Raw genomic sequence first — 72089 nt, 5'->3', positions numbered from 1 at the left:
AGTCCTAACTGGGATGTTAGGCAGTGTGGAAAGTCCTGGTGAGTGAAGCCAGGCAGTTGGAAAGTCCTGGTGAGTGAAGCCAGGCATGGGAAAGTCCTAACTGGGATGTTAGGCAGTGTGGAAAGTCCTGGTGAGTGAAGCCAGGCAGTGGGAAAGTCCTTGTGAGTGAAGCCAGGCAGTGAGAAAGTCCTAACTGGGATGTTAGGCAGTGTGGAAATCCTGGTGAGTGAAGCCAGGTGAAAGTCCTGGTGAGTGAAGCCAGGCAAGGGAAAATCCAGATGGATCAGGGATGATCGGACATCTGGTGTTGAGGAAAGTCCAAGTAGGTCAAAGGGATTGACCGGACACTTGGCGAAATCTAGCAGTCAAGGGTGACGGATGCTAGGAATTGAGTACCAACAGTCGAGGTTGACCAAATGTTGGTTTGGGAGACTTGGGACTTGGTTTGGGCAAAACCAAGCTCGGATCGATCTGCAGACCGATCGATGATCGTTGTGTCGATCGGTGCGGTGACCGATCGGATAACAAACAGAAGGCAATCTGATCGGTGCGGGGACCGATCAGGTCATGATCGGTCTCCACGACCGATCGGGAGCCGGGAGAGGTGGGATCGGTCGTGGACCGATCCACTTTGATCGGTCCACGCACCTATCGAAGCGAGCAAAGTTGGGCAACTTTACGTGAATCATCTTGATCGATGCGGGGACCGATCGATGGGTTCCCGATCGGTCCATGACCGATCAGGGCACTAGCTGTTGCGACTGAACGTCTCCGCTGTCTTCGCAGGTTATAAAAGGAGATCAAGGCTTTGGTGCTTTCCTCTCTTTTTTTTTTCTTCTTCTTCCTGTCCCTAAGTGCTGTTGTGCTTGAGTTTTGTTGAGCTCCTCCGAAGCTTCGCGTGAGCTTCCAGTCGTCGATCAGCTGCTGCTGTTGTCCGAGAAGTTGTTGCTTCACAGGCAGTCGACGAGAAGGCGAGTTAGTGTTTGTACATTGTTCTTGTCCTTCTACTTGTATTCCTTGTATTCTATCTTGCTGTTGCGAGTTATTGTGGCGAGGTTTCTCCACCCACAAGGAGTATCTATTAGCCGGGTTTCCGGGGACTCATCCACCGACGGATTGGTAGGCTTCGTCCACCTTACGGACACGCCGAGGAGTAGGAGTATCATCTCCGAACCTCGTTACATCGCTGCGTCTAAGGTTTGATATTCTTCTTTTCGTTTCTAGTTTATTTTTCCGCTGCGCTAACGAATTGTAGGAAGAAACGCGATCGATTTGGGGCGGCTATTCACACCCCCCTCTCTAGCCGAGTACAAAGGATCCTAACAAGTGGTATCAGAGCGAGGCCGCTCTTCGACGGATCAACACCCGGGGGAGCACGGGCTAGAGATGGATCTCTATGGAGAAGATGTCACGATTCAACCCTTCTACGAGTCTCACGACAACTTCACATATTGGAAGGTAAGGATGATGTATTTTCTTAGGACTAATATGTTAAATTGGTTTTGTGTACAAGAAGGGTTTTCCCCACCGATGGATGAGGAAGGAAAACCTATCAAGAAGAAGGAGTGGACGAAAGAGCAAATCCACCAATCCACAATCAACGACGAGGTAACGAAAATTCTTGAATTTTCATTACCTAGTGATATCTTGCATAAGATAGGTAGATACAACGATGCCAAGGAATTGTGGAACAACTTGGCAAAGTTCCATGAGGAGAGCTCAAATTCAAGCCATGAAGAGGAGCTAAGTGAGCCAAGTAGCTCACATCATGGAGGGAGCGAATTGGGAGTTGAGGGCTACTCAACATCCAAGGAAGAAGAGGAGGAGAGTTCCTCTTGTTCAAGTTCGGAGCAAGAAGAAGAGACATCTACCTCCGGAAGGGATGAGGAAGAGAGCTCACACCCATCCCCAAACCTAGGTAACTCAAGCATTTCAATTTCAAATAAGTTACATATAATATGCTTTGAGTGTAGGGAACATGGACATTACAAGAGTAAGTGTCCAAAGAGGGTAAGAAAGATTCCACCGGCGCCAAAAGTCAAGGAAGCCGGAGTCCCAAAACGCAAGGGCAAGGAGCACATCGTGTGCTTCCAATGCAAGCAAAGGGGACACTATAGGAGCCATTGTCCGAGGGGGAGGCAACCTCACAAGGGCAAGAGACCGGGCACAACGATAGGGGGAGCTAAGGCAAACCCTAAGGTAACCTCTAAGGTTCATTATTGCAATTCTAATAAAACTCATGCTAGTAGTTTTGTTGCAATTGTTAATAATGATAAGCATGTTAACTTTAGGAACCAATACATGTGCTTAGGAGCTAAACATGTTAGCCTAGGTAAGGATAACACTAGAAATACCAACCCTAGGATTAACGCTTCTAAAGTTAAGGAAAACCTAGGTAGAAATCCCAAGAAGACTAGACATATGCCTAGGAATATCTCAAGAGAAAATGACAAATTAAAACTTGAGGTATTAGAGAGGGAAAATCAAGTCTTGAGGTCAAGACTTGATAATTTGGAAAAGGCTCTTAAAAACATAGAGAAGTCATCTCTAGGGTTTAAGGGTCAAAAACCAATGTCCAAGGACAAGAAAGGTTTGGGTCACAAACCTAAGTCCCAATTGGTCAAGCCCACTTATCATAATGTTCCATTCGATTATGGAACAAAACCTAAGGCTAGGAAGACCATTACCAAGGTCACAAGGGGAGTCACCCCTATAGTTGACCTTGATGAGACCCAAATGACCAAGGCTTTAAAGCCTAAGAGGGTCATTAGGAGGGTTGCTAGGGAAGTTATCCCTAGTGAATATTTAGTGAACCCAATGAGCTCTAATAGGTATTGGGTTCCTAGGAGCATCTTCTCTACCCCATAAATGGGTTAGAGAGTGTCAACTCCAATAAGAAGGGTAGTTAACCCAACTTTGAGGAAATTGACACTCAAGGAGCATTTTCAAGGTTTTGTGAACCTTTTGAGAATGAAATGGAATTATCATTCACTCCTTGGAAGAGTAAAGTGTGCCAAAGTGAGAATATTTTAATCTTATTTGGCACAATTTAAGGAAACCTAGAGAAAAACCATAATTGGGATCTTGGTTTTCTCTTAGGGATATATGGGCAATCTAGGGTTAGATTTTAAGTTAGCTAAGGCTAAGGATACTTAGATAGGGAATTTAGGTATTTTATTTGTGCTAACTTACCATGATTGGTTGCCATATGCCATGCCATGACATCATATTTATCTTATTATCATTTGAAATGTCATGATAATGCTTAGGTTATTTATATGTCATGTGTTAGTTTAGTTTCAAACTTTATGCCATGACATCATGACATTGGCACATGTTTTCATTTATGATATCATTTTATGCCATGTCATCATCTCTTGCATTAATAATCAATTGAATTGATTTAAGGATGAAAAACACATTTTGATATTGAGATCAAATTTGTGTTTAGAAAATGCATGAGAACTTAGCCTAAGTTGACCTTAACCCATATCTCACATCAAAATTGACTTGGATGTGTTTGATACACTTTAGATGTGTGTGAGATATTAGACTCATGAGTTAGGATCAAGGTACATAGGTTTTGTACCTAGATGAGCCTAATTCAAGAAATGGGGATCATAGGGAAAGCTTGTGTACAAGTCATGTACATCTAGCCCTAAGATTATGGTCCTAAATTCAAATGGTTTTAAAAGCATTTTAAAATTGATTTGAAAAACCTTGATGAAGCTTTCCTAGTGATAGCATTCATCATTGGACATTGTGATACAAAATTGACTTAACTTTGAACTATTTCAAAGCTTTTGAATTTTGTATCAAGATTGAAAAATGGAAACTATTTTCATAGAAAATTATTTTCCGTGATAGAATATGGTATGAGGAGTGTATCCTCAAAATTTTACGATTTTGGAATTTTCTGGAATTTATTAGAGTTTCTGAATTTCGGAGAAGGAAAATCGAAATCTGATTTCAGAATCTGGATCGGTCACGGACCGATGAAGGAAGAAAGAATCGATGAAGGAGAAGGCTGATCGGTCAGGGACCTATCAGTCGTCCAGGTCCGATTTTCAGCAGGTGTCTGAAATTTCAGTTTTGAAGTTGAGTTTCAATTTCAAGGTTTGAAACTCTCAAGACATTGTTGGTGCAATGGTCAAGGGGAGTTAATCATTAGGGGAGTTTTACCTATTAGTCAAGGGGAGTTGACTTTTAGGGGGAGTTTTTACTCCTTAAGATTTTTGAGGATTAGTGATATGGGATTATCGCTAAGTTGATTGTTGAGTTTAGTACCAAGGGGGAAATTAAGAGTTTCAATGAAAGGTATGGGACTTTCATTAGGAAGAAACTCTTGACCTTGATACTCTCCTTTTTCTTTTTGATGTGTGTCAAAAAGGGGAGAGCGTTCATTGGAGAATTATTGGAAAACCCAAGTTAGGTTATCGGGTTAACCTAAGCTAGGGGAAGAATGTCAAGGAATGTTCGAGGAAGAACATTGGAATACTTTTTGATGTGTGTCAAAAAGGGGGAGAATTATTGGAGAACCCAAGTTAGGTTATCGGGTTAACCTAAGGGGAGAATGTCCAGAGAATGTTCAAGGAAAGAACATTGGACATTGGAAGATGGTTGGAAAACCTAAGTTAGGTTATCGGATTAACCTAACTTGATTATGGTTTTGTCAAACATCAAAAAGGGGGAGATTGTTGGTGCAACCTTAGGTCAAGGTTGACCTGGTTGACCCGACTCGAGTTGACTTGACTCGAGTTGTATTTTGATGTTTGACTTGGGAAGATTGTTGATGCAACCTTAGGTCAAGATTGACCTAGTTGAGTTGCATGTTGATGTTTGACACTCGTGAGAGAGTTCTATTCTTGATATGGGACAAGAATAGATGATTGGGAAAGTATTGATGCAACCGTAGGTAAGGTTGACCTGGTTGACCTGATTCGGGAAAAAGTCCAAGTATGGAGACTTGGCACCGGAAAAGTCCAAGCAGGGAGCTTGGCACTGGAAAAGTCCAAGCAGGGAGCTTGGCACGCGAAAAGTCCAAGTATGGAGACTTGGCACTGGAAAAGTCCAAGCAGGGAGCTTGGCACGCGAAAAGTCCAAGTATGGAGACTTGGCACGGGAAAAGTCCAAGTATGGAGACTTGGCACTGGAAAAGTCCAAGTATGGAGACTTGGCACGGAGAAGTCCTGGTGAGTGAAGCCAGGCAATGGGAAAGTCCTAACTGGGATGTTAGGCAGTTGGAAAGTCCTGGTGAGTGAAGCCAGGCATGGGAAAGTCCTAACTGGGATGTTAGGCAGTGTGGAAAGTCCTGGTGAGTGAAGCCAGGCAGTTGGAAAGTCCTGGTGAGTGAAGCCAGGCATGGGAAAAACCTAACTGGGAGGTTAGGCGGTGTGGGAAGTCCTGGTGAGTGAAGCCAGGCAGTGGGAAAGTCCTTGTGAGTGAAGCCAGGCAGTGAGAAAGTCCTAACTGGGATGTTAGGCAGTGTGGAAATCCGGTGAGTGAAGCGGTGAAAGTCCCGTGAGTGAAGCTGGGAGGGAAAATCCAGATGGATCGGGGATGATATCTGGTGTTGAGGAAAGTCCAAGTAGGTCAAAGGATTGACCGGACACTTGGCGGGGAATTCTAGCAGTCAAGGGAGTGACCGGATGCTAGGAATTGAGTACCAACAGTCGAGGTTGACCAAATGTTGGTTTGGGAGACTTGGGACTTGGTTTGGGCAAAACCATTTCGGATCGGTCTGCAGACCGATCGAGATCGGTATCTCGATCGGTCCGGTGACCGATCGGATAACAAACGAAGGCAAACGATACTGGTTGTGTGAGGACCGATCCAGCTGCGGTTGATCGGTCTCCACGACCGATCGAGACGCAGCCGGGAGAGGTGGGATCGGTGCGTGGACCGATCCACTGTGGCTGATCGGTCCGCACCTATCGAGAAGCGAGCGAAAGTTGGGCAACTTTACGTGAATCATCTTGATCGATGCGGGACCGTCGATGGGTTCCTGATCGGTCCACGCGACCGATCAGGGCACTAGCTGTTGCGACTGAACGGCTGTCTTCTTCTTCGCAAGTTATAAAAGGAGATCAAGGCTTTGGTGCTTTCCTCTCTTTTTTTCTTCTTCTTCCGCCTCAGTCTGTTGTGCTTGAGTTTTGTTGAGCTCCTCAAGCTTCGCGTGAGCTTCCGATCGGTCAGCTGCTGCTGTTGTCCGAGAAGTTGTTGCTTCACAGGCAGTCGACGAGAAGGCGAGTTAGTGTTTGTACATTGTTCTTGTCCTTCTACTTGTATTCCTTGTATTCTATCTTGCTGTTGCGAGTTATTGTGGCGAGGTTTCTCCACCCACAAGGAGTATCTATTAGCCGGGTTTCCGGGGACTCATCCACCGACGGATTGGTAGGCTTCGTCCACCTTACGGACACGCCGAGGAGTAGGAGTATCATCTCCGAACCTCGTTACATCGCTGCGTCTAAGGTTTGATATTCTTCTTTTCGTTTCTAGTTTATTTTTCCGCTGCGCTAACGAATTGTAGAAAGAAACGCGATCGATTTGGGGCGGCTATTCACACCCCCCTCTCTAGCCGAGTACAAAGGATCCTAACACCGAGCCCGTCGACTCTCTCCCATGCCATCCTTCTCGCTAGCTACATCTTTCGCTTGACTTTCTGCGCTCCTAGGTTCCTGCACACTTAGACATAAGGCATCAAAATAACAATAGGACCTAACTTGACTTGGTTGATCACATCAAAATCATCATGGGGTACTTGCAATCTCTCCTTTTTTGATGTGGATCAACGCAAGTTAAGTTAGGGTAAACAAGATATTAAATTAGAGACATTAAATTAAAGACATTGAATGAAATTGCAAGTTTCGTTACATTAATATTAAATTGCAAGTTTTGCAAAATAGTAAATATACAATAGTTTTGAGAAATATATACCTCTCCCTTAAACTTAACTTCTAACTCTCCCCCTATGATCACATTAAAAAACTAAGGGTATTTTAAAATGACTTGAAGAAAATTCAAGACAAAGTCTAAAGACAACACATTATAAATGATTTTCTAGGAATTCATTAAAGTTTAAGTTTTTTTTAAAAAAAATAATAATCTATTTTTCATATTTGAAAAAGATTTTTAAGCATTGAAAAAAATATAAAAAATTTAATGAGGGTCGTACAGTCATTTATAAAGAAAAAAATTTAACTTAAGTAGGAAAAAACTATGTTTTGTGTAATTTTTTTTTATTTTTTGTTTTTTTATAACTGTTAACTATCTAACAATTAGTTAATTAAACATTCATTTCAATAATTGACTTCCAGTTGTGACAAGGTACTAGACATTCTTGGATATTGGAACAACAACTATTTCTAGACAAAGTCTTTTAAAGAAATCAAATATTTAATCTTCTTTCTGTAAATTTTAGCTTTCAAAAATATTTTAATTTATTCTAAGTCGGATTTGGAAACCCAATATAGGTTTTTTCCTACAGGATTGATCAAGTATCTTTTAGGAATATATTTTGGTGATACCTTTCTAATTTGACCCTTATGGTATCTAAAATATCAATTTAGTCGTGGATGATATCTAGAATATGAGCATGCGGAATTTTTTAAATTTTTTTTATTTGTTCCTTTAACTTAACATTTTTTATTTTCAATTTATCAAGCTCCTCTATTAAGCACAATTTTGCTAAGATTCTTTTTATTTCTAAATTTTCATTTTTTTAACTTATCTTTTTTAGTTTTCAATTTGCATATTGATTTTACCATTGATTTAATGTTAAAGTAAAGTTGATCGGGTGGTAAGAGGCATACCTCACTTACCATGTCAAATCTGAAGCTTGATTCTCCACCTGCTTTGCTGCATTCGTCTGAAGTCGCTCCCCCTTCATCGATGCTGGCTTCTAAGATGTTATGTTCTTCATGGCTAGCCATCAGTGATAGTCCAGCGTATGCTTCTATTTCTGACTCGGATGTTGAGCTTTCGTCTCAAGTGGACTTGAGATTCTTGTACTTATTTTGCTTGGGCCTCTTGTCTTTTTCCTTTTTGAGTTCCGGGCAGTCCTCCTTTATATGTCCTTCCTTTTGACATTGGTAGCATTGAACCTTTCTTCTGTTTCTCAAATTCTTTCTGTTCTATATTTCTTTAAATTTGTTAGATCTAAAAAAATTCCTAAATTTTCTTATCATATACGCTTCTTGGTCTCCTTTCGGATCCAAGTCTGATTCGGGTCCGTCCTTCTTTGTAGCTCCGAGTGCCAGGTTCTGGCTTAACTCTTTACTTGATCCTGCACATCTGGATTTGTATAATTCTAAAGTCGAAAATAATTCTTCTAGTGTACTTACCTTCAAGTCCTTCGAGATATAGTAGGCGTCGATTATCGAAGTCCATTCTTTAATCTTGGAAAAGACATTGAGTGTGTAGGATACTGAGTCCCGGTTTGTTACCATTTCACCGAGGTTGACCAGTCCGGTGATTAGTTCCTTGATCTTCGCGTGTAGTTGGGCTACCTTCTCACATTTTTTCAAACGTACGGTTGTTAGTTGATTTCAACGAAGATCTCATCGTGCGAGCTTTGAATTTCAAAGAACTAACCTCTGATTTTCTAGATAATTCATTATATGAAGTTAACTAGTACTTAATTAACAGTCCCTATGGATTTAATCTTATTATTACTTGATGACACTTATGTACACTAGCGTATTTGCCACACATCAATTAACAATCCGAATAAGGCGATCAAAATGAAGTCTGGCCCCTGCTACATGACTGGAGGGTGTATGGGTGACCGGAGAGTTTCGTTAATGTTATCTTACCGATAGAAGTTAAAGGCACGTCAACACCTCTATAGACGAACGGGAAAACTCCAAGCGACCAGAGGAGTCCTATGTAAAGGAGGCGGAGCTTGAAAATAACTCATCTACACATAATTCACTCTTGTTTTCGTACTTTAAGTGCTCCTTCATGTTCTGTGTTGCGACACACACTTTATTTTTTATCGACAACACTTAGATAACATTTTTATTTTCTGTTGTCTTAATTTATTTTATTGTTCTTAAACATTTTAGATTCTTTTTTTGTAAAGTTCTCCATCTAGGAGAAATTAGAAATAAGAATCATAGTTTATATATGTTGTGTATTTATACTTTTGGTTTGGTTGATCAACTTGCATGCTTAAAGTACTAGCTAAATTCATTTGCATGCTTTCATTGCATTTGTCTTAATTGAATCAGTCTAAGTTTAATTTATTTTCGTTGTTCTTACTCTGATTGATTCTACTGCTTTAAATTACGGTCTGCTCATTTTTAAATTCTTAACGTTATTCACCCCCAAGTTAGCGTTGATTTTCATCCTACAATGAACACGATGGAATAATGAAATAACTTAGATTGGCAATTGATACTTTAGAATCAAGTTATATTGCACCACACATGAAGAACTTCTTGGTTAAGCCTCGGTGAAATAATTTGTATGCCCTTGCTCATTATTGATATTGTTCGATAGGACTAGATGAACTTGCAAGGGATAATGATGTTTCATTTACACATAATGGTTGTAACTGCAGATTTTTATTTGAGGATAAGTAAAGGTTTAAGTCTGGGGTATTTAATGTGTGTGATTCATCCTTATATTTTTCAATTTTGTTTTGCATACATTTTCTATATTACATGAGCATATTTACATAATCTTCTAGCATTTGCATTCATTTCATCATTGTAGTTTGGATGACTGCGGTTTGTGCTTTGTATTGATAGGAAGTGAAAATTTTGGCTTTGAAGCATAAATTAGCGACAAAAAGCCTAAGGACAACACGATACAAGATGTTACATGGCCTGCCCATGGCCCTTGCCATGGTTGTGTACCATCCTTTGAGATAAAACGAGCATTAGAGCAACACATCTAATGTCTAGCACTAAATGTGGGTTGGTCATGTCACCTGACACGGTCGTGCCCCAAGTTGTGTCTTTGACGAGAAGATTCTAACGATGAACATGACTTAATCATGTCAACTAACATGACCATGCTCGGACTTCCAGCGGGAGGCATCTACGAATAACAGGGAGGCATCTCGCGTGACAAGCGGGATCAACCTTGGATTTCCTGAGTGATAGACAGAGATCAAATATGGGTCATCTGATTAGAAAGTAGAACGAATTTTTTTGAGGCTTTCACGATTTGTTAGAGAACTTAAATGGTCTACTCGATTTACTTTATGAGTTGTAATTAGGATAGACACATCAGTGTTTCCTTTCTTTTCTTCTACCCATAGGCACATCTGATTACCTTGAGACAAATCATACGTTGAAATAAAAGAGATGCATTCGTCAACAATCATCATGATAAAAAAATGAAATCCTAGAATTGTCTTTCAAACTAGCTTTCTCACCATTTTTGTTCTATCACTCTTCCTTTTTTTCCCCACAACATAACTTTTTTCGATTGTTTAGATAATCTCCTTTGTGAATATTTTGGTACTCAACAATGATAAGAATGTAATAAGCAAAAAGAGAGAAAATAAATAATTGCTTTCTTATTGACTATTATCATAGGCTAACAAATTTATTTATACAGATAGTCAAATAATATATGGTAAAATATTATGATAAATATGGTAGCATATTACAAGGTCTATGGTAATAATAAATATAGTTGTGATTGAAATCCAATGATAAATATAGTTGTGATTGAAATCCAAATATAGTAAGTTATCAATAATTGAAATCAATTCCTGATTTCTATCCGGAACATGATAAATCTTCTGATTATTATCTTGGACTACTATCTTTTTTGTCATTACCCCTCGGCAAATTCAACGGGATGTGCAACACGTTGAGTTTGGTTGTCAATCTATGAAATCATTGTCTGGATAACGGTTTGATGAAGATGTCAGTAACTTGATCCTCTATTTAGATGTATGAGACTGATAGTTGTTTAGCCACTACACATTCTTGTACAAAGTGAAAATTTATTTCCATATGTTTTGTTCAAGCATGAAAAACTAAATTTGTAGTAAGATATGTTGCTCCAATGTTATCACACCATGTCTTAGGTATAACATCAGTAGAAAGATGTAACGTAACTCTGAGAGAAGGGAGTAGAGCCAAATGATTTCAGACGTTATATTAGCAACAACTTTATATTCAGCTTCAGTACTGGACTGAGATATAATAGGTTGCTTTTTAGAATGCCATGAGATAAGATTTCGTTCAAGAAATATTGCATAACCTCCAATAGAACAATTGTCTTCAGGAGATTCTGCCCAATCTACATCACTAAATGCATTCAACTTCCGTCAGGAACGTCGAAATAAAAAGAGACCATGAAGAATAATGTCTTTGAGATAGTGAAGGATCCTCTTAACTCCTTCCCAATGTTGTTTAGTGGGAGAATGCATATATTGACAAGTCTGATTAACAGCAAAAGATATATCAGGATGTATGATAGTGACATATTATAAGACTCCAATAATACTCCTATAAATTTGAGGATCGGCCAAATCAGGAGATGATGAAGGTGCATAAAAGTTGCCTATAATAATCGGTGTTGAGATAGGATGTGCACCATCCATTTGAGCCCGTTTAAGAATTTCAGTAATGTATTTGCTTTTTGAAAGGCGACAACTATTAGGATTTGAAAAAAGTTCAATACCAAGAAGAAACGAGTCGTACCAAGATCTCTAACAAGAAATTCCTGATTAAGAAGACGAAGTAGAGAAGTAATGCCTTCTTGATCATTACCGGTTAAAAGAATATCATCCACATAAATAAGGAGAAAAAGCATAGAGCCAACATTGCACTTATAAAATAAAGAGTCAGTTTTTGAGTCAGAGAACCCTTGAGTGTGTAGCCAAGTAGAGAGACAATGAAACTATGCACGAGGAGCTTATCGAAGACTATATAATGATTTCTTCAACTGACAAACATGTGTTGAAAGTTGTGAATGAATAAACTCAGTGGTTACTCCATATGCACAGTTTCCTCAAGATGACCATGAAAAAAGATATTGGAAACGTCTAATTAGCATATTGGCAGTTTGAGCTAACAACTATATATAATAATAATTTGATGGTTGTAATCTTAATAACCGAACTGAATATATCATTAAAGTCAATACCTAGCTGTTGATTGAATCCTTTCATTACAAGACAAGCTTTATATCATTCAAAAGAGCCATTAGCATGATACTTGAGATAGAAGACCCATTTGGAACCTACAATATTCATGGAGGTAGTGCGAGAAACTAAGCACTAAGTCCCATTGTGAAGGAGAGCATCAAATTATGTAGTCATCGCAACATGCCAATTTGGATCCTTAACAGTCTGTGTAAAGCATGTTGGTTTGATAGATTTTGAAGAGACAACTAAAGCCCTTGGAAGGGGATATTGAGTGGCTTTTGGTGGGCATCGTGCATAGATATCACTTAAGGGAAGTGTACACTGAGGAGCATCTTCATTAGAATCACTTGTCGAAGAAGGTGAGGCGCTAGGTTGGGAATACGAAGATGTGATATGTGGCATATCCAAGGATGGAAGCAAATTATCCTCATGATTTGATGATGTGTTAGAAGAATCGGAAGGGGAGACTCAAAGAGTGGTGGAGATAGAGTTGGACCCAAAATACTATTACCTCATGTATTAATATCATTTATCGAAAGAGGAGATAGATATTGCATGCTTGCTGTAAGGGTGGGTGGTACCAAATATGTGTCACTTGTCTCTGGAGGAGAGGATGAGCATGCTACTGAAAAAGGGAAGATAGACTCATCAAAAATAACATGCCGAGAAATATAAATCCGCCCGATCGGTATATGTAAGCAACAATACTCATGATGCAAATTGCTATAACCAAGGAAAATATACTGTTGTGAATGAGAGTCTCATTTATGTTTAGAGGAGGGATGTAACCATGGATAGCATGTGCAACCAAAGATTCGAAGAAAAGTATAGTCAGGAATTCAATGAAAGTGACATAATATAGAAAACCTTGATTGGACGGAATAGGTGCAAGATCCCAAATATCAGAATGAATTATTTCAAGTGAAAAATTAGAAATATGATTAGATGGAGAAAAAGGTAATTTGTGACTCTTGTTTTCCAAGCATGCCTTACATAATTGAGATGATGAGGTATATGAAGTAAGTAAACCAAATTGACTTATGATTCTTTGAACTATTTGAAGAGAAGGATGTCCAAGACGAGCATGTCAAATTGGTTTATTAGTGCATTCACCAATAAAAACTTTAAAGGAAGGACATTGAAGATGGTACGTACCATTTTTAATATTGGCATGAAGTAAAATAGCACATGTCGTTCTATCTTTTACAAGACAATGATTAGGATGAAATTCAAAGAAGGCATTGTTATCAAGACTAAATTGGCGTGTAATAAGTAAATTTTTAGTAATAGACGGAACATGATAAATATTGCGCATGTGAAAAGTTCGATTAGATAACTGAAAATGTGTGTTTCCATAGTTAGCAATTTGCAAACCTGAGTCATTGTCTACCTGTACCTTATCCGAGCCACAGTAGAGTAAGATTTCTGTAATGATGTGATAGTCTGGCGTGACATGATGAATTACTCTATTATCAAGATACCATCCCATAGATAAAGATTTAGTGACTAAAAGAATGCTAGAACAAATCTGTGGTACGACTTGGATTGTTGGAAACTTACTGAGAGAAGTTCGCTCCTCGTACGTGAAGGAGATGCTCTGGTGTTGGCCTCGTTGTTGTAAAACGAGAAGGAGGAAGATGGAGAAGGGATTGAAAGTTGGTTGTTGCTTAGAAGAGAGGAAGATAGTGGTCAACAACAGTAAAGGGGGCCGCTAGCACAAGGAGTGCTTCTTCCTTTGGTTGGCAGTAACACAAGATCCAGAAGTGAGCGAAAAAGATAGCAGCGACAAAAGCTTTTCTAGCGACAAAGAGGATGACCAACGACACAAGAAGGACACTATCGGCAGAGGGATAGCAAGGGGCGGCAACTCCTTTGTCCCTTGGAGGCGGCGACAGTTAGCTGGAATAGAGGAAGGAATGAGAGATTTGATGTTAGTGAGATGTTGGACTTGTTGTTGGCTCCTTGTACTTGTTGTTTGCTGCTGGAGAGATTTGCTTGGGCGGCTTTGTGGGCGACAGAAGAAAGAAAAGGAGCAGAGCCTAAATCAGAAAGAGAGAAAAAAAAATGTGGTGGCAGATGATTATATGAAAATTAGAACGAAATTAGAAGAAAAGAGAAATAGAAGAAAATCGGCGGTAGCAAAAAGAAAAGAAAATTAGAAAGAATTAATTGGGAAGAAACGAAGAATCATTACTTTGATACCATGATGAGAATGTAATAAGCAAAAAGAGAGAGAAAATAATTGCTTTATTATTATTGATTATTGTCATAGGCTAATAGATTTATTTATATAGATGGTCAAATAATATATTAAAATATTATGATAAGTATGGTAACATATTACGATACCTATAGAAATAATAAATATATAAATAATAATAAATTATGATTGCAATACAAATATAATAACCTATCAATAATTAAAATCAATTCATGATTTCCATCCTGAACATGATAAATCTTCTGATTATTATCCTAGACTATTATCTTTATTATTTTTAAACAACATGATCTTAGTAGATGATATTTTTATTATTTAACGATATCATATACTTACGGTATGAACACATCAGCATGACAATACTTCTACCTCCCACTTCAATGTATTGGTCGAGCTGAAGATTGCAAAACATATTGCTCTTTAAATTTTGAAAAGACTCATCACTTAACTTGGTTTCCATTACACCAAGCGCACCTAAAAGAGATTCTCAATTTTGAGGCCTTTGTTGAGACTTCCAATGTTCCAAGCTACTATTTATATGGGACATCTTTAATAGTTAAATCTTTAGATAAAGTTTTTTTATAGTCCCCAATGTTCCACATCAACACCACATCAACAATGAAAAATTTACTATTCTCTCAACAATGAAAAAACTTCCTTATAATTTTTTTTTATGAGTCTTACATTACAAATTATATAACTTTTTACATTATAAATTATAAATCATAATACAACACTATTTTATTATTAATTACGAGCTATATCTTCAAAATAAAAAAGTTAATTTAAATTTTTAATATCATTCGTGAATTACAAACTTCAAACCCTATTTTTATAATAGTTTAAATTTTTTAATTAAGATTTTTGATTTTATAAACCTTTCACAAAATTTGTATTGAAGATGCCGAGAGGCTCGAGAAGACCGAGGACGCACGCCACCTAGGGATGGCAATGGGGCGGGGCGGGGGCGGGTTTGCCATTCCCATCCCCGCCCCGTTTTCATTTTTTCGGGTTCGGGGATTCCCCGAACCCGAACCCACGGGTTCGGGGATTCCCCATCCCCGCCCCATTCCCAAATTTAGTATTTGAACCGAATTAGAGAACAACTTTGGTCACGACAAGTTATGAAACATGGGCTGAGCTTTCAGGTTCCTCGTGCATCAGCGAAATTGAATGAGAAGAGTACAAAATGATCTGAGTTGTTAGACCAAGTTTTTCCACTTAATTATTTGTTCCTTTTAAAATAATTATACAATATGATTTATGAAAGTATTCCTAAACTGAAGAACATATATCATCATCATTCATCACCAACAATTAATATTAATATCAATATTAATAATATTATTAATAATAATATTTCAAAATTTTTAATATTAATATTAACACTATTATTAATACTTTTTAAAAAAATCATATTATTATTTATTAATATTAATAATAATATATTCGGGGCGGGTTCGGGGATGGGGATAGTATTCCCATACCCGCCCCATCCCCGAAAAATCGGAGATCCCCATCCCGATTTCATATTTTCCCCGCGAGGCCCCAAACCCACGGGGAAAATTGCCATCCCTAACGCCACCCCAGCCTGCAATCAAGATTTATATTAGTGACAGTGGTCCGTTCCCCTTGCGCAAGTGCAATTGCTAGACATTATTTATTCTTGGTGTCCTCATCAATGCATGCCTTTTGAGTCCGCTCCAGCACTCCACTAGCCTGATCACTTTGCCCTTCTTGTCAATTGGCTTGTGCCTGATGACATGTCATGTATGTTGAATTTGTTTGTTGTTTTCTGGCCTTCCGAGACCTGGTCAGCACTGTCCACTCCTTACCATTGATGTCAGGCTCTTCTGTCAAGAGTCGTTCATACTCACAACTTCAACTCAAATCGACTCCATCCACTCCATTTCAAGGTTCAAACAAACAAGCAGCATCCCCTCAATATTCCATAACTAAAGACAAATCTAATTTATTAGCTTGTTTTGCATTTTATTTTTTATTTTTTCTTGTAAAAACTATGTATTCGTAATGCTTACATAACTACAAAATCCATCATTTAAGAACAACTAACAGACAAATTAGAGAAACAGTTGTTTTCCGAAGTAGAGGCAGACAACAATAAAACACTGTCAATTAAGCAGCTGCCAAGCCATTACTTTGACCATATTCCTTAAAACATTTTGCTCCTGAACTGAAACTAACGGCTAAGCCTGTAACTTAAACTCCGCAAATTAACACCAAATCATGCATGCGATAATTAATGACTTAGTTATATGAACTAGTGGTGCTGCCCTCCTCTTCCTCCACTAATTGGCGGCGGGGTTGGCCTTCTACGTGCTGCGCTCGGACTAATTCTTGATCCACCACCCTGCTTGTAATTTAGTTTGTCCAAAGAAAATGAATCAACACAAAGTCATCATCGTTTGCAGTAAAACTAGAGTGTAAAACTAAAGACTAAGACTTAGTACAGCGTCAGGGTCTTGAGGATCTTGAGGATCTTGAGGTTGGGGATCATTTTCTTCAGTGGGAGAAGTAGTTGATGAGCAGCCGAGGCACTGAGCGCAGGATCTGATGATGTATAGCATGAGAGAACACGGACTAATCAACATTACTCCTGCTGCTGTTGCTGCTTCTTCTTCTTCTTCTTGTTCCATCTTGAGTTTCTGCATCTAGTTATGTATTTTCTTTTGCTGTTCTTGAGCTCTAAAATGTAAATCTGTTCCCTCGGTCGGTGTTTCACACAGAAGTCATTTATTGATATAGCCAGGTTCTGGTGGCACATTAAATAATTCCATTGAATGACTTAAACCCCCTTTTTTATAAAATAAAAAACCCAAAGAGATCAATTTTTTTTTTGAAACATCTCAGTTTGAGCTAATTTATAAATCATCATTTAGAGATCAGAGAGGATAAATTTTGGACGGATTTTTCAGGTATTAAAAGGAAGAAATAATGAGAAATGCGATTCGATATAAAAATAAGTTATCATCAGGGGATTTGTATATCCAATTAGATATGATGCATTTTGCTAAATCGATTATTATATTTATTTTGTTACATAGGTAACGTGTCTACTAAGCTAAATTGAAAATTGAAAATTAAAATTTAAAATTTAAAATTAGAAATCTAATAGATAGTATAAAAAACTTGGAAAATGTTAGGGGTATAGAGGTAAAATTAAGTTGTGAATAATATAGAGGGAGACATGACTGATCAAGATCACCTAATGTTTTAGAATAACCCTTAAATCAATGGAGACAAATATTACCAAACAACACCTACTCCATTAAAAGCAACTCTTCTCTGTTTGGGAACATTATATTGAATTGAGATCTCCTTGGAATAAATATTTCACCCATCGAACGTTTATTGATCTGTCTTTGTCCGAACTTTGGTGACTACATCAAGAGGTGGAAATTTAGGCAGGCACACTATTTGCTAACCGATCAAAAATAATAATAATAATAATAAATTAATCCGTATCAGATTTTCTATTTAAAATATATAATTTAGGATAAAAATGATTTTACTATATTTATATATTCATTTTTAATACATCATATATTAACTTTTCTATTATTTTTTCTGTCGCCTCTATAATATTTAGTGAATAAAATTTATTCCTTAAATTTAGAAAAATACTATTTATAATTATAAAATTTAAGAAATAAATAGGATAACTGATGCAAAGATTTTTAACTATCCTATCTAAAATTTAACATAAAATCTTTGAATAGGATAACTAATGTGGATGCTCTTATACTTTGATATTTACCAAAAGTTACACTCAATTTACTACTATTCCCGTTTTAACCCTCAATCATTGCTCTATTCTCTTTTTTCTCACATATGCATGTAATTTCTCATTTCTTTCCTCTCATATACATGCAACCTTTCTTTTCTTTACTCTTTTCATTCCTCTCTCTTTTAGATACATGCAAGCACGTTGAGCTTGATATTTATCTATATCAGGCCCAATATGGACATGATATTTTTCTTAATCATGCCCAATGTAGGCCTGATATTTTCCCATATCAGACTCAATATAGGCATTATATTTTTCCAAATCAAGCTCAATGTGGATTTGATATTTTTCCATATTAAGCCCAATGTGAGCCTGATATTTTTCATATCAAGCTCACATGGGTTAGGATTTAGTTGATTTTTTTTATAATATTTTAACACCTCCGGAGAAGTCAAAATATGCAATGGACGACACTGTTAGATTCCATAAAGTTTTATAAATCCACATGACCTAAAATGGGTCTAATCATACATGTCTAGGTCCATTAGTGGATTTTGGTCAAAATTCATTGATCGACCTAGAGACCTCAGATTGTAGCCATTTTAGATCCTATGGATTTTTGAGACTACAAGGAGTCCAACGGTACAGTCTATTGCATATTTTGGCTTCTCCGAAAGTATTAAAATTTTATCAGAAAAAATGGCTAAAGTATAAATCTATTAATATTAAGCCCAGATTAGGCCTAATATATTTATATATCAAGCCCAATGTGGGCCTGATATTTTTCATATCAGACCCACGGGGGTTAGGTTTAGTTAATTTTTTTGATAATATTTTAATACCTCTGGAGAATCCGAAATATGTAATAAATGACACTGTTGGACTCCTTACAGCGTTATAAATCCACAAGACATAAAATGAATCTAATTAGCTTATATAAGTCTATCATTTTGTTTTGGTCAAAATTTACTTATCAACCTAGAGACCTCATATTGCAACCATTTCAGATTTTATGAATTTCTAAGGTTGTGGATTTGATCCTTGGAATCCAATACTGATAAAAAAATGGATCGGTTGGACCATTTCAACTTATATAAGTATGATTGGACTCATTTCAGGTCCTAGACAAAGCCACTAGGATCAGTCTAACTTGATCAGTACGGTCTATCAAGGTAGTGGATTTGATCCTTAGAATCCAATACTGATCAAGTCCAATTTGATTAACCAAGTTAGACTTGAGAACTCATGCTTGGACCACTTTTCTATTTGTTTGATTAACAAGAGATAAATAAGATTTGGATTTATGTTTAGCCTTATACCCAAGTCAGGATCGGTTGTATACAACCCTTTGTTTTCTAAGAATTAGGTCAAGGTTCTTGGAACCCAAAGTAAACTGATCTAATGAGTCCATAAGTTCCTTGAGTGGACTTTTCAAGTTAGAATTTTCTTCCTCAAGTTATTGGACTTGAGTTGAAGTTCTAGCTTGAACATATTCAGTTAAGGAGCTTGGGTTAGTCACTTCCTTGAGGGCTTTGACCTCCTCTTGGAGTAGCTTGACCCAAAAGTTGGATTTAGCTAGTTTTGTAGATAAGTATGAAATCAAATTATGTGATCTAATTAGAGAGATGCTTACAGTGGATTGGGAACCTATTGAACCAGATACATATCCATGACTTCGCTCAGACTTAGCTTCTGATTCTATCTTGGACTCGAATTCGATGACTTATTCTTAGGCCAGAAGTGTGAGGAAGCTCGTCTGTTTAAGATCTTTGTCAGAGTCTTCCGATGAAGATTCATCCCACATTGCATGCAGTGCCTTCTTCTTCCGCTGCTTTTTCATTTCCTTTTGGTTTTGACAGTTCACTTTGATGTGTTCCTTCTTGTTGCAGCCGTAGCAGGTGACTTCAGACTTGGCCTTTGTGGTTGAACTTGGTTGCGTTGTCTTTGATTGGATTACCCTCTTGATCTTGCATTTTGTGAAACCCTTCTTTTTCTTATACAGTTTTCGTACTAGGTTGATGAGCTCCGCGATAATTTTGTCATTGTCTTTTGAGTCTAATTTGTCTTCAGACCTGGGTTCAGTTTGACGCTTGTTCCTAGACTCCTTTGTCTTGCTTGCACTTGTCATTAACACAATACCTTTCTCGATCGGACGTGCATTAGTCTGTTTATGAAGTTCAAATTCTGAAAATAGCTCATCTAGTATAATTAAAGAAAAATCCTTAGATACCTTATAAGCATCTACCATCGATGCTCACAAGGTATTCCTCGGAAAAAGCATTTAGAGCATACCTGATGATGTCATGATTTTCAACTTTTTATCTGATTGCATGGAGCCCATTAAGCAAGTCTTGGATCCGAGTATGGAGTTGACTTGCCTACTCACCATCCTACATTTTAATATTATATAGCTTATTCAAGATTAGGTCATGTTTGCTTACTTTAGTATAGGAGGTGCCCTCGTGTAGCTCGATTAGCTTTTCCCATAATTCCTTAGCACCGTTGAAGGGTCTGACCCGATTCAACTCCTTTTTGGTTAAGCCACATTGAAGGATTTGGGTTGCTTTTGCATCGACTTTGATCTTTTTCATTATACTTTGGTCCCAATTTTCACAGGATATTAGTTTTCTAGTGTCGTCGAGTGGAAGTGTGAAACCAGTTTGGATGGTAATCCACATCTCGACTTATGTTTTGAGGTGATACTCCATTCGGCTCTTCCAGTAGTGGAAATCTTCGCCCGAGAAGAGTGGTGGGTGTGTGGTGCTATAACCTTCTTAGTAGGTGATAGCCATCATTTAGTCATGATATTTAGATTCATATAAGCATACCATTTGATCTTCCCATGTGTTAATTTCATGTTTATATCACATTGCATGAGTTGTATTCATTTGTGGACTTAATTTTAAATTATCTTATATTTACGGTATTTGATGCTAATATTTAGATATATTCTTTGTAGGCATCAAGGGATTATGGATCCAAGTTAAATCAAACCAGATTTGGGCTCAAATCTAGGGCTAATAGAGGAGAGCCAATCAAGAACCAATTTGGACTGTTCATGAAGATCAAGAGAGATCTGAACCATCTATTGAAGATCTGGTCTATCCAAGCTAAGAGAGGTTAGATCAGGACCCTTGATGAAGATCAACACCTTTGGATCAAATTTTGAGCAACTTCCACCATTAGATAAATCTAGAGAAATCTCAATCGTTCGTTCAGATATGGATCAGATTTAAAAGGGAGAAGCTATAATGTCATCCTTCGTCAATTTCTCTCGCGTTAAAACTAGAGGCAAGCACGATCTTGCTCCAACGATCCCGATCCTCTTCCTTACGATCCACCATCGGCGAGTAAGTGAGGTCAAGGACACTTCCCTTCCTCTGGTCATCATCTATCTTCTAGCCGGCGACACCACTTCAACCATCTGATCTCTAACTCTGCCGTGACTTCATGTGAAGAAGAAGAAGTGGAGAAGCGACCAGATTCGATCTAGTTTTTGCGTCTTTCAGTTGACAATCCTCTTCCTTGAAGCTATGAATGCATCCAATCGGATATGAGTGTTTGCTTCTACTTCCATTGGTTCTCGGTTGTTGCTACTGGTTTCGATGTTTGAGTTTAACACTGAGTCTATCACTGGATAAGAATCTATCGTATAAATTGATTGGTTCCTCACTGATCTATGAGTGCTCGAGATTCCCAGCTCATTGTGGTTCATCACTTCTCCTAGATTTCATTTCTGCATTTCTATTTTTTAAATTTCTAGCTGAGTTTCTATTTTCTCTATTGTTCAATTTTATAGGGTTGAATTAGTTGAGTTAGATAGAGTTTTGGATCTATTTTCTTGTCTTTAATTCATCTGAATGTTCATTAGCACCATGTGTGGAGATCTGATCTATTCTTAAGTTCATGTTCAGTTCACAAGTTGCTTAAATCTGAATATGAATATGTTTCTATTTTAATGCTATTTGGTTGCTTAGATATGAATTGTTTAGGTTAGATAAAGTTGTAGATCTATTTCTTATTTGTTCATTTTTAAGGATCTGAATAGATCTCCTACCATATGATAAATGGTTGGTTTGATCCTTTGAGTTTGGTTTGTTCTTGTTTTGCTTTTGTTTAGTTTCCAATATGTTTAGGTCTGTTAATGGTGTAATCCATATCATAGAGTGACAGTATGTTGTCGGTTCATGATTAATAAATAAATAGCCAAATGCACTAGATCAACTTATCCTCAATAGGATTATGAGTAACTCGCAGTTCAGAGGCCTGCACCAGATCACGAATAAAGTGATAATCAATAGACAGATGCTTCATTCGAGAGTGAAAAGTCAGATTAGCTGAAAGATAAGTGGCACCCAAATTATCAGTGAAGAGCATAGTAGGCGTGGTAACCGGAAGAAGTGGGTCTATCAAAAGTGACTTAATCCATCGGATCTCAGATATGGCAAAAACAATGACACGATATTTAGCCTCAGTCGAAGAGTGCGCAACCTTCAACTATTTAGTAGATTTCTAGGAAATCGGATTAGCACCTTGAATAATAATAAACGCACCCGTAGAACACTAATCATTTGGATCTCCTACTAGTCCACATCGGAGAAACCATGAAGAGTAAGAGGTGTATCCGCAAGAAGACGAATGCCAAGATCTCTAATACCATTGAGAGACCGATGTAGAAGCTTCACAGCGTCCCAGTGCGTCTCTGAAAGAGCATGCATAAATTGTAAGAGCTTGTTGACCATAAAGGAAATATTAGGACGAGTCATATGGAGATGTTGTAAGCCCCAACCACTTATCGGAACTTGGTCAGATCAAAAAATGAAGACCCATCATGCAAAGTAAGACAAGAGCCAATAGCAATAGGAGTGGAGACTGGCTTGGAGTCAAGCATATTATGTTTAGAGAGAAGATCAATGACATAATTTTGCTGAGACAAGAGAAGACCATTTGAGGTTGGGCAAACCTCAACAATCGTAGAAGAGGGAAAGAGCTCCAAGATCCTTAATCAAAAATTTTGTATGAAGTTTACATACTATGACGTCAACAGAAGAAGCATCACTCCCTGTAATGATTAGATTATCAACATATATAAGGAAATAGATAACAATACCATTCTGAAAATAAACAAATAAGGAGATGTCAGCCTGAGATGTGACAAAGCCAAGAGAGATCAAGAAGACGTGAAGCTCTAAATACCAGGTGCATAGAGCATGCTTCAGGCCATAAAGTGCCTTATGCAAACGACACACATGATCCATAAACTCAACACTACACATACCCAAAGGTTGCACCATATAAACTTCCTCTACAAGACGACCATTAAGAAACATATTGTTGACATTAAGTTGGTGAAGACACCACCCCCGATTCACAACCAGACTAAGAACAATGTACATTGTTATTGGATTAATAACAGGGTTGAATGTATCATGAAAGTCAACACCAGGACGCTAATGAAAACCCTTGGCAACAAGGTGAGCCTTATACCGATCATTAAGCCATCATAATTACGCTTAATGCAAAACACCTGATAACGTAGTTGTGCTGACAAGAGGAGGTGAATTGCCTGTAAAACGAAATGTCTTTCTCGATCTTTCAACTCAGATTAGTAGCACTAGTATAATTATAACAAGTAAATTAAACAACTACAAACTGAAAAAAAAGATATAAGATTTACTTGGTTACAATCTAGGTAGTTGTTAATCCAAGACAAATAAAAAGCTCTAAACATCTCCTTAGATAAAGGCAGAGAAGCCTCTTATACTCGTTAAATTGCTCAGATAGTTGCTAGGAAATGAAGACAAGAGTTGATGCTTAATTTCTATGTCCATGGGTTTTTTATAGCCTCTGTAAAATCTTATCCGTGGTTGGAAGGCGCCTCTAACAAGCTGGAAGGCGCCTCTAACAAGGCAAGAAAGGATAAAGTTTTATCCTTCACCAATGACAGTTTTTGCCCAGTCAAAGGTGCCTTCAAGTGATTGAAGGCACCTTCCATGAAGGTTGAAGGCGCCTTCATGTGCTTGAAGGCACCTTCCACCAGAAGGGTTCGATGGCGCCTTCAATCCCCTTGAAGGCACCTTCAACAGCTAGTATTGAGCTCCAAGTCTTCTCCTTTGGCTCTTCCGCTACTCCGCTCGCTTGGGTGATTTTGGCCCACCGGAATAGGGCTCACCCAAACCCATTTTCTGACCTTCTCCTCGAGCAGTCTTCCTCCCCGACTTCTCATCCCTCGGACTGTCGTCCGTGTCCTTCTCATCTTCCGATGTACTCTTCCGTAGCACCTCGTCCCTCGGATGCACCGAGCCCGTCGACTCTCTTCCCGTGCCATTCTTCTCACTAGCTACGTCTTCCGCTTGTCTTCTTGTATTCTTAAGCTCCTACACACTTAGACACAAGAATCAAATACACATGACTTAACTTAACTTGGTTGATCATATCAAAACTATCACGGGGTACCAACAACACCCACATGTTACCTACAAGATTTTAGTCTAGTGAAGGCGGGACAAGAGTCCAAATCTGATTATGAAGAAGATCATCATACTGTTCGTGCATGACATGTACCTAATTCGGATCTTTGAGTGCCTGCATGATAGTGGAGGGTTCATAGGGTTATGAAAGACTAGTATAAAGAAGATACTTTGGATGTGGTTTGTAGATGATATTTTTGGAACAAGTTTGCATGAGATGTTAGTTTAGAGAAATGAGAGGGGGATAGAGAGGTGGTGGGCTAGAGGGTTGGTCGCCATCAGGCAGCGTGAATGACTTGACAGCAGGAGGCGGTTATGGCGGTAGTGAAGAAGTCAGTTGCGGGTAGCTACGACTAGTGGTAGGTTGCGGCACCGGTGCTAGAGGGTCTCACGAGAGGACTGGTGCGACAGAGAGCTGAGAGTCAATATCTATTACTGTGGAATCTAAGGAAAAGGTGACGACAAATGAAAAAAATATGCTCCACAAACTTAATATGATGAGATACAAAGACTCTTTTGAAAGTGACATCATAGCATAGGAAGACACTCTGGGTGAGAGAATAGCTAACGAAGACACAAGAGATTGACTTGAGATAAAGCTTGTAGTGAGAGTAGGGACGTGGGTACAGAAAGCATAGACACCCGAAAACTCAAAGCTTAGAAAGATCATGAACGGCGGTGAACAATTTTTCAAAAGAGGGCATGTGGGAAAGACCGACCTTAGGCATGCAATTAATTAAATAGACTACCACAACAAAGGTTTAAGACCAGAAAGTGAGTGGATTAGATACTTTATGCAACAAAGTGAGACTGGATTTGACTATATGACGATGACAATATTCAGAGTATCCATTGTGTTTAGGAGTGTGTGAAGTGATAAGGTGACTGATACCATGAGTAGTAAGAAATGAGCAAAGGGCTAAGACTTCACCTCCATTGTTAGCAAAGAGTGTTTTGATAGTCATCGAGAATTGATTTTCAACAAGAGTTTTGAATGCAATAAAGGTAGAGTATACATCCAATTTTTTACGTAAGGGATAAAGCCATATATACTTCGTAAAATGATCAACAAAGATAACATAATATTTGAGTATATCAAATGATGATATAGGAGATGTCCAAACATTAGAAAAGATAATATTCAAAGGAGCACGAGACAAAATACTAAATTTATGAAAGGAAAATTTATGACTCTTATTAATATTGCACGAAATGCATGAAAAGTTAGACAAAATATCCACAGGAAACGAAAGACCCAAAGATAACAAAAAATGTTACAAACACCTAATGACGAATGACCTAAATGACTATGCCATAAAGAAAAAGATAATGAGACAGACATTAAAAAGGTAGAAGGGGATGGTAGCATAGATGTAAATTTTGGCCAGTAATAGACAGAATCTCTATGGACCCCGCTGACTAGTGTCATCCCCCAATACCTGAAAATAAGAATCAAAGAAAATAAATGTAATATGATTAGTAGCAAAAAGTGCAGCGCATAAATCAATTTTTTTGATATAGATAACACATATAAAATATTGGAGAAAATTAAAGGCAAAGATGGAGTGGAGAAAGAGAACCAGTGTGGGTAATGGATAGTCCAGAACCATCACCAATGACGATGCTATTATTCCCAGAGTAAGACTCATGCGACAAGAGAGTAGTGAGACCAGTGGTGACATGATGAGAGGCATCAGAGTCAATCACCCATTCCTGAGAATCAGACAGAGGTGTAAAGTGAATGACAGTGTGTGCAAACGGTGCATTATACGCAGGACCCGGAGAACTCGGAGGAGGCGACGGAAGCAGAGCAAGCATTGACGCAGTCATATGATTGTATTAGCGAGTAGAGTGACCTTGGACACCACATATCACAGATCTGACAACGCCCAAGATAACGATTGGGACTGGACACAGCTAGATGTGTAAGTGGACGCGCAGGCACCTCCGGAGTAGATAGGTGTTGCTGATGGGACATCAACGGAACCTATTGGTGACCACCACGATAGTTTGAATACCGATTACGAGAATTCTCTGCTGGAGCCACAAGAGCAGTCATCGATGTCAAAAATGGAGATGATGTCAAGACTTTTAACTAGGCTTCATAGTTGAGGAGCTGCTCAAATAGCTCATTAAAGGTAATAAAGACATCACGAACTTACAGAGGATGTGAGATATTGCAGTAATCTTGGCTAAGACCATTCGTGACACAAATGGAGAGCTCATCGAAGTCAAATTAGACATTCATAAGCACAAGATTGTCAATATTTCTTTTGATGTCTTGTATATAATCAGTGATAGATCTATTATTTTGTTGAGGGCTGGTAAGATTTTGATAATGAGTCATAATCCTGTCACATGAGAGAGCAGCATAAGTTCTCTCTAACGTCTTCCATGTGTCTCTAGATAAAGTTGATGAAGATAGGAAATGCACGAGAGTAGGAGATATCGAACCAATAATAGTGTTGAAGAGAAGTTGATCCTGACGGAGCTAAAGAATATGATCAGGATTCACTTGAGGGAGCGTGGCGCCTGTAGGCATTATCTGCGTAGGGGGCAGAGACATGAGTCATCAACAAATCCCAGTAAGTCATATCCGAATATAAGAGATGTGCACTACAAGCGCTAGGCATCATAATTAAAAGTGGTGAGTTTCAACGGTTCATGAGCATTGACGTTGAGAATCACAAGGGCGGAAGGTGAATCAAGAGTATTTGTGAGAGATAACCGACGAGTGATGTCGTCGGTAGCAACCATTGTAGAACGTGGACAGTGGGTATTGTGGAGAAAAGAAGAAAAAAAAGGATGCTGTTAAGCTTAGCGCTCTGATACCGTTGACGATAGAATTTACTATTTTATTAATGATAACATGTGATATATAAATACCATTACAAGTGTAAAATAAAAAATATGTAAAATAGAAAAACATATAAAATACTTGGAAACAAATAAATATTTTCTAATAATAATTATTCCCTAATAACTAGAAAATAAATAAATATTTTTTAATAATAATTATTCCTTAATAGTCTTTGTGTGGGTTAGAAAGGAGGCCTTTATGAATTACACCAACTTGTGCTACATGTTCAAATGAGAAGTGACACTTCTTCTTGATCGAGGTTGCAGCATGGGTGCCGTCGCCTCGTGGTGGAGGGTAGAGTATCATGGGCATCATCGTTACTATGGCTACCATAATGGGCAGCAACTCCTGATCATCACCATGTTTATGTTCGCCGTTTAAGCCAACAATTGAGGTAAAAGTGCTTCAAAAACGTATTTTTGAAGAAGATAAAAAAGATCAGATTTTTCTCTATGCTTAAAAATATGTTTTTTTAGTATTCCAACAGTTGATAAACTCACACAGGTTGTTGAGATTGGGGAGTTGGCGAGAAGAGCAGATCCTCTAGTCCGCAAATTGCGGACTAGAGGATGGTCCATTACATGAAGACCTTTGATTTGGAGGGAATGAGTTGTGGGGGTAGAGGATTAATTATTATATTAAGTTCAAGCTCTGTTCCTACATATAGATGTAGATTAAGGTTTTGTGCGAGATGTTTGAGCATGACCATGAAATGTGTTCATGGACATGCTATGTTTACCTCTCCATCGGCGACATACTAACGTTGACATTAACGACTAAACCTTCCACCATGATCCTCAAATTTCTAACGTCTACGAATTAGACATATAAATTAACTTAACAATTTCAAAAATAATAAAAGAAAATCCATTCAATAAAAATTTAAAATTTAGTGAAATACATTAAAAAAAAAAAAATGAGATTGTAATGTGTTCATACAAAGTGAATTCATATTTCTTTTACGATTTCCTAGCCAGACTTGACCAACTCAGGATCAGTCCAGCCCACGCTTAATTTCTAAATTCATCCTTAAATTCTAGTTCAATTTTCACTCAGTTGCAGTAGTTTTAATCGAGCTGAAACAATTTAAACCAATGTTATAGCAATTTTGATCCATATTAAAGAAGTTTTGACTAGCATTGCATTAGTTTTGTTTAAAACTATTTCACATTGAAATAATTTTAGTCAAAACTATTACAACATTGTTAAGATATTTTTACTAAGTTTGGTCATTTTCAACGTTTTTTTTTTTTTAGAAAAATCCAGGTTTTTACAATATTGGGAAGTTTTGACTAATAGTGGAGCAGTTTTAATTAAAATGATTTGATTAGCATTAAAGAAATTTTGACTAAAATTATTCTAATATTATTAGGATAATTATACTTTTAATGAAAAATTAATAGACACTGTTTAATTTTTTAATATAGGCAGTGTTTAAATTTTTATCCAATAATAAGTAATTAAGTATTAGTAAAATTAAAAATAAAGTATTTATGTATTTCAAAATAATATTAAATTATCTCTAATTTCTATTATAGCACAAGAGTGCTTCCGAGAAATATCCGATGGTACTCGAACCAAAATTACAAAAGCAACCCCCACGAAACCGGTCTCGTTGAAAAAGGAGGCGCCGACATGTTTGACGGATGCCGGAGCATTTCTTCGTCTCCCCATCAATGGTCCCACCCTCTACCTCCGCCCTTATGGATTCTGTGTGCGAAAGCATCCTTAGATCCTATTTTCCTTTTTGATTTGTTTTAAATAATCCAATAAGCTTTTCCCCATGCAGTTACGGATCACTTGGATGACACCGCGTGTCCCGAAGTTATCACCGATTCTCTTGTTCTAAAGATGTTCTTTTTGGCGTTACTCCCTTTGCCCATACATTAATCATTAATGTTTCGATGTCTTCTCATGTTCTATCATTCGCTTTCTCCATCGGAGGAAGATTTTGGTGCTCTATCTCGTTAAAGGTAGGATTTGTGTCAAGCCGCATAAAATGGTCAAGGGTGTCTCTTGGAGCATGCTCTGTGCTTTTTGGTCGAGTCGTTGGCGGGCGGAGGGTGAAGGAACATGTTGTTTTGTGTTCGGTGTTTGATGGTATTCTTTTCTTGATGCTTTTCTTCGGTATGCCTCGAACAATGTTTGGTGTGGCCAAAGTTTGGTTTTGTTTGCTTCTCTGTAACTTCTTACGGGCTTGATTTTTTTTTTGCTTTGTTTTCTTCCTCGATTCATCATCGGCTTCCCTGACGAAGTTTTCTCTTTTCCCCCATTCGTGATTGCATTTTAAATAGATTCTAAATTTGACATTCTCGGAGCATTTCGTGAATATAGTGAAGCGACCGGGAGATGCACATGGATCGATCACCTTGACTTTGTTGCCTAGGTGCTTTTCTTCTTCTTTTTTTTTTCTTTTGGGAAAATTTGACTTACATTTCTACCCACCATTTTGATCTGCTAAAGGGGGTCTCCCTTCTCCCTTGACTTAGCCATTTTGTGCTTGCCATTGGTCATTCACCCTAGGAAGATGATTCATTCTAGAGGAATCATCCTTCTTCCATTTCATTATTGTTTTCCTGTTCTTTTCCAGTTTGTACTTCTCTCTGTAAGAGTCTTGGTTTATTACGTCTTTCTATGCATATCTATTTTCAGACATTATTTCATTAAAGCTGTTTTTTTTTTCAATGTATAGATCCTCTGCGAAAGATAGGAGTCACCATATATTATAGGTATTGAAGAGATGGAGGCAAGCAACCAAATGCAGCACAAAACAACTGTTGCAGTTGCTATCAGTAGGACAAGAAACAGCAACTATGCTTTACAGTGGGCTTTGAAGAACTTCATGTCAGAGGATGGAATTATGTTTAAACTTCTACATGTTGTGCCAGCAATTAAGATGGTTCCAACTCCAAGTGAGTTAAACTTACTCCCTTAGTTGGCCAAACCATCTTTGTTTTGTTAGTTTACTTTCTCTCGTAAATCACTTTTTCCAAGTAATGCATTTTATTTTCACACAACAAAAATAAACAAGCAACACTGGATATCTTATAATGTGGTTAAGTACCTAAGATATTATCCTCGTTTTTATTTGGAATACTTATATGTTGCATGACTAAGCGTTGATTCCTTACAAGATAGTTCATAACATGAATACATAACATATCGTCTACTGGAGCAAATTATCATATTCCTTCAGAGTAACATTTCTCTGAATGTTAAAATTTTACATGAGTAAAAACTACTCCTAATGTTAAACTAACACATTAACTTGCTAGAAGATGATCTCCCAGTTACTATCATAAACTGTTTGGATTTTCATCAAATTTTGGAGCTAATTATCATATTGATTGTGGACATGTAGCATGTCTTGTTGACATAACCCTAGACCCATAACAAACATCTGTAAGATCTATTTTATATAAATGAAACAAATAAAGAACAAAAATGAAACCGTGTATATATAGTAAGACAAAGGGAGCATCTTTCACAAATGGTTGTGGGCATCTACCACATGATATTACTATATGGATACCATAAGATAAATAGAATCTAACGTATTGTGGGAAAATTGTAGAAATAGTAAATTTAGTTTCTGTATTTAGAAAAGATTAAGATTTATTTATTTTTTGGTAGTACTGAATTTAGGAAATTACAATCAACAAATTGATAGTCTTCCCAATTTTTAGATATTCAGTTTCCTAATTTAGTAGATGTATACTCTATACATTAAGATGTAAATTTTTTCCTTAAGAAATAAGAAAAAAAAGGAAGATCATCAATTTCTTCATGGTATCAGAGCAATAGTTCCTTGTTCATTTTTCTGGGCGAATTTTTCCTTTCGTTCCTTTTGTTTTCTGGCAGCTTGGCGTCTCCCTCGACTTTCTTGGAAGTGACTTCCAAATCAGAGTCCACTCTTGCGGTTTCCACCATTCCCGATTTTTCTCCACACCTTGTTACCAATCACAAACTGAATGGCCAAAACTTTTTGCAACGTCCATGTGTTCATGTGCGTGTGTGGCAGAGGCAAGGATGGACATCTCACCGGTGAAACCGTTGATCCAGAGGCCACAGATCCAAAATTTCACTCATGGAAGACTGATGATCATCTATTTATGTTGTGGTTAATAAACCCTATAACCACTGAAGTTGGAGAGAATTTTCCTTCATAAAACGGCCAAGGAGATATGGGATGCTTCCTGTGAGACTTTTTCTGTCATAGAGAATACCTCATAATTAGTTGAAGTTGAGACACAACTATACAATCTAAAGCAGGGAGACCTGAATGTGATGCAGTACTTTAACATGCTTACTCGTTGCGTGTTACAAGTGGATTTGATAAACAAACTTGTTAGGACCAAAAGAAATTACATATTTTCACAATGATATGATATTATTCACTTTAAGTTTAAGCCTTCATAGATTTATTTTTGACTCTACCCAAAATTTTTTATGCCAATGGAGATATCGTCTATCTTATTAAATCCATAATTATTTCTATGTATTTCAAATGTGAGACTTTGATTGTATTCTCAACAATCCTTCTCTTAAACTAAAGACCATTATTATTTTCATAGTCCAGGCCTCTCCTCAATCATCTGGTCACCCTTGACCTTGGACTTTTTTTTTTGGGGGGTTTACTCTGAGCCCTACCTCCTCTTCATCATCAAGCACACTCCATCCCCACATAGATCGATCTAGACCATGACTCTGATACTACTTATTAGGACCAAAAGAATTAACATATTTTCACAATGATATGATATTATCCACTTTAGGCATAAACCCTCATGGATTAGTTTTTGGGCTCTACCCAAACCTCAAACCAATGGAGATATCTTCCATCTTATAGAATCATGATCTTTTTCATGTATTTCCAATATGAGACTTTGATTGTATTCCCGATAAAATTTTCATAATTTTAGTAAATTTCATATGCCCTTGTATGATTGATTCTCTTAAACAATATGAGAAGATGTTAACCACTTTACTCACACATGCAAGATGTTAGGAAAGGCTACACTTTTTTGCCTTATGAATTAAGGTATACACTTGTGTATACGTGCTAGTAGTCAAACTGAGCAGTGCTTCCTCGAGTTCAATGCCTATACATGCAAGTCTGAGTCAAAGACTTAATTGATCTGATACCACCTTAACCTCAACTGAGTGTCTTGGGACTCAAATCTAATTCTTGCTCTCTTGCCACTTTTAATGTCAAATTGCTAACCAACAATTCCAAATTCCCGAACTGTACAATACTGTGAATTTTTATGGAAGTAACAATAACATCGAGTCTCATGTAGTGGGATGCTTGAGAGGCTAGAATTATAGAAACTTGGCACCCATATAAATGTGGATATCAATCTGTATTATACTATGATGATACATTTCTTTGAGCAAAAAGTTACTACTGGCTCCCTTTATGTCTAAGACGATGATAATAGCAACGACAACAACCAAGGTTTATCCCACTTAGTGGGCTTGTTTTTATAGATCCTCCTATGCCATTGGGCTCACCCCTACTATATGTCTAAGATTTTTCCCTTTATGTCTAAGATAACAATCCTAATTCAACTAGGATGCTAAGATAGAAAAATCCTAATTTTTAAATTTTTCTCGAGGACCTCAATTGAGTTATCACGGAATCTAAGGATGAACCTTCTATTGGTACAATAAAAACTAATCTAAAATGATACTTGTCCAATAGAAAATCTCTTTATTGGACATATTATAAGCTTAAAAACTCATGTAAAAAAATTTACAAGCCAAATTCATAGGTCATTATGAAACGAAATGATGAGCAATTATATTTTGTACACATATCCGTCTTTGCATTAATTATATTTCTTTTTAATGAGGAGCAATTACTATTTAAGTTTCCATCAATATGATCAATATTGAGCTTAACATCTCAGCAGTGTGTATGTCAAACCTTAAGTCACACCTGCAACTGATCTATTACTTGCCTGCCTCATTGCAGTGGGGAATCGCCTCCCTATTGAGCAAGTGCGAGATGATGTTGTTGCTGCATATAGGAAAGAAGAAGAATGGAGAGCACAAGATATGCTCCGGCCCTACAAGAAAATGTGCACTGAAAGGAAGGTGAAATCTATTGCATTAATGGAGCTATTACATTGTTGGTTTCTTATAATTATATTATTTACATAAAATGGTTGTATATGATCCATGTAGCCCATCCCAAATGTTTGGAGTCAGATTATTGCTGTTATTACATCCTTCATAGTTTCCGAAGTGCATAATTAATTTAATTAATCTATATTACATATATCTGTATAGAAAATTTCACAGCTAGTACATCTGCATTTTGTTTGATAAGACTATTTACACTATACTTAGCCTTGACAACTAATGCTTACCACTATAATTTTGTTTGACCCGAGAACGATTGCACCAACACTGCCAACTGGCCTCATCCTTGAGGCTCATGCCTTTTGCTGATCACCTTTGTTTTCTTCAAATCTTGAATGGAAACAAGATCAGTAGTGAAGATATTGAGAAATTGAGTGATTTATCAGTTTGCTCACAAATTGTAATAAACAAATGACAAAAGAGACAAATAAAGATGGAATAGGATTGACCTGATCTACACCCTCCAAATATATGAGTAACCCACTTGCTGAAGTGGCATTATAGGATGTGATGTAGTGTAAGACTAGATAAAAGGGAGATGTTAGTAGACATATGCTCAGAGGCGTATGAATTTCAATTTTAGTTGCTTGATGCGGTGAACTGTGTCATATAAGCAGAAGAATCACCGTCATGAACTAATAATGATACGAAGTGATTTAATACACTCTGAGAGGCCCACTATTTAAGAAATTGTAGATATTCTTCAGCTGAAATATCAATAGTAGAAGGTCTACTACCAAGAATACCATCCTTAGGCCTTTTTTTGGGTTGTTTCATTCTTAGCTACTGAATTGAGTTGTTGAAATTTGTAATTGCATAAGTGAAATCTGCAGAAACTTGTAAATCTCTAAGAATCAATTGATTGGATCACTAGAACAACCAATTAAGACGTCTTAGGATAAAAGATACCAATTGAAGCAGAAGAAATCAACAGAACTGCAGAAGACATGAAACAATTTGAATGGACAGAGTGCCAACTTCTCTGAAAAGGACCAAGGCTGCAGCTGGAAATAGGAATTCTGCAACAGAAACTGAGGCAACTACTGAAAACAGAAGGCTATTGAAAATTTTGAATGAAATGCTGATCTTTCAACAGTCATTTGGTGTGATCAGGTCAGATCAGATCAAGGCTTCTGATCAAACCTGCTGTAATTCCAAAGAAATCTACCACAAAAGGGAAAGAAGAAGTCCACTGCAGCTGAAAACAATAGTCAGAAATCTGGAGAAATCAAACCTGCTTCTTTCAAGACAGGGAAGCAATTCATGGAAGACCATGCTTAGTGCTGCCAAACGTGTCAACCTGTTGCGGGGCGGGGTAGGCCGGCCTGCCAGAAACCCATCATATGGTGGGGCGGGCAGACTCACCATCTTGGAGGGCTGGAATATCCCCAACCTAATCCAAGGCGGGTTGCTGGTTAGGCGGGCCAACCCACAAACCTATATATATATATATATATATATATATATATATATATAGAGAGAGAGAGAGAGAGAGAGAGAGAGAGAATGTTGAAATTTTTTTTGTTTGGGTTGCAGTTTAGACAGGTTAATCCCATGAGTCTATCAAAAAATTAAAAAAAAAAGTTGAAATTTTTAAGTTTGAGTTGGGTTTAGGTGGGTCAAGCCTACGAACCCATTGAGTTTTCCACTTTAATTTTAAATTTTGGAAAGGAAAAAAAATTCTCGGGCCAACTTGAACCCACCATGGGCCACCCACGCAGGTCGCGGGTCTAGACCTGTCGTAAAATGAGTTGATAAAATTTCAACGCAATCCACTTAAATTGTTTGGTGGGATGAGCCAACTCAATGGACCCAACCCAAATTGAAAGTACCACTATCCTTTGTAATCAACAAAGAGGTATTTCCTTTTTTAAAAAATTATCATAGGGGTGCCCTATTTATTGTTATCTACCCAATATGTCCTTGAGCGGATTTGGGCTAATTTTGGTTTAAACCCCTAAAATCATCATCTTTTTCCCTTTGAGGTCAATTCATTCTCCTAAATTGTAGGTTCTCCCACTCAATACCATTTCCATTGCTGCTGTTGCAATGTCAAATCCTTCCACCTCAAGTCATAACTCACCAAGAAGTTAAATCAAAATCTTCTTTTTTCTCAAGACTCTTTTCATACCTCCTCTCTTTAAGGCAGTCTTCTCCTTCTTCGTGTTCCTACTCTTTCCCCCTTAAGGTTTCCCTTGTTGGCAAACCATGTTCTCTCCTCCTAAGATCCTCTCCACTATCAAGTCCCCTTTAAGTGTGTTATTATAAATTCATAATCAAAGTGAACAATTTTTATTAATTCATTCACTTTTTTATTTATTTATCATTATTATAGGGAAAATACATAATTTTAGGTTGATGTTTTTGTTGGTCCAGTCGTTCCCCAAGTAATTTGGTGTAACCTTGCGTTTTTATGTTTTGGTAAAGGATTTAAGTTAGACTTTGTCTTGTGATTTGATACGTGTGTTTATTTGTACAAGGACTTGCAAGAACACATATGATGATTGGAGTAGCTCTGGAGTGATGGTTGGTATGGCCAAGTTGGAAGCTTGGTGGCCAGGGGTCCAAAGAGATTATAGAAGGTTGCACAAGGTGACCGAGAGACCATAGGATGAGGAACATCGAGAATGTCAATCAATGGAGGTAGACTATGTGGGTGAATACATGAAGGATGACATGTGAAGGAGTCGAAGGCTTGTGTACGTCTGAGGGATTAAGTAATCTGACAGGAGGGAGATGGTCAACAGGAAAAGTCAAGCTGTGAATGCTAAGACTTCATTGGGTGAGCTCTAAAAGTTGAGTGACCTGTACACATGGGGCGAGAGTTAAGAGACTAGTGTGGGATCCAATCTACCGGTGGAATAGTTGACTATGGTCGAAGAGGCAACGACAAGAATGTTGTGTTCAATAGATCATTCGAGTGAGCAGTTGACTGCTGGCACATTAGTTAACTTATGGCAAGGTACTAGTCAACCAAGAATGAAAATGGATAAAAGCCATTGCTGCTCGATAATAGTCAGCTTGGGCAAAACAATCAAATGATTGTGGTCAGCAGTCATCAAATTATAGCAGGAGGTTTCTAAGGATGTAAAAGGACTCGATGGAGGCTTAAAGGTTGGCTAAATATAGTTGTTCATACCCTATTAAAAGCCTTGTTCTTTATGTTTATAGCCTTCTTGTAATCCCCTTTTAGTACTTGATCATGTAAGAGGTTCCTTCACCTCTGGTAGTTGACCGAGAGAAGAAAGTTAACTGCATTTTGGGAGTGATCCATTGACGGATCATAGGCCATAGAGTAGGAGTATGAGGGATTGACAAACCACACAAATTATAGCCTTCTTGTAATCCCCTTTTAGTGCTTGATTATGTAAGAGGTTCCTTCACCTTCGGTAGTTGACTGAGAGAAGAAAGTTAACTGCATTTTGGGAGTGATCCATTGACGGATCATAGGCCTTAGATTAGGAGTATGAGGGATTGACAAACCACGCAAAAGGTCCACATCTTAATTGGTTTGATTCTTGTTCTTGTTGTTTTTACTTGTTTATATATTCGGTGTGTAACAAGTCTTGTAGGAATCAAGAAGCTGTGAAAGAACGATATTCACCTCCACCCCCTCTAGCGTATCTATCCTATTCATGATCCAATAATTTTTTTTTCTTTCTAAATTCCTTATTTTTTAAAAGGATAGTTGTTTGTAATCCCATATGGGGTCTGTTTGGCCCTTGACATGATAAGATGAATAACATCATTGAAACTGTCCACTTTTAATTGTTTGTCATTATCTAAGAGAAAATATATTACTTTTAAGGTAAAATTTTCTGCTAAATGCCTCCTTGTAACATTTAGTGATGGAGGGATGGATGGTTTTACCCACATGAGAAAAAATGAGCAATTTCTATATCATTTAAAGCTGTTCATTTTGGAAGGTTTGTCTATGAAAATTTCATAGACTAAATGCATGCATTATCCTTCTTTCTTATGTTCATAGTTCAAAATATGTTCTTGTAATTGTGTCGTTATTGGTGATTGAGGAATGAGTACCTTTGGCCCCTAACATGAAAATTTTAGGTTTATCCCTAGATAGCTCCCTCTACCATTGTAGTATTGTAATCTTACATTATTGCAGTATTATAATCTTACATTTACTTCCATATAGATTATATATTTACAGTTAGGTCCTCATGTATTTACAATTATGTCCCTAACATATATACCATTGTCATCCATCCATTAACATATTATATTGTAGTATTTATACTAATATCAATTTAGTTTTAAGCTAAAGGCCATCATTACAATGACGGCATGTTTGCAAGTCTTCTGAATTTGAAACTGGTAAATGCTAAAGTTAAATTTGGAGTGTCAAATATTGACATCAACATCTTTATAAAGATACATACAAAATTTTTATGGCCTTAGTTAATATTACTAACTTATTTCTCATTAAGATCATTTTGGGCTTCCTACTCAGATTGAGGCAGAAGTTGTGGTTCTTGAAGGAGATGACGCAGTTGAAGCAATAGCTAGAGATATCACAGAAAGTTCCATCAACAGGCTTGTCATAGGTGCTTCAACCAGAAATCCATTGATGAGGTATTATGTTCCTTACATTTCTTATAATCAGGAAAAGATAAATCTTTTAACTTGCATAACCAATAATCTAAGAAATTGAATTGAAATGTGAAATATGATATAACCTTCTATAGTTACAAATTACTTCAGAATTAGGTGGCTAGACTAATGAGAGGTGGTTTCAACTTATTCTTTGGCTTTTAAAATTGGAAAAAAGTGAATAAAGCTATATGTAATATGTGGAAGATAGAGGTAAGGATCAGCACAGTTTAATAGCTTACTAGAAGATTTTCAAAACCAAAATTGATCAGTAAAGTTGAATATTTTTAAGTTGACAAACTGTACCGAAACTGATAATCTTCAAATGGAATTGAACCCCTCATTTGGTTTGGTTTCATTGAAATAAAAAATATATTCTTAATTTTATATACTAAATCTACATCCAATAATATATTAATTTTATCATCTTTAGAAATGTATGTATACATATTTACATAAATATGTACCTACAATGTATGTGTATATATTCCTCATTGGTTTGATTCAATTTTATGGGTTTTCCATTGTTTCAAGTTAAACAAATCCATAATTGAAATCTTTTCTACCTTTTAAATTAAAATTAACTAATAAACTGATTGAATCTAAAAGCTTTTCTTCCAGAGATCTACCACTTTCTAGATCTTCTTTTTTCCTAGAAGTGTTTCTTCTAGCAGCTGTCTTGTTTTTCTCAAGCTTGCAGTATTAATGTTCTTGTTTTTAATTTGTTTTCTTCTTCATCCAGTAAATTTCCATCTCTTCTCCTTTGGTGCTCTCTGTTCTTTCCTAGGAGCCTCATTGAAAATTTCCACAGGGAGAAGCACACTCAAGACACTTGTTTCTTAGCATCTCACCTCATCCTTTTAGTTTCCCCTAGGACCCTAGTGTTGAGTGCTTTCCTTTTCTTTACATTGTCATGTGTCGTTGTATGTGCCATTACAAAAACATACTGACTTTATGTCATATAACACAGTTAACTTCTTATAAAATTATTTTTTAAAAATTATAATTATTTTTCTTATATAGTCTTTTATTAACCACAAATGACATGACCATTTCTAACATAATTAATATGACTTGAATGAATTGTCACTTTAGATTTAAATGCTAAAACAATGCTTAGAATTTGGAACTCTATTTGCTTTGTGTGATTCTCTTCTTTAGGTACATTGTGGTTAGTGTGTCTAGTGAATCAAGGGTCGTCAAAGATTGAGGCCGAGGATCACATATTATAGTTGTTGTTGCATGACTTGCTTAGTCTCGTGGCGGAACTTGAATGTGAAACGCCCCTAAATCTATTATTGAATAGGTAAACTTTTTTTTCTTTTAAAATATCTGAATGTCTCAAAAGGAAAGCTCTCAAAACTCATGCATCATTTCCAAAATTATTATAGCGATCCATTAAGTTCTCAAAACAGTAAGCACTAGTAGATACCAAACACTTATCATAGAGGTTCAGAATTTATTCTCCTAAAAAAGGACAAAACAACTAATTAATGCTGAAGCGTGAACTAGAGGTCTTTGGGTTGTACTACCATCATCCCGAGCCTGCTCATTGGTCAAAGCTGCCTATCCCCTTTTGGTCTGACACCTGCAATAATCAATACTTTAAGCCTAAAGACTCAGCACGTTCAAACCATGATATACAATAATTAATCCATGTAACCATGTATTCTAAAGGTAGACATATGTTAAACAATTCTAAACTTAACCTCTTGCATAGCATAGACATAAACATGGTTTTATCATTGTGTCTAGTTTCGTAACAACTTGCATGACATAAACATAAACACTTTGTTAAGCAATATATATCCGATCATATGTGTTGGTGCAATCGACCTAGGTATGATTAGTACGATCATGGTTTTGATGTGTGTGTCAAAGAATTTAAGTTAAGATTTCATATTGGTTTGATATATGTGATTGAGTCATGCAGGACTTGGTGAAACACACATGAGGAACTTGGTGCGGAACTTGGGAAGCTCATCCTAGGGCTCAAGTCCATGAGATGGTGAAGGATGATATGGAAGGCATTCGAGGGACCGTCGGACGAGGAGCAATGGAGTGGAGCCGAGGCAAGCGGACTTCAAGGCAACGCGAAGGATACATGAAGAGGAGCCGCGGGCTCGAGTGCATCTGAGAGACGAAGGCCGAGGAAGAGGACTTCAAAGAGCGACTCCGGAAAGGATGAGTGTGAGTGTGTAACCAGACCAGTCGATTGGTGGAAGTGGCAGTCGACTGGGAGCGAACAAAAGCTGAAACGACCCTAAGTTTTTTTTTCACGCATCATATAACATTCCAATAAATAAGAAAACTGTTTGTAATTAATAAACCAGTCATACATCCTGGGGATCTAAATTGAAAACTACTTTAATCTCTCTAAATCATAAATATTGTTTATTTATTCTTTATGCGGAATCGGAAGGTCCTCGAGAGTGTACTGTCCAACCCAATCTGGTCAAGGGTCCAAGCCTCCAACGTCGTTCGTTTCTACACCTGCCACGAGCCAAACCTAGTGAGTTTAACTCAGCACCTCCAAACATAGCAGTAAAATTCCTTAACTAGTCGCATGCATCATTAAATCTACCTTTACTTGGAACTTGTTGTCAAGCATACAAGTAAGCAGGCTTATAAGCATTTTTCCATAAAACATTAAACTATGAGTATCACACAACATTATTTTGAGTATCCTTCAATCATTATATTATGGAACATTTTCCTTTAGCATTTATCATATATCATTCTTAGGTGGAGATACATTAGTCATCCTTTATCCTTTGTTCGATTGATCAATCTGTTTAACCATGGTACCAGGTGGCTGGGCGTCAGCAACTCTCGTCACTGGGTCGTGTCCAAATATGGAAATCTGATATTGGAGTCCCTCTGGGCCTTGGCCCTCGCAGAATTTCCTTTAATCCTTCTCATTATTATTTATATATATACATATCCTTTCCATTAAGATAATCGGGCATCATAACTCTAGCATATCCTATTAGATTACGTAAAGTCTAATAAATATACATATCATTAAACTTTGCAACACTCAATAAACATGCACATCATTAATCTACAAAAAGTCTAATAAACATGTATAACATTAATCTACATAAAGCCCAATAAATATGCTTATCATTAATCTACAAAAGTCTAATAAACATGTATAACATTAATCTACGTAAAGCTTAATAAACATGGATATCATTATTCTACAAAGAAGTCTAATAAACATACATTTCATTAATTTACGTAAAGTTCAATAAACATGCATATCATTAAACTACATGAAGCTAAACAATCATTTACAGTACTCATTTATTTTATTGTGCTGCGATTTCTCATGGCAATGCCATGACACCTAACTTCCTCGGACAAAAAGGTGACCAACTATTCGTCAAACCTGCTGTTCACTCTTCCCAACACCCCTCCGAAAATTTGCTATATACTACCCTCGAACACCCCTCGAAATAGGCTGCCCACGATCTCAAACAACCCTCCAAAAAAAATCTGCTACATACCACTCTCAAGCATCCCTCAAAAATTGCTACACACGACCTCAAACAACTTCTAGAAATCTGCTATGTACCTCCCTCAAGCACCCCTCGAAATCTGTTGCACACGACCTTGAAAAACCTTCTAGAAATCTGCTACTCCTAGCCTTCAAATCCACCTCGAAAACCTACTGTAAATAATCCAAATATCTCCCAAAACCTACTACTTGAAGCCCTCCATCCCCCTTGAAAACCTGCTGCATATACATGTTCAAAGACATAGATAGAAAAGTCGAAAACCTGGCGCGTTTACAGATTTAAAGGTATAGGAGGAAAACCCACTACATGTACAGATTCAAGGTGTAGAAAGAAAAGCGTTTAAGAGGTGCCTTGCTTGGAGGCTTGTTGTTGGTGCAGGTGACGACGAGGAGCAGCGGTGGGGCGTCTCTTTGGCCTCGTTCTTCCTTCCAAGGTTGAAGCCAAGAGCTCTCCCTCCCCCTTTCTTTTCTCCCGTCGAGACTTCTCCCTCCCTCTTTCTTTTCTTCCGCCAAGAGCCCTCCTTCCTCTTTTTTTTTCCTCTTTACCGCCCCTCTTATAAGAACTAAACCCTAGGGTTAAGTCTAGTCCTCACCAATTGGGCCGAGCCCATGTGTCCATTAGTTGGTCATTAGCAAATTAGCCCCCCTTAAGTAAATAAAGAGCCTATTATCATGCTCCCCCTTGTTTTTTTATTTTTTAAAAGTCGGGCCTTACAGAAGCATTCTGTTCGCTTAGTCAGTCGTGACCAGGCGACTGATACTTTCACCAATCGGTAAGTGACCCTTGGCGACCGTTGGCAGAAACACTGATTTTGCCAAGTAGTCGTTGGCTGTATCCAATGGTTGCACCAGTCGACTGATGGAAGTGTCAGCCGACTGGTGCGCAGGAAATGAGTTGTCTTGTGATTAATTCTTTCCTCTCTATATAATAGAAGCTTAGGGCATTGAAGGAGGTTACTGATCTTGTTGATACACTCCTAATCTTGGCCTCCAAGCTTCCAAAGCCTAACACTCTTCTTCCAATTCTTATTCTCAATCTTGTAAAGAAGAAGAGTGCCTTGTGAGAGGTTTGCTTCACCGAGAAGGAGAAAGCTTTAGCCGTAGATTGTCGGGGACTAATCCACCAACGGATTGAGGGATTGCCCACCTCAAGGACAAGTCGTGGAGTGGGAGCAAGCAATCTCCAAATCAAGTTACATCGAGTTTGTTAGCATTTGTGTTTTTATTTACTTTTATTGTTTTAGTATATTCCGCTACGCACTAACTTTCTTGTAGAGAAGTAATCAATTTGGGGGTGACTTAGCTATTCAACCCTCCTTCTAGCCATCCGATTTCCAACAATTGGTATCAGAGTCAGGACACCCTTCAATGGACTAATCGCCAAGAAGAGCAACATCATCAAATGGCCGGCTCACATATTCAACCACAAAAATTCGAAAGAGATTTTTCTTGGTGGAAGAAAAGAATGGAGGTATTCTTCAAAACCGACTTCGATATTATGCTAATTATGGAAAATGATTTTGAGATACCTAGGGATGAAAATAACACAATAGTCAACAAAACAAGATGGAGCAAGAAGCAAAAGGAAGAGCACTAGCAAACTCAAAGGCAATGCATCACTTACTAAGTGTGCTTCCCCAACAAGAAGTAACTAGGATAGGGAACTACACAAGCGCCAAGGACTTGTGGGAAAAGCTAGTAGAGCTTCATGAAGGCACATCGGAAGCAAAATTAGCAAGAACAAATCTCCTCCGAACTCAACTCAACAATGTGAAACTTGAAAAAGGAGATAAGGTATCTACACTTCATTCTAAAATTAAGGAAATATTGAATGAACTAATAGGTGTAGTGAGAATCTCTCCAACCGTGACATAATGATGAAAGCCATCAATGTTTTCCCATGAACCACAACTTGGAGCTCAATTGTAGACTCATTCTACATTCCAAGGGATCTAGAGAAGTGCTCTTTAGATGAATTCTTCTCAACAATGGAGCTCCACGAAACTAGAGTTGAAGGACTAGATGGAGAAACCCATAGATCAAGAGGAGTAGCCCTTGTGGCAAACAAGGGAAAGGGTAAAAAGAAGAAGTCTTCATCCCCACCAACCTCTGACTCTGAAGATTCAAGCACCTTAATGGATAACGATCAAGAGTCGTACATGGTAAGAAAAATGAGAAAAACATTTAAGAAATTTCAAGAGGCAAGAGTAGGACAAGGAGAGTCATTTGCTATAATTGCCAAGGAGGACACAAGCGATGAATGCCCTCTTTTGAAGAAAAAGGAAGAAAAGAAGAAGGAAGAGAAGAAGAAGACAAAAGAAAAGGGGAAGAAGGTCAAAAATTTCAAGGCAACATGGGATGATCCATCATCATCGGAGGAAGAAGAACACCATGTCTCCCATTTTGCATTACTGGGAGTTGATGACATAGTCTCCACCTTATCCGAAAAAGAAGAAGGAAGGAGTTCAAGTGAAGATGAAGAAGGGCGCTCAAGTGAAGGGGGAGGGCAAACATCAGATTTCCTCCTCATGTTTTAATTAAAATTATTAAAAGTACAAATGAAGATTTGTTTAAGGCTAAAAGAAAAATAAGTCTTTGAAAAATTATATTATTTGCCTTGAAGAAAAATTAGAATCCATGTGTTCTAAGGATAATGATATGCATGCTTCTTCTACTATTTCAAATACATCATGTTTAGAAGAAGAAAATAAGGCTTTAAGGGAAAAGGTAGAATATCTTAGCAAAGCCCTTGAAAAATTTGAAATTGGCTCTAAAACTCTAAACATGATTATTGGGAGTCAAAGGGCAAACTTCAACAAAAAGGGTCTAGGGTTTAAGGAATCAAACAATGAAAAGTCCTATCATTGCTTAATTGTTAGGGGGCAATCCAAGATAAAGACCATAGATAGGAAATGGATTCACAAGGAGTATTTAGTTAATCCAATTAGGAAGAACTTCTATTAGGTACCAAAATCAATCTTCAAGGGTTAGAAGATTTTAGGATAAGTCAACCATGGAAGTCATAATTTAAATTTTTCTATAAATGGTTGACTTTAGACCTAAAGGTGGAACACTTAGCCACAATAGAAATTCATGAGAAAAAGGGCTAAGTAGAAATTACCTTCACTTCATCTCACAATGACTTGTATTAAAATTTTACATATAGATGTGAGATGATAGGATGATACTCATAATTCATATGTGCTTATGACATTTTGATGGGTTATGGAATGTATCAAATTTTTTTTAGTAATCATAGACCAACTATGGGAAAGCAAATGTTTTAATTAATGGACATCTTGCCCATAGATCATAGTTTGATATTTTAAATGTTTTAAAAACAATTCTATGCTTTATTTATTGTGGTATAGCTATTTTGAAACATATGATCGCAAAACTAGGTTTCAAATTGATACACAATTACATGTTTTCAAGGTTTTTGAGTTTTGGTCAAAACTTCAAAATACTTTGAATTTCTCATGAATACATATTTTTCCTAGTTATAGGACATTAAAAGAAATATGTTTTCAAAATTTCATGATTTTTTGAATTTTTTAAATTTTTTTATGCATTTCTGAAGTTGGCTTTAGAAGGCTGAAATTCAGATTGGCATGTGCCAGTTGACTGCAAACTGTTGCAGCCTGTTTTCCAGCACCTTCAAAAGCTAGTTTTGGTTATCTTTAAGTCAACATTGATACCATAGTGTACTTGGAAGAAAGGTGCAATATTTTTGATAGTGTCAAAGGGGGAGAAAATGAAAAAGTTTAAGTTAGAAACTTATTTGTGCAAAACATGAAAATTAAAGGGTAAAGTATATGTTAAGGGGGAGCTTGGGTTTTATGCTTCATGTGTATGCTATGTAGGGGTGATCACGGATCGGGTTGGTTCGGTTATTGGGGTAAAAAACTATCCGGCTCTACTAGATCAGATAATGTAAAATCGGGACCTACATCCGGCCCTATATCCGGCGGTTCTTATGTTTTAGATATCCGACGGGTTATCAGTTATTTGGATATCCGACCCTATATCCAATGAAATATAAAATATAAATATAAATATAACAAAAAAATTTTTTTTTTTTAAAATGATAATAGACATTACTCATTACACGTTATAGCAGCTAATCGGAAATAAATATTACAACGTGTAGCAGCTTATCGGCAGTAGTTACTACAACGTGTAACAGCTTATCAACATTAGTTGCTACAAGTAGGGGTGATCGGATCGGGTTGGTTCGGTTATTAGGATAAAACACTATCCGACCCTACTAGATCAGATAATGCAATATTAGGACCCTACATCCGGCCCTATATCCGGCGGATTATTTTTTTTCGGTTTGGTTCGGGTCGGTATAAGCGGGTTGATCGGTTTGGCGGATTGACTGCTCACCCCTAATGCTATGATTGTAATTTTCATATTGTTATTTATGTCTAACTTAAACATATTGCCGTACATAAAAAAGGGGGAGATTATTGGTGCAATCGACCTAGGTATGATCAGTACGATCATGGTTTTGATATGTGTATCAAAGAGTTTAAGTTAGGATTTCATATTGGTTTGATATGTGTGATTGAGTCATGCAGGACTTGGTGAAACACACGAGGAGCTTGGTGCGGCTAAACTTGGGAAGCTCATCTTAGGGCTCAAGTTCATGAGACGGTGAAGGATGATATGGAAGGCAATCGAGGGACTGCTGGACGAGGAGCAATGGAGTAGAGCCGAGGCAAGCGGACTTCAAGGCAACACGAAGGTTGCATGAAGAGGAGCCGCGGGCTCGGGTGCATCTGAGGGACGAAGGCCAAGGAAGAGGGCTTCAAAGGGCGACTCTGGAAAGGATGAGTATGAGTGTGTAACCGGACCAGTCGACTGGTGGAAGTGGCAACTGAGCAGTCGACTGAGAGCGAACAGAAGTATTCTGTTTGCTCAGGCAACAGGTAAGTGACCGTTGGCGACCGTTGGTAGAAACCCTGATTCTGCCAAGTAGCCATTGGCTGTGTCTAACAGTTGCACCACTGATGGAAGTGCCGGTGACTGGTGCGCAGGAAATGAGTTGTCTTGTGATCAACTCTTTCCTCTCTATATAATGACATCTTGGGGCATTGAAGGAGGTTACTGATCTTGTTGATACACTCCTAGTCTTGGCCTCTAAGCTTCCATAGCGTAACACTCTTCTTCCAATTCTTATTCTCAATCTTGTAAAGAAGAAGAGTGCCTTGTTAGAGGTTTGCTCCACCGAGAAGGAGAAAGCTTTAGCCGGAGATTACTGGGGACTAATCTATCAACGGATTGAGGGATCGTCCACCTCAAGGACAAGCCGTGGAATAAGAGCAAGTAATCTCCGAACCACGTTACATCAAGTTTGTTAGCATTTGTGTTTTTATTTACTTTCATTGTTTTAGTATACTCCGCTACGCACTAATCTTTTTGTAGATAAGTAATCGACTTGGGGGTGACTTAGCTATTCAACCCCTCTTCTAGCCATCCGATTTCCAATAATATGTACTAAAATAAATCATGTTAACCTCAAACTTAAACTCAAACATTCGTATAACATAAACATAAACATGGATTTTCATATTAGAACATATGTTAAATAGTTTTAACCTTAACTACTTACATAAACATAAACTTGATTTTTCATAAAAGAAACATATGTTAAATAATTTTAACCTTAACTATTTGCATAGCATAAACATAAACATAAACATGATTTTATCATGTTAAATATCAATGGAGAATAATCTCTTACTTTAGTTTCATGAACCTCTAAACTATCTTAAATTAACATTTAATTTTTAACCTTTGTTATCTTTTATTTTTACTTGTAAGTTTCGTAAATTACATGAATTTAGATCATTAAGTGTAGCTACTTTATACCTTAACCTCAGGTTGTTTGACCAAACGTTTATCCTAATATTAGGTTGGTAAGGTCCATTAGATCCTTCTTAAGCCGGATTTCCAGACCTATTTTATTTTGGTAAAATTCACTGGACCTTCTTAAGCCGAATTTCTTACCTGTTTTCTCCGTTTTGATAAGAATTCCGATAACTTCTTAGCCGGACTCCTTACTCGTTTCCTAATCTTAATTCTATTCTTAACGATTTATTTAGCCAATCTAATCCATTAGTTCATCACCTTATTAATCCATTAACTAAATCAACCTATTAAGTGGTAACTCATATGACTAAATAACAAATCCTAATATTAATTAGTCATATACTATTAATTGTTCTATTGTCTACCTTATCGGTAGTGATTAACCATCAAGATCAAACAATCAATCCGTAACCTTATCTTATTACGTAATCAATTACGAATTCAATAAACTAATTAGCAATAATCATGTGGTTAATAATTAATGAAATCAATAAACTAATTAGAAATAATTAGGTGGTTGACAGTTAAATCGATGATAATTAAAAAGCGAGAACCTAATCCTTTTCCCATTCCATTAATTGCTCTTATTCTATGACTAAATTGATTACTAACCTAGTTAGCTCAACAACTATTCAATTAAGGTGATTGTCTAATTACATCAAATAAATCAGTCAGCTAGTTATTCAAACGTGTCAAGTAACAATCAATTAATTTCATGTCTCCTAGTTACTTCCATTATTCAGGGATTTAAATCATACTTTAATGAATCCTAATCACTTATCGATCAATCTATGTTTAAATCGAATGCAACTTACCGTATAGTTAATCTTAATTATCTTTAATCAATCAAGTATCATTAAATTAATCCACTATACTTGGATTAATTAACTAAAATCAACAGATTAACTCCTATTTTTAACTTATAAATTACAGAAAACTAGACAATTAATCAGTTCTTGAATTAATTAATCTACCCATCGATTAATTCATTTATACTTTAGTCAATCTACTTAAATCAATTTAGCCTGTTAATCGGTCAAATTGTTAATGGATTAATTAGCGTATTAATTAATCTATCAATTAACTCGTTATTCAATCTATTGATTAATTAGTCTAATCTGTTAACAAACTAATCCGATAATTAATCAACCAATAACATTCTTAATTAGCTCTTAATTAATTTCATCGAATATTCTACCGATCATTCAATCTTTTCATGAATCGATCCCATTAATTAATTGTTAATTAAATCAATTTCCCTAACTTAATCAGTAATTGGTTGATTGTTCAAACATCAATTAAAAATCCTAATTAAACCGGTTACCAATAAAACATGTGTCGACCATCAAACATATGTAATATGATTCATATAGTGCAGTATACAAATGTTAGAAAACTTGCACATATATCAAAATATTATATCACGATCCATATGATGCAGTAAATATCAAAAATCATAAAAATCTTGCGTACATATTAATTATTTACACAGAAACATAAATTCCAAACCCTATAGTAATTATTTACAAGTTCATAAACACATGACATATTATCATAAAATTCATCATTTACATATTCATAAATTCCGAACTAATCTAACATACTAAGTTAGCAAGAACATGATTGAATTCATAGCATACTAACCCAAGGTTTAAAATTTTGACCCGTGCCGAGGTTTCGGTCTCAGACCGGAATGATACGTTTCGTATCGTATCGTACAATGCCGATACGACGGTATTTTTTTTATTTATATATAGTAATTATAAGATAATATGTTTATGATATATATAAAAATAAGTTGTATATTGATTTTGTATAAATTCTCAATTATTGAACAATTTAATATTGGTAAAAAAAAATTAAAAATAGTTTTATTTAAATAACTTGAATTAAAATGGATTTATTTATAATTATAAATATATAAATTAATACAAGATATTACTTTATATATAATAATAATTATATAAATTAACTATTTATTCATTTAATTAATTATTAATTAAATAATATATATTTTAAAGAGTAAAAAAATATAAAATAATAAAAAAATATATTAGAATATAAAAATAATTTATTAGATTTTTTTTAGAATTTTTGAAAAATTTTTGAATTTTTTTTAAAAAATTTTAAATGAAATTTAAAATAATACAAAATAATAAAAAATATATTAGAATATAAATAAGAATTATTATATTTTTTTAAATTTTTAAATGAAATTTAAACATTAAAAAAATTCAGAATATTAATTAATAAAATTTATTAAATTTATTTTAATTTTAAATATATTTTTTATATATTTTATTAGGATACTTTAATTAGGGTTTATAAAAGTCTATTCAAAATATCACACATCTTTAGGAATTGTTTAAATTAATTAAATAAAATAATTAGGAAAAGAAATTGTGTTTGTCCGCAATCGATCGTTGTGGGGGCCTCTGGCGGAACGCATTCGATGGTGCCAAAAGGGTCGCTGGTAGGGTCGCAGGACGCTACTGGTGACACCTTCGATGCCAAGAGGCGTCGCTGATGCCTTCGGCGCTAGAAGGCATCGCATGACACCTTCGGTGCCGAAGGCATCGTGGGACACTTCCGGCGCTGCAGGAGGCGTCCGATGTCTCCTCCGGCGCAGCTGAGACAAGGACTCCTCCTGTGTTAGTTTCGGCCGCCCGACGCAACGGTAAAAAACATCCGTGTCGGGCAACATGGAACGACATTTCATTCCTTGTACTAACCCATACAAATCGAAATTTACTAACATGCTAAGTTATTAAAGAAAACATGGCTGGTTTCATAGTATACTAAAACATATAACTGAAGCTAACATACACTAAATTACCATAACATGGTTGAGTTTATAGCATCCAAAAACATAGAACCAAGCTAACATAACATACTAAATTATCTTAAACATGGTTGAGTTTATAGCATATAAAAACATAGAACCGAAACTAACATAACATACTAAATTATCTTAAATATGGTTGAGTTTACCATACCTAAACATCATTATATGAACTGAATATTGCATAAAATAGTTTAGAATATGCCTTTGATTCCTTGCTACCGAAGTTCCTCTTCTTCTCCTCCCCTTAGGGCTTGGACCTACGGGACTCAAGGCTAGGGTGGCAGCAATTCTAGCTTTCTCCTCCCAAATCGTCCCTCTCTCCCCCAATCCCATAGGGGTATATATATATATATATAGGTCGCACCAAGTCTAGACCCAATAATTGAATGACTCCACAATGAATATTAGATCATATAAGTTTATATACCTATTCAGATTTTATGTAATATTTGAATGGTTCAAATATTATATATATATATATATACCTTAAATAAATTTTATTCATAATTCTGATATGTATAAAATTTATACATATTTGGAATTGGATGCTTAATCACCAAATATTTATATAAATTTTATACATCTTCGGATTTAGGGACTAGGGAGTTTTATAAATTTTAAACACCTATTGAGTGCTTCAACACCAATTATTAAATTATATAAATTTTATATACATTCAAAATTTATTCTAAAATTTCCTAAAGTGTCTTGAGATTTAAATCACATAATCCATAATTTTCGTTAATAAACCTACATTATTTAAATTAGACGTTGTAACTTACTCTAATCATGCATGGAGTTAGCGGGGATTGATTTTGGACACTACAAAAAGGGTAGTGAAAGACTACTTGGGTTCACCAAGATGAGTGGGACAAAATCAGTCTAATTGGAAATTTTCATTGAGAAGGAAAAAAATCATAATTGTGAGAGTATACTACCCAATTTAATCTTACCTAATAACCCTAAACTACAAGCCCACCTTACATGTTAAACAAAGATTTTAAATTCTATTAAATCCTAGCTTCAATAAGCCTTCTTTCTCCGTCACATTAGGTGTATTGAGAGTCTTCTTCCTTCAATATTTGTTTTTCATCATTCTCTTAATTGGTGCCATTGACATTGTGTGTCGACCATACCAGCACAACACCAATGCATCTTTTTCCATTTGGGAACCAATACCTCGACACAAAGTGAACCTTTAGACCTTGCCCTACACATTCTAACCTACATTATGATGCCATATTTGATGCCAGAATAGAGGAGAAAGAACATGTTGATGATAAACTAGTCGACACTACTATACTAATTAAGCCCAAAATACACCAAGGAAAATTTTCTTCTTATGGAGAATCCACTTGGGGGAGGTGGGATATCATAAGTGTGCATAAGCTTAATTCATTCATTCCATCAATCTATCAATCAGAAAGTCCGTTTACAATGAGTCTTTAAATTCCAAAACCTTAGAGAGCAAGTGAAAGAGTAAATGACCTAAAAAACATTGTGCCCATGCATCTCAAGTGCTCGTGTCATTAAAACAAAATTTTCTCAAGCACCAAAATAGCATGCTTTCATGCAATATATTTCCATGAGCGACTATTTTCTAATGCTTTGATTTGCAATAAAGTTTTCTTGGGCATGCTATCTGAATTAGTTGTTTGGGTCGAGAAAATAGTAAATTTGAGTGATTCAAAGATTTCAATGTTGGCGGGTTTGAAGGTTGGAGCCATGAAGACGAGGGTTGTGAGTGAGTTGTTGATCCCTTATCAGCTTGGGCATCATTTCATTTTGGTATATTTTTTTTTTTTATCACACCATATGTGGTATGTGGTGCTTTTGGTCCTTATCATTTTATTTCAGGTACTATACATTCCCAGTTTTTAAATTGAGAATCTGTAACTTTGTCTCAAGTATTGCCAACTAACAAAACAATGTTAATTGCCATTTTAAACTGTCATCATGTCTACTGCTCCTTTTAGAATGGTGATTAATGCTTCTCTCAAATTTTTACTTTTGATATTGCATGATACAATTTCTCCATATATATTTGAATCTTTGTATGATGCCTATAACTTATCTTTAGTCTAGGTCAAATAATGTAATTATGAGAATTCTGTGCAAATATGAGCGATAAGATCAAACTCTGAAAGCTTAGTTTATACTTTAATGTTTTTTTTTTGTATTTCTCTCCTTTGTTTTATTGTTCTTAAGATTTATGCCTGTCATCTTCTGAGATTTGTAATCAAAACTCTAAAAGAATACTGTTAAAATACTTGAAATATAACATGTTTAGCAAATGTTGGGAGCTAATGTTCTACAAAGTTGCTCATGGATTTCCATTCAAGTTAGTACTATCTCACACTAATAGGATGATCTCTAGTTGATCATTCAAATTTCAAGTGAGTAATCATGAAACATGAAAATGTGTGCTTTGGTAAAACAAATTAGACTTGGTTTGCAATCTTCTATACTACTATTTTATATAATTGATTGCCTTTGTGTATTTAGTGATATTATCACGCCCTGAGCGAGGACATGAGTTGACACTGGATACCTACATGAACAACATATAGATATACAAGGCGTTAGTAACAGAATAAATGAGTCAAAGCACAATTAATTAGACTACATAAAAGATAGATTATACCATAACAGGGAATTGAATCTTTATTAAGATAACTTGCTATATCTGAAAATTTTATAGAAGCCATGTAATGAGTATGCACCTCTTAAAAGCTAAAGTATCACATAATAATGCATGCCTTTTGTGGACAATATCAAACAAACAAAACAATAACATTTTCCGAAATGTGTAGTTATCTTGGTGTCTTAGGTCTACAAAGAGCATATAACTCAAGTAGAACTAGTTCCATTTAAGATAACAAAAGCATATCAACATGTCAATGTATATCCCCTCTGGTAGACATGTCAAGCACTCACTTTGTATTGGCTCAGGTATCATTCACTTCCAGACAAGTTAATAATCTCATGTGTTTTTAAGCTTAATTTCAAGATTACAATTACATTAATCAATACAATAGATATATCATTTAATATGCTATTAACTTTATTGCAAACAGTAACCATACGCATCATCTAAAACATGGTATGAACAAGAGTTCCTAAAACATTCCCATTTGAGCTGTAATTCTGTGATGTGCAAGTTGAATTTCTTTTCCTTCTCTTTTCTTTACTGCAGAGATCTTCTTTTCTTTCAATTTCTAGTTGCCCTAACTTTCTCATTATCAGCATATCATCTTCTCAAAAACCTTTCAATTCTACAATTAACCTTTTCCTTTTCTTCCATTAAGTTCCAAAAGATCTTAACTCCTCTATCTTCTTTCTCTCTTTTCTACATCTTTCGTGTTTTCCCTTTTCATAGTCCTCTTTTTTTTTTTTTTTAATTACACTTTTTTTTTAAACTTAATTGCACCTTTCAATTTTTTTTTCCCCTTCTTTTCTCTTCCTCCTCTCCTCTCTCTTCACCGAACAGAACTTTGTTCTTCCACTCCAATCCCCTCTTATCTTCTCCTTATCTTTCCAGTCCACAGATATATCTTGTCTCTCCAAACTCTAAAATTTTCTTCTCTTTTAATTTACAGAGGAGAGAATTTCTCCTTAGCTTGTAAGCTACAGATGATCTTTAAAGGTTAGAACTATCTTTTTCTGAACAGCACAATTGGCATAGCAAGGACAGCTCTCCTTTTTTGTAAATATTTACCATGGGCTGAATTCCGTAATTCAATCGGCTAACCTCACAGTTTATCTTGTTAAGGAGTTAGTATGTATTTGTATTTTGGAGATAAGTTGAACTTATCCTTATATTTCCTCTAATCATTGGGTTACTGCTTTCACAACAATAACCTGCCTCATGTAGCATTAGGACTTTGCTAAATTTTATCTTCGTCTATTGTTTTGCTGACTAACGATTGGCTTTATAGAGTCCACAAATTATCTCTTGGTTGAATATTATTTTTACATAGTTTGGGGTGAATATACTCCTGCAGGAAATTTAAGGGAGGCAACTTGTCATCTAGAATTGCTCAGTGTACACCACTCTTTTGTACAATTTATGTTGTCTCAAAAGGTAAATTGTCATCTGTCCGTCGATCAATATCTGGAATAGATGAAACTCAATCATTGCCGGTGATGGAGGATAGAATAAAAGAATCAAATGATTCTGCTGTAGTTTCTTGCAGTTTTTCAAGCATTTCTAGTTCAAAGTCAGGTAATTAGTTCTATTTCTCAACATGTTCAAGTGATATTTGCGATATTCCTTTTGCATCCAGATCTCCATAATAAGAGCACATATTGCAATGAATATTCTGTTGCTTGGTACCTAATGCTTATTCTGCAGGTAAATATAGCGTGAACAGATATGATCCTATAACAGTCACAGACATTTATATAGGCTGGTTGAGTATCACTTGATGCATCATTAGCATTTAAAGCATGAAGCAAAAACTTTGGGTCTGTCAAAGAAAAGTTAGGTTTTGAGCTAATAAAAAAGAATACAGCAAGTCAAATTGGCATTTAACCAAATAAAAATGGACCTTTAATAAAAATTAAAGGTTGATTTGGAATTCTAATATGAATCAAGGCTAATGCATTATGTATAACAAAATCAAGCCATAAGTTCCAACTTTTTCACTTCAGCTATATGGATGTTATTATCCCCATTGAACTCTTCAAGAGATATTGCTTGCATCAAATAAATTTTTTTTCTTTGGTTTCATCCACTATCTTCTAGTTTCATAACTTTAACTTGTCTAACCTTAGAACCTATTTGTCGTCTTTGTATGTGCCCATATTGTCTTACTCTAAATTCTCTTATTTTATCAACTATCAGAGCTACTACGCCTTATTTTTTTTATAATAGTAATATAATTTTCTTCTAGCGTATCACATTTCTTTTTTATTCTCACCTTTGCTACAATTTTTTTTTCCTATTATTTCCTAGCTACCCAGGACTCTGATTGGAAGTCATGTGACACAAAGATCACACAATAATCTAAAAGCTTCTCTCCATTCTAACCAACCACTTTTTTTAGGGTATTTTCATCAATTCCTCATTGAATATTAGATCCAATAAATAAAAAACTCTTGTTCCGTCCATCTTAACTATTTCCCAATTCTCAAGAGTCACAAGCAAGTGTTAGACACTTTTGCTAGTAGTATATCATCTTTTACATCACTTTTCTTTAGTTTCCCTATAGCACTCACACCTTCATCACTAATTGATTTAATTTGTTTGTGATCTTTAACATGTCCATCATTTGAATTATTTTCCCTTATTAAATTATTTATTTGAGTTACATAATTCTTTTGATTAGTAACATTTAACGATTGAAATCTTTAGTGCCAAAACTACTTCAGTCCCACTCCAGAACAATTTTGTGTTGTTGCCAACCAGTCAACACAATATAGAGTCAACACTAATAAAGTGTTGCTACCTTGGATAGGAGAGAAAGGAACAATATGAGGACGAACGTACTAGAGAAGATGTTAGAAAAGTTAGAGCTTACTTGAGAAGATGCTAGAGATGAGTGATCCTTTTGGTGTCAGTACATCTAGGTGCAGTAGTGGTATGTTCATCTTGTCCATATCAGGTGAGACTGTACATCTGTACCTACTTTTCACTTAGACTCTACACGCTCATCTTAATATTCTCATTTATAAAAAAAACTTTTTTTAGACAACCTAACCTTTCCCATACTCTAACCTATAAATTATAATTCATTGTTTATATATATATATAACATTTTGATATGCTGTGAACCTTTTGTTGCGGACTCGTCCGGATCTGACTCGGGGTGCCTGGATTTAATCCATGCGCCTCAAATGAAATACGCAGTTTTTTGCTTTTTGTTTGTTTATTTTTTTTAGCTTCCGGGTTAAGCCAATTAGATTTTGCCTTTAGGGTTTAGGGGCATATAGCATATGATGCATATCACAAGTGTTATATGTTTGACCCCGTGGTTGCTTTGATGTGATCAACCAAGTTGGTTAGGTCCTGCTTTGTGTTTGCTCCCTGTGTCTGAGTGTGCATGAGCTTAAGAGTGCAGGAAGTCGAGCGGAAGACGCAGCTAGCGAGAAGGACGACACGGGAAGGGAGCCGACGGGCTCGGTGCGTCCGAAGGACGAGAGAGCTACGGAAGAGTACACCGGTGGGCGAGAAGAACGTGCGCAGCGTTCGAGGGACGTTAAGCCGGGTCGGAAGACTGCTCGAGGAGAAGGCCGGAAACTGGGTTCGGGTGAGCCCTATTTCGGTTGGCCGGAATCACCCAAAAGGACGGAACTTCGGAAGTTGAAGTAAAGAAGAAAACGAGCTGGAAAGGCAGCTCAAGATGCCTTCATCATGGCTTGAAGGCGCCTTCATCATGGCTTGAAGGCGCCTTCATCATGGCTTGATGAAGGCGCCTTCATCTGGTCAAAATGATCGTTCGCGCTGCGGATAGAGTTCTATCCGCTCACTCCCTTGGAGGCGCCTTGGACCTCTATTGGAGGCGCCTTTGACCTCCGAGATAGAATTTCCAGAGGCTATATAAAGGCCCCTGGAGCTAGGAATTAGAGATCAATTGTTCTTTCAACTCTGTAGTCATTCCTAGTAACTTGTCTGAGCTTTCCATTGTGTAAAAAGCTTCTCCGCCTTCAGAAAAGGAGATCTTTTCAGAGCGCCTTTCTTCTGCCTTGGATTAACAACCGTCTTGGTTGACCAAGTAAATCGCTAAGTTTGTTTTTTTGTTTATTTTACTGTTGCTTATTATTTTGAGTTGAAAGCCTTGAGGAGAGTATTTTTTATTTTCAGAAGCAATTCACCCCCCTCTTGCCGGCCTCCGCTGCACTTACAATTGGTATCAGAGCCAAACCGCCTCAGAAGGACTAGCCGCCGACTGAAGCACGAAGATCAAGATGATGGCCGAAACAAGCATTCATCCCTCGAAGTTTGACGGAGACTTCGCGACGTGGAAACGCCGGTGGAAACACCGGATGGAGGTATTTTTTTAAACCGACTTCGATATTTTACTAATTATGAAATATGGTTTTGAAGTTTCGAAAGATAAAGAAGAGCATCAGTAGAGCAAGAAGGAGCAAGCCGATTTTGTCGCCAACGAAAAGGCAGAGTTCCACCTGCTTAGCGTGCTGCCACCACAAGAGGTAAGTCGGATCGGAAGTTACGACTCCGCGAAAGACCTCTGGGAAAAATTCCTGGAGCTTCACGAAGGTACATCCGAAGCGAAGCTTGCAAGACGCGATAGCCTCCAGACTCAACTTACGAACATTCGGATGAACCAAGGCGAGAAGGTAGTGCAACTCCAAGCAAGGGTTAAGGAGCTAATAACTCAACTAAGCAACCTTGGAGAAGAAGTAACGAACCGGGACTCGATCCGGTACGCGCTCAACGCCTTCCCCAGAACTCCAGAATGAGTGTCTTTAGTAGATGCATACTACATCTCTAAGGACTTCGAGGTAAGTACTTTAGAAAATTTATTTTCAACTTTTGAACTTCACGAATCTCGGATTGCAGAGCCCAATGAAGTGGAGAAAACAAGTCAGAACATTGCCTTAAAGGCAAGAACAAACGATTCTGACTCCGAAGCCTCGATCGACCAATCAGAAGCGGCACTACTGGTAAAATGTTTCAATAAGTTTTTTAATTCTAATAAATTTAGATCGCAGACAAAGAGACATGAGCGAAAGAGAAGAACGGTTCGTTGCTACAATTGCAACGAAGAAGGGCACATCAAAGATGACTCCCAAAATTGAAGAAAAAGGGAAGAGTAAAGGAAAAGCGACAATCTTCCTCCAAACAGAAAAACCTGAAGGTCACTTGGTCAGATTCGTCTTCTTCCGAATTAGACGTCGAAGCCTTCTCGGGGTTAACGCTAATGGCTAACCATCAGCTGGAAGAAGAGTCAAGCTCAGAGATGAGCATAGATGAAGGGAGAGGAACATCAGAGGAAGAAAACTGCAGTGAAGGGGGATAATCACCTAGTCAGGTAAGTAAGGTACGTAATCTAACCCCGACTCAGTCCTTTCAATTTATTAAGTCTCTTTCTAAAGATTTATTCAAATTAGAAAAAGAGAATGCTGACTTAAATAGAATTTTAGATAAATTAAAATCAGAAAGTGATAATTTAAAATTAGAAATTGAAAATTTGAAAACTGATGCATGTTTTAAAACAAATATTTTTCAAACGTCAAAACTTAGGATTTATGGAAAATTAAACTGGTATATTAAACATCATCAAGGTCAACTTAAGAAAATAGTCAAGAATTATATACCCCCTAAGTTTCTGATTAACCCAGTGGAAAGGAACCTTCCAAAAGCTTTATTAGACTAAGTTTCTTTTATTATTAAAGCTTCCAGCAAGAAAATTAAACGTTAAAATTTCTCTATGAGGCTTTGTCTAAGGAAGTGGTTGTTGCTCCAATAACCAAGAAGGCCTAGTGCCTCGCCACGACCTGGAAGCTGAAATATTGAAATAAAATGTTTAATTAACTTTCTGAAAAAACATTAAACAAGAATTAAATAATGCTTTGAAAGTTTTTCAAATATTGTCTTTAAAAATCTTCAAAATTCTTACTTAGAATGTTTTTAAGGTCATTTTACTTAGAATTTTTTTTTCAAAATTCTAAAAATTCATTTTGCTCAGAAATGTTTTTAACTTAAGAATTTGCTAAATATTTTATTCTCCTATTATTACCCCGTTTTTGCTGTGATCAAAGGGGGAGAGAAACGTACAAATTTAGGGGGAGAGAATTTTTTTTCAAAACTCTTAGTTTTAAAAATATTTTTGAAAAATTCTAGTTAAACTCTTAATTAAATAGTTGCAATTTATTTTAATTGTAAATTTATGCTTAAAAATGTTAAGTTTAGTAATTTCTTTAAAATTACTATTTGTCTATTTTTATCCTAACTTGAACTTGGGTTGATGCACATCAAAAAGGGGGAGATTGTTAGACCCCGTGGTTGTTTTGATGTCATCAACCAAGTTGGTTAGGTCCTGCTTTGTGTTTGATCCCTGTGTTTGAGTGTGCAGGAGCTTAGGAGTGCAGGAAGTCGAGCGGAAGACGCAGCTAGCGAGAATGACGACACGGGAAGGGAGCCGACGGGCTCGGTGCGTCCGAAGGACGATAGAGCTGCGAAAGAGTACACCGGTGGGCGAGAAGAACGTGCGCGGCGTTCGAGAGACATTAAGCCGGGTCGGAAGACTGCTCGAGGAGAAGGCCGGAAACTGGGTTCGGGTGAGCCCTATTTCGGTTGGCCGGAATCACCTAAAAGGACGGAACTTCGGAAGTTGAAGCAAAGAAGAAAACGAGCTGGAAAGGCAGCTCAAAGCGCTTCATCATGGCTTGAAGGCGCCTTCACCTTGAAGGCGCCTTCAAGGCTTGATGAAGGCGCCTTCATCTGGTCAAAATGACCGTTTGCGCTGCGGATAGAGTTCTATCCGCTCACTCCCTTGGAGGCGCCTTGGACCTCTATTAGAGGCGCGTTGGACCTCCGAGATAGAATTTCCAGAGGCTATATAAAGGCCCCTGGAGCTAGGAATTAGAGATCAATTGTTCTTTCAACTCTGTAGTCATTCCTAGCAACTTGTCGAGCTTTCCATTGTGTAAAAGTCTTCTCCGCCTTCAGAGAAGGAGATCTTTTCAGAGCGCCTTTCTTCTGCCTTGGATTAACAACCGTCTTGGTTGTAACCAAGTAAGTCGCTGAGTCTGTTTCTTTGTTTATTTTACTGTTGCTTATTATTTTGAGTTAAAAGCCTTGAGGAGGGTATTTTTTATTTTCAGAAGCAATTCACCCCCCTCTTGCTGGCCTCCGCTGCACCTACATTATATGCACAACTAATAAAGGGTAACTTTATTATGTGAGACTAGAAGTACACTTAGCCCCAATTTGGTAACCTTTGTATTTGTTTCTTGGAATTTTTCTTTTATGTTTTCCATTTTACAATGTCTCAAAAGGTGTACTTATTTGTTTCTTGGAATTTTTATTTTATTTTTTCTATCTTAGAATGTCTCAAAAGTACTGAGACGTATCTAGAAAGCAAATCAAGTACAAACTACAAAAATAGAGATAAAGAAAAATCATGAGTTGATGATTATCACATTATTTTGTATTTATTTGTGGATCAATTATATTTATCTTTGTGATGAGACATAATTGTGGATACAAACAATTGAGCAAATGAGATCATAAGGGATGAGGATGTGATAAATAATCTAGGGTACAACATACTATATATGTACCAAAGACTTTTTCGAGAAGTTACGTACTCCTTATTATCTAACTACGAATTGTGAGCTTTTAGTATGTTGGTCACATGAACTATTTATCTAAGTTCAAATTGTGGAGAGATTGAATAATGAGTTTATCTCATCATGTGCAAGTGGGAGATGAAGGATTAATGGATCGGGCCCATCCATGAAGAATCAACTAAATTCAATATTCCTTCACTTAATCAAACATAACCAACATATAAGAAATTTTAAATGAATATTTATGTTTGAAATTCAAAGTGCTATATTTAGCATCCTTGGGTAGATTAATCCAAATTCCATAAACATCTTTAGTTCCCTTTTACTTAGCTAAAGTTTAATTGTCATATAGTCCAAATGAATCCTTTGATGTGAATGTAAATGCCACGTTCAGCAAAATCTATGTTTATAATGCATTTTGCATATGATATATAACATAAACAGGAAAGAAATATATTTTTTATATATCAAGTGAAGAAAATCTTTCTACTTACAAATTTTAATCTGAACAAGAAGAAAAAGAAGCTAAAGCTCATCCCTGTAGTAATATTGCTTTGGTAATGGTACTGGACACTTTGTAGAAAAAAACTGAATGTTAATATAGTTGAAGAGAAAAAAGTCTTTGGTCGAAATGAACAGGATTAATTGATATTCTGAGTTCTGCTTTTTGGGTTTTTCTTGAGATCATAGATTTTGTATGATTAATTTTTTCTATGTGCAAAATCCCTAGACTCAGATGCAGAAGCAATCATTTCTCCACTTGATTCTTTGGGACAGCTTCAAGAGAATCTAAACTCCATCAGCAAGGGCAGTGATATACCTAGTTTAGTTCCTCTTCCAGCTGCAGATGTTTCTCCTTTTGGAGAATCTAGAATTTCCACTTTTAACATATCAGTGTCTCAGTGTACAAGCAGCGTGGGTAGTCTGAGAAGCTATCGGACAGATAAATCATGGAATTTTGATATGAGTTCAACGTCATGCAATTCAAGAGAATGTATGGCATCAGGGAATGAGGTAACTCACCTAACATAGATTAATATACGAATTCAATAATAGATTGCTTCACCTGAAATGCTAAGTGATGCTGATTCACATTGACTCTGTATGTGCAGGGAGATATCCATGGGAAACTTGAAAGACTCGAGAAAGAAACACTTGCATGTGCAAGTGATCCCTATTTGAAGTACACGTGGGAAGAAATTGTTGCTGCTACCTCATCATTCTCTGAGGCTAACATGGTTGGAGTTGGAGCAAATGGTAAAGTTTATAGGGGGAGTTTCCATCACACAGTGGCAGCCATAAAGGTGTTGCACTCAGATGCAGGATATAGCGTCAAGCAGTTCAAGCAAGAGGTGTTGCTTTCTTTTCTTTAATTCCAATATCTTAACCATCTGATACTTTATATAGTTTTATTTTCTTCCAGTAATGTCTTTCAAGTGTCTAATTTGTACTTTCAACCTGTCAGCTTAAAGTTCTTCCCAGAGTTCGTCATCCCCATGTGATATTGCTGCTCGGTGCTTGCCCTGATAAGGGCTGCTTGGTTTATGAATACATGGAAAATGGTAGCCTGGAGGACCGATTACAATGCAAAAATAGTTCGATTCCAATACCATGGTTTTCTCGCTTTCGAATAGCCTGGGAAGTTGCTTCCGCTCTCGTTTTTCTCCACAACTCAAAGCCAGAACCTATTATTCACCGAGATCTTAAACCTGCTAACATTTTACTTGACAATAATTTTGTGAGCAAGATTGGTGATGCCGGTCTTTCCACTTTGCTTCCTACAATGCCAAGCTTGTCTTTGTCTACAATACATAAGGACACTGCTCCTGTTGGCACATTCTTCTACATGGATCCTGAGTACCAGAGAACTGGCTTGGTTTCACCCAAGTCTGACACCTATGCATTGGGAATGGTGATCTTACAGTTACTGACTGCAAAACCTCCAGTAGGTCTTACCCTTCTCATTGAAACTGCATTGGAAAATGACTCTTTGATGGAAGTTTTAGATTCCAAAGCTGGGTGGTGGTTGGAAGAAGAGGTGAAAGAACTAGCTAACCTTGGACTTAGTTGTTTAGAGCTAAGGAGCAAGGACAGGCCCAACTTGAAGGAGCAGGTTCTTCCAGTGCTGGAGAGGTTGAAAGATAGAGCTGAACAAGCTCGTTACTCAGTACATGAACTCTCTGTCCCCCCAAACCATTTTATTTGTCCACTTATGAAGGTACTCTCTCTCTCTCTCTCTCTCTCTCTCTGTCTCTCTCTCTCGTTATTATATTTTTATTATTACTTCATGGTTAGGGGTGCTGGGGGCGAGTGAATCGCCTTTTTTTTTGCCACATTATTACTGCATGGTAAGTGATGACTTTAAATCAGCAGACGAGATAAATATAAAACTTAACTATTCTGCTTCTCAAAGACAGCACAACTAATTCTGCACAGCTACTAACATATAGGAGAAACCACAACATTTAGTTCACCAACTCAAATAGGATAGAGCCATTAGGAAAAACTCATGAAAACTTTGCCTTCCATATGATTCTTTAAAAGTTTGCCTAGCTCCTGAAGCAAATTTCTATCTTACGGGGCACCTCATTCAAATATTAGTTAGATAGGAAGTTTGCTGTCTTATTTATCTCCGCTGTAGCACAAGTGGATGTCATGTAGGATAAATGATTTCTCAGTTTCAAAATTTGCTTACTAGTTATGTTTATCCTCGTATTTTACAGGAGTTCTTCATGATGATTTCACATCAAATATCCTATTATTGTTTATAGCAAAACCAGCATGAATGTTTATTGTTATATGATTCTCAGGAAAAGACCATGATTACTCTTTGATAATCAGAAGTTGAAATGCACGGTCAAATTACAAACTTTGTACCTGTAAAGGGGGAATTATTCCAGCACGCTACCCTAGGTAGTATGTATATATGCTATTAATCAATTAGGCGGTTTTACACAAACACCATTACTTTTGAACATTTTGGTCAGCAAACCACTAGATAATCTTTGGAGCTAACAAATGAAGCAAGTCCATGAGATAATTACTGGAGCCAATAAATGAAATAAATGATCTTATTAGATTACACTTTCTTTTAAACGAATTGACAATCAATTTTTAATTTTTATATGATGTCCTTTTATGTGGCAAAAGACATCACCCCACCGCTCACGCCAACCCGTCCCTAGATTAACACGGAGGAGGTAAATCACGGATGACTACTAGCCATTAGTGCAGGTGGCCAATGCATGGGGGAGGCATGCTCAGACGCGCTGAGTTTCGACCCCAGGATCTCATAAGACAACATCCCATGTTTTAACCAATGTCCTTTTATGAAACACTAGCTTGTGGTCATGTGCATATAAGCAACTTCATCGTCACAAGTGTGAATTTATAAAATATGTCTTCAAAATATAAAGTAAAATCCCACTGGAATTTTTGCAGGCTGTAATGGATGATCCCTGTATTGCTTCTGATGGTTACACATATAACCGTAGTGCGATCGAGATATGGCTCAGCAAGAAGGACAAATCCCCCATCACAAATTTACCATTTCTGCATAAAGACATTACACCTAACAATTCCCTTCTTTCTGCTATTAGAGATTGGAAGTCTAGAAAAAATGACACAATCATTGCTCCATCATGAAAAGCCACGACTCTCGAAAGGCCAACACCTTAAACTGGACAAATTTTTCACCTGTGAATTTACACAGAAAATTCATCATGGTACCAATGTGAATATAAAGAAAACAGTTTCAAGGAAAATTTTACAATATACTCCTGTAAATGCAAAAACAGTGAAATTGTAGAGCAGAAGATGAGATCTTACTGTTTGATGTATTGTGTTCTGTTGAGAAATGAGATTCTTTTTGACACTGGTGTACAAAGAGGATGACTGGTTTGAAAAGTGAATTTCTTGTGCAATCATGTAAATGTCCATATGCTGGACAAAATTAAGTTGTTCCATGTAGCTGATATGTAATTTGATAGATATAGCATTAATTCACGGTGTGAATGGGCCTGTTGACCTTCATGAGATCGTCTGAAGAAATTCAAAATCAGTGAAATACTGCATGTCCAAATAGTTTTAGAACAATGAAGAGTGCCTCTGCACGTTAGGATTTAGTATTGGTCGTGTTATTGCCCATACTTGTTTATCTCCATATTTCATTATCGGTCAGCATCAGCGAGAAACTATTTGTCAAAACCAGTGAGATTTGTGGAATCTTGTAAAGAATTGCTCTATTAGCTTTCATTATACGACCAAAATGCCAGTGAGGGTAGCGTTTAATTTTTTTTTTTCATTTTATTTTAAATTCTTTTATTTGTGAACGTGAAAATTTAAAATGGAAAATAATAGGTAAAATTTTTTAAACTTTTTTTCTTCACAATGTCAAAAAGGAGATTCAAAAAAAAAGTAAAGGTGCCTCACCTATATTTTGTCATAAATATTTTTAATTTATTAAAAAATATTATCACTAAAAAAAATTATTGTTTATAATTACCATTTTTGACCCGAAAATATATATATATGAGTAATAAATATTTTTATTTTTTAAGTTTTTTTAGAGTTTAGAATTTAGATTTAGTGATTAGGTTTTAGGATTTGAATTATAGTATTAAAGTTAAAGGAATTTAAAAAAAAAATATTACACATGAGGCACATAAGATGAATAACTTAGGCCTTAGTAGGATATCAAGAATATATATAATATGCCGCATACTCAGTAAATACTTAATTTTTTTTTATTTTTTAATTTAATACTATAATTTAATCCCTAAATGCTAAAAGTAAAATCTGATTGACATAATCAGTTGCTAAAAAAAAAATAAACAAGGAAATAATAAAAAAAAATTTAAGCTCCCGATTGTGTCAATAAGATTTTACCTTTAGGATTTAAGGGTTGAGTTATAGTATTAATATACAAAAAGTTTAAATCAATTTTTTTTTATGTACACACGGGGTATAGGGATAGGATGTGCATATATATATATATATATATCAACCGAAGGTCTACACAGGCATGCATCTTACGTCGCACACCCCGTGTGAATCTAAAAAAATCAATTTAAAATTTTATTTTTTATACTTCATACTATATTCTAACATAAAGGGAAGCCTCGGCGTAATAGTAAAGTTGTTGCTTTATGACTTAAATGTCATGAGTTCAAATTCTGGAAATAACCTTATGCAAAAAAAAATATGATAAGACTGCATACAATATATCTTGTCCCGGGATCCTGTATGGCTAGAGTTTCGTGTATCGGATTACTCTTTTTATATTATAATCTAACCCCTAAACCCTAAAAGTAAAACTTTAAGACTATGTTTGATTAGAGGTAATATAATCAAGCTTGTAATGTAATTAGACTTTGAATGTAATTGGATTACATGTTGTTAGTTTTGTAATTCAAATTATAAAACTTTATTACCTTTTGTAATTTAGAATACATTACATTATAATTTTAAAATTTACTAAACAAAGTAATTAATCTTATAATGTAATCTTGATTACATTATAAGATTGATTATACCTCACCAAACATAACCTAAATGGCTTAACCACAAGGCAAAAAATAAAAAATAAAAAAAAAATAAAAAATATACTACTGTACACATCAGCACAAGTCCACAAGTTATATATATATATATATACACACGATTTTTATATGAGACCTGCTTTTCCCCCCTCCCCTGACTCCCTCACCTCCCGGTCCCACTCATTTTTTGACTTTTATACCCCTTATTCAGCGTCTATGATTTTTTTTTACAAATTTTTATTTCTTTTTAATCAGTTTTTTTATCAAATTTTTTTAACGGTTTTATTTTTAATAAGTTCTTTTTATCATTTTTTTTTATCAATTTTATTCTTTTTAAATAATTTTTTATTATATATTTATCATGATAAATAATATTTATTTAATATTAAAAAAATAGTATAATTTTTTAATATTTTATTTATTTTTTAATTATATATTTTCACATTCCACACACTCTCTTCCAGCTCCATCATATTATTTACCTTTATACTATTTTTTTATTCCATTTTTTTTGTTTTTTATTAAGTATTTTCTCGGCAAGAATATCATATTTGTAATATGAGATCGGATTCTATGTCCCTAATTTTCTCTGTCCCGTGTTCCACTCGTCGCCTCAGCCCACTATCGGCGACCTCTAGCCGTCGTCCCAACCAGAACTATACCCTAGGGGGAAGGTGAACCCAGGAGGATCGCCATTGACACGATCGACATCGATTTTCGACCGAATCTGAGCAGGGACTCAGATCGACGGTGAAGGAAAGTCTGCTCAGATCCGGTCAAATTTTGACGCTGATCGCGCCGATGCGACTTTACTACGTTCACCTTCCCCATAGGATATAATTTTAATCGAGGCGGCAACCGAGGGCCTCCGGCGGTGCCACCGACGATGGGCTTAGTGGGAATAAGAGCAGGTGATATTGGAATATAGGATTGATCTCTTGTAATCTTTTTTTTTTTTTTAAATAGTAGATTTTAGGGGTTATTATTTATAAAAAAATTTAAAAGTAAAATATGGATAAAAATAAAAAAAATTGATGAAAAAATAATAAACAAAATTTATTAAAAAAATAAAATTAAAGAAGTAAATACAACTGAAAAAAATTTAAAGAAGTAAATAAAATTTAAAAAAAAATTGTTATTTAAAGAAGGAGGGGTGAAAAAGTCCTTTAATATAGGAGAGAGAGAGGGGGGTGGGCTGTCAGAGGGGGTGGGAAAAGCAATTTACTTTTTATATCCTAGGTGGCAACGATGAGCGCCTCCCACGGCTGTCAAAACAATGATTGTATATACATGATTGTTATATCCTAGGTGACAACACTCATAGTTGTTGAAATGGTGATTTTTTTTTGTTTATTTTTTTAAGCTTCCGGTTATGCAAATAAGCTTTTATCTTTAGATTTTAGGGATTGAGTTATAATATTAAGCACGAAAAAAATTAAAATGAATATATATATATATATATATATATATATATATATATATATATATATATATATATATATATATATATATATATATATATATATATATATATATATATATAATTTAATTTAAATTTTAAATTAATTGATTAAAATCTATCAAGATGATTTGAGCAGATAATCTCAGACTGTCAGCGGGGGTTGGTTTTTGCCAAGTGCTAAAGGCAGTCTGCACAGTGGTGGCAGAGCGGGCTGGGAGGGCGGACAGGCAGATCGGCCGAGCAGGAAGATCGTGCAGGCAGATCAGCTGAGCGGGTAGAGCTGCTGATCGGGTCGACCGACCGAGCAACCAAGTGGTCAGTCAGGCAGAGCAGAGGAGCGGCCGATCGAATAGTACGATCGAGCAAGCGTGGAGCCGAGCAGTCGAGTGAGCAGTGCGATGGAGTCGCAGATAGAGCACAGAGTTTGATCGGGCAGACCAGTCATCCGATCAGAGAGGCCGACCTAGTAGTATAATCTGACGGGCAGAAAGGCCGACCGGCCAAACAGAGAGGCCGACCGAGTGAGCGGAGAGGTCGACCGGGCGTGCAACTGGCTGGGTAGTGAGGCCGAGTGAAGCAGCTATGTAGCCGGTTGGGCGAAGAAGCCGAGCATCCTAGCGGGCGAGCCGCGCGGCCAAGTGAGTAGAGAAATCAAGCGGTCGAAGAATCCGAACGGGCTAATGGACCGTGGCCTTCAAGAGTTGCAGTTTCTTGAAACAGATTCGCCTCACCTTTGGCTATGCTTTGAGGTTTCTCGAGTGGTCTATTTCATAGTATACAACGGTTAACCGTGGCACACACCAAGCATTGGTGGTCACGGCGAATTGAGTGGTACTTGACTGCTATCACGGGCACTCCGCCAAGCAGGAGTTTACACGATAGAGGAAGCTTTTGCTGCTTTTCTGTGTGTGTAGGAGCTCAGATCAACGACAACATTAATGATCATTATTCGTAATTTTGTCCGTCCCGACCGATCCAACATTTGACGCACATAGGTCGTACTTGCACATGAGTCAACTTGGTTTAGTGCAATCTGGGACCTGGATTTGCACTTCCCTGCATACCCACATGTGAGAGAGAGTCTCTCCTCATGTATTTGTTCACATCATCAATGCATGTGAATCAATATAAACCAATCAATATGTCTTGAAACTTTCAATATGGGACTCAAGTCTCATTCACAATGGAGTCTCTTTCCTCTTCCACATTTTCTCCATTTACATCACTTATATCCAACATGTCATGTCTGGTGTGCATCGTAACATGATATTTTATATATAGAGAGTATATGTCACACCCTTTATGCAGTACACCAGCATCTTAATTTAATACTATAACATAATCCTTAATGCTTCTCGATTAAAAAAATAAATTATATATATAGATAATAAAAAAATCCATACGTCCCCTTCAACCTAAGCTCTCCATCGATTAGGACCTTTGTAATGACCCTTTATTTTATTAAATGAAACTTCTACATTTCTCTGTGGCACATCAAATAATCAATAATATGTGAAAGCAATACATGGAAGCATGATCAAATATCAAGCAAGCTTAACAAATAATTCCTTTTGTTTTTTTAACTAAGAATGAAAGTCACGTAAATATTAAAACAAAGCATGGAATATAATTATTACACATAATAAACATCCTACAAATATAAGATACTATAAGTATTATGAAACAGCTAAGTTATAACTTTGCCAACATTAAGTTTCATAATATCTATGAATTAGGGAATTAATAACATATGTATCCATGCAAATAAATAAGTATAAAATTTAAGTACATATATAAATACTTTTCAAAAATAAAAAAATATATATTTATGGATATATTTGTTAAATGTTTATTTTTGAGGGTCTTCTCACTTAGTGTCCAATATAACATTGTATCATAAATAACCCTATGAATATGACAAAATTAATATTCTCCCAACATTGTTATATATATATATGGCTTCAACCCAAAAATGTTTGCATTTATATCACTTACCATTAGACTAACTATTCTATGCTTCTTTATTTTTATTTTTATTTTTTTAAGCATAAAAATGAAAGTGAGCATTAATAAATTGCACGAGTCAATTAGAAATATAATTGAATATTATCAATTGATAACCGTTTGATTTTTAGTAATCATGTTGTTGATAGAATGCCCAAAAAAATATTATATTTGTTTGGCGGTCTACTAAGAACAACAAAAAACTACTTCAATTGCCAAAAACATCAAAACTAATCCAATGTACAGAGTGATTTCAAAGTGCAAAAAAAAAAAAAAAAGGAAAGCTCGATCATTGAATGAAGGTATTATCATACAAAAAAGGATAGCTTGTTATTACACATGTACCAACATCATTCAAAAAACTGGTATACCATCGAACCGAAACACAAAAAAAAAAAAACAAGCAAATGAAATGTAATCACAGATTGCTTCCACGAACGCCCTGGAATCTCAAATTGAAGACGGACAAAAGTACTCCACCTTAATTAGTAGGGGTCATAGGGGTCCAGGTGGTGGCACTCGAGGCAGAAGCAGAGTCGGGAGCGGAGGAGGATGATCTCGCAGCGGAAGGAGCAGGGCTGGAGGCGTAGGCGGCCCCTTGGTGTCTCCGGTATCTAGGTCCGGGGATTCCAGGCTTGCTGGGTTCTTCCAATGTTCTTGGCCTTTTGGACAAGATGATCACGACGCGGCTCATGTCAGGCCGCAGCTTGGGGTCGGACTGGACGCAGAGCAGGCCGAGATGAATGCACATTTCTACTTGCTCCGCCACGGCCGTGGATTTCAGCGCCGGATCCAGGAGATCCAGACTCTGTCCCTTCCTGTACAACCTCCAAGCCTGTAATTAATATGCATTTGATCAAAGCATGCGATGTGAATTGGGTTGAAATGATAGAATAGAATACATATATATATAGTTACCCATTCGAGGAGGCTTCTGGCTTCACAGTCAGGGAAGGGTGCGAAGGCGGCGTTCTTGCGGCCGGAGATGAGCTCGAGGATGACGACGCCGAAGCTGAAGACGTCGGCTTTCGCAGAGAGGGTGCCGTGCATGAAATACTCAGGGGCCATGTAACCGTTGGTGCCAACAACGCGGGTCTTCACCTGGCTCAGCTCCGCCGGGAAGAGGCGGGCCAGGCCGAAGTCGGCGATCTTGGGCGACCACTCTTCGTCCAGCAGGATGTTGCTGGCCTTGATGTCGCGGTGGATGATGGTGGTGTGCGCTTCCTCATGCAAGTACAGAAGACCCCGTGCTACACCAACGATCACATTAAATCGCCGACACCAGTCCAACTGCGCCATCTTCCAGTTATTTTCCTCTCCTGCTCATTCATCGCCATCCACCATATAAAATAGTATTTTTTTTAATCATATTAATTGTCTCATCTTTTTAGGTTATATTAAATTTTATGAATTTTGAATCCGTCAGTCATATTTTAAATTAGGATGAGTCGTTTTAACATGTGATGTATATTAGCAACTAGACTTCTATTAATAAATGGCATGACGACAAAGCTAGTAATGTTATTATCACTAGTGCATAGCCTCTTTAGTGGGGTTGAGAGTTTGATGCGGTTGGTCATATATCAATTCGACTGATATAGATTGACCTAACGCGAATTAAGAGCCAATTCGGAGATAGAAAAGTAATCAAACTCTGGAATCTGCTTACTGGAGAAGAGGATCTTGTCTAGGCTCTCGTTGCGGACGTACTCGTATACGAGGAGCTTGTCGTCACCGTGGGTGCAGTAGCCGTAGAGGTTCACCAGGTTCTTGTGCTGCACCTCCGACAGCAACATCGCCTCGTTCATGAACTCCTTCGTCCCCTGCCTCGACGCCACGCTCAGTCGCTTTACCGCTACCTCCCGCCCGTCCTCCAGCCGCCCCTGCACAGCGCCCATCCAGTCCATCACTCAGATCAACTATCCCCAAATCCCAATCCCTAATCCCCCTTCGCGCTCACCTTGAAGACCGGCCCAAATCCGCCCTCGCCGAGTTTCTGCTTGGGGCTGAACTTCCCGGTGGCCTCCACCACCGCCTCGTACCGGAACACCCGCCGTCTCATGGCCGTGATGGCCTCCAGGTCATCACCCTCCCTCTCTTTCTTTTTACCCTCTACTTTCGCCACAAGAAACAAATTAAATCAGAATTATTTACCTGCAGCAACTAGAAGCAGACGCCAGTTTACCTTGTTTAACGCCGCCACCGTCTAGGAAGTGCTCGATGAGGCTCTTCGAGAATTTTTTGAACCTCGCCATCCCCCACGACGACGACGACGACGACGAAGGGAGCTGAGGACTGGAAACTCGAAAGAGGAACAAAAAAGTTAAGGCGTAGTGGCTAACTCGAAAGTTCTATTTTAATTATAGCAACCGTCCCGGCACGCTCTTTACAATTCACACGATGTGGGAC

The 72089-nt window shown here is 36.8% G+C and overlaps 2 protein-coding genes and 1 long non-coding RNA gene across 8 annotated transcripts; 1 reads left to right on the top strand and 2 right to left on the bottom strand.

Moving 5' to 3' along the window:
• Window positions 1-16414: 16414 nt before the first annotated feature.
• On the bottom strand, window positions 16415-17065 carry LOC121990595. Its single transcript, XR_006114633.1, has 2 exons — window positions 16805-17065; window positions 16415-16704 (listed from the first exon to the last, which is right to left on the bottom strand). It is a non-coding gene; the product is annotated as an uncharacterized LOC121990595 (long non-coding RNA).
• Window positions 17066-29057: 11992 nt separating this feature from the next.
• On the top strand, window positions 29058-64634 carry LOC121989274 (U-box domain-containing protein 35-like). Of its 6 annotated transcripts, none has more exons than XM_042543203.1 (10): window positions 29058-29125; window positions 29201-29384; window positions 30104-30323; window positions 33389-33510; window positions 38030-38151; window positions 54419-54639; window positions 61405-61688; window positions 61787-62026; window positions 62140-62892; window positions 64116-64634. In XM_042543203.1, exons 3-10 carry the CDS (start codon window positions 30152-30154, stop codon window positions 64317-64319), a joined length of 2118 nt encoding a protein of 705 aa, XP_042399137.1. In that variant the 5' UTR covers window positions 29058-29125; window positions 29201-29384; window positions 30104-30151; the 3' UTR covers window positions 64320-64634. The 6 variants fall into 6 exon arrangements, with proteins under 6 accessions (XP_042399137.1, XP_042399140.1, XP_042399136.1 ...); XM_042543206.1 differs by lacking the exon at window positions 29058-29125 and adding an exon at window positions 29746-29797 and having other exon boundaries at window positions 29202-29384; XM_042543205.1 differs by lacking the exons at window positions 29058-29125; window positions 29201-29384 and adding exons at window positions 29416-29511; window positions 29746-29797.
• Window positions 64635-69867: 5233 nt separating this feature from the next.
• On the bottom strand, window positions 69868-72006 carry LOC121989273 (putative serine/threonine-protein kinase). The gene is made up of 5 exons (XM_042543201.1): window positions 71866-72006; window positions 71641-71792; window positions 71350-71563; window positions 70599-70999; window positions 69868-70515 (listed from the first exon to the last, which is right to left on the bottom strand). Exons 1-5 carry the CDS (start codon window positions 71933-71935, stop codon window positions 70162-70164), a joined length of 1191 nt encoding a protein of 396 aa, XP_042399135.1. The 5' UTR covers window positions 71936-72006; the 3' UTR covers window positions 69868-70161.
• Between the last annotated feature and the right edge of the window lie 83 nt (window positions 72007-72089).

This window comes from Zingiber officinale, chromosome 6B (genome assembly GCF_018446385.1).
Source record: "Zingiber officinale cultivar Zhangliang chromosome 6B, Zo_v1.1, whole genome shotgun sequence".
Classification (NCBI taxonomy): Eukaryota; Viridiplantae; Streptophyta; class Magnoliopsida; order Zingiberales; family Zingiberaceae; genus Zingiber; species Zingiber officinale.
This window is presented reverse-complemented; position numbering and strand designations above follow the sequence as displayed.

Bases quoted from the DNA above. Each gene is read 5' to 3' on its own strand.
- LOC121989274 (XM_042543203.1), top strand. From the start codon at position 30,152: ATGGAGGCAAGCAACCAAATGCAGCACAAAACAACTGTTGCAGTTGCT. The intron at 33,511-38,029 runs GTGAAATCTATT...CTTCCTACTCAG, and splicing joins AAATGTGCACTGAAAGGAAG to ATTGAGGCAGAAGTTGTGGT. The intron at 54,640-61,404 runs GTAATTAGTTCT...CAAAATCCCTAG, and splicing joins CATTTCTAGTTCAAAGTCAG to ACTCAGATGCAGAAGCAATC.
- LOC121989273 (XM_042543201.1), bottom strand. From the start codon at position 71,935: ATGGCGAGGTTCAAAAAATTCTCGAAGAGCCTCATCGAGCACTTCCTA. The intron at 71,793-71,865 runs GTAAACTGGCGT...TGGCGAAAGTAG, and splicing joins CGGTGGCGGCGTTAAACAAG to AGGGTAAAAAGAAAGAGAGG. The intron at 71,564-71,640 runs GTGAGCGCGAAG...GGCGCTGTGCAG, and splicing joins GATTTGGGCCGGTCTTCAAG to GGGCGGCTGGAGGACGGGCG.